At 36.0% G+C, this 51,058-nt stretch overlaps 3 protein-coding genes across 4 annotated transcripts; 1 reads left to right on the top strand and 2 right to left on the bottom strand.

The window, feature by feature from the left end:
* The first annotated feature begins 5,833 nt into the window (after window positions 1–5,833).
* LOC110880240 (aminopeptidase M1) lies at window positions 5,834–14,091 on the top strand. Its single transcript, XM_022128827.2, has 19 exons — window positions 5,834–6,222; window positions 6,353–6,498; window positions 6,609–6,711; window positions 6,847–7,036; window positions 7,125–7,218; window positions 8,048–8,201; window positions 8,320–8,424; window positions 8,516–8,632; window positions 9,371–9,484; window positions 9,586–9,768; window positions 9,832–10,150; window positions 10,230–10,351; window positions 10,434–10,531; window positions 11,084–11,261; window positions 11,349–11,463; window positions 12,371–12,438; window positions 12,534–12,611; window positions 12,808–12,885; window positions 13,692–14,091. The coding sequence occupies exons 1-19, from the start codon at window positions 5,995–5,997 to the stop codon at window positions 13,884–13,886; spliced, it is 2,685 nt and encodes an 894-aa protein (XP_021984519.1). The 5' UTR covers window positions 5,834–5,994; the 3' UTR covers window positions 13,887–14,091.
* A 2,414-nt stretch (window positions 14,092–16,505) lies between these two features.
* On the bottom strand, window positions 16,506–18,139 carry LOC110880239. Its single transcript, XM_022128826.2, has one exon. The coding sequence runs from the start codon at window positions 18,075–18,077 to the stop codon at window positions 16,560–16,562; it is 1,518 nt and encodes a 505-aa protein (XP_021984518.1). The 5' UTR covers window positions 18,078–18,139; the 3' UTR covers window positions 16,506–16,559.
* Window positions 18,140–35,443: 17,304 nt separating this feature from the next.
* LOC110880238 (protein phosphatase 2C 16) lies at window positions 35,444–40,049 on the bottom strand. 2 transcript variants are annotated; one of them, XM_022128825.2, is made up of 5 exons: window positions 39,823–40,049; window positions 38,420–39,314; window positions 37,253–37,570; window positions 37,051–37,156; window positions 35,444–35,950 (listed from the first exon to the last, which is right to left on the bottom strand). In XM_022128825.2, the coding sequence occupies exons 2-5, from the start codon at window positions 39,113–39,115 to the stop codon at window positions 35,616–35,618; spliced, it is 1,455 nt and encodes a 484-aa protein (XP_021984517.1). In that variant the 5' UTR covers window positions 39,116–39,314; window positions 39,823–40,049; the 3' UTR covers window positions 35,444–35,615. The 2 variants fall into 2 exon arrangements, with proteins under 2 accessions (XP_021984517.1, XP_021984516.1); XM_022128824.2 differs by having other exon boundaries at window positions 38,420–40,040.
* Window positions 40,050–51,058: the final 11,009 nt, after the last annotated feature.

Genomic DNA, 51,058 nt, shown 5'->3' with positions numbered 1-51,058 from the left:
CTAAACGTTCAAGAACGTAACCCAAATTCCGATCATTTTCACACACATATTGGTCACAATTTTACATACAAACTTACATGAAGACAACCATTTGTCTGTAACCTCATCCGTCACCTCATAAAGATTGTCCCAGGATTTTATCATCTTTTCACTAAACAAGCTACACAACCCCTTCATATTTAAGCAATGTTTATGTGTATATTCACTGCATGAACTTTTTAAGGCAATTAAAAGTTTTCAGTCAGCAAAAAAGAATCATTTTGGTCAATTCATAAATGGACAACATAATAAATATGTTGTGTTTTTTACTTCAATAACTGGCATTACTATATATGAGTTCAATAAGTAAATGTGTGTGAAAATGTTCGGATTCTGGGTTACGTTCGTGAACGTTTGGTGACCCGAAAGCATCTGGTGGTGGAACGAGTGATAAGGATGTGTGTGTCACACCCCAACCGATGGCGGAAACATCGGGATGAGACGAAAACTAGATTGCAAGAGACATCATAACACTATGTGACAATATAATTTAAATCCAATTTCATAAATGACTAAAATTTGAATACATTGTTTCAAATAAAGACAAATTGCAACAACATTGCTTATTATTGAAAGAGTATCTAAGTCCATCCTAACTTGATTTCTTCATCGTCTTGTCTAACAACCTGCAACATGTATTAAAATAGAGTTTCAATGCAAAAGCAAAGGCGAGTATACAAGTTTGATTACATAGCATAATAGAATAAAAACTCATATCCAACATGTTACATAATGAATAAATTTACTAGCAATGCAATTTTTGGCGTACAATATGATCAAACCTAAGAATACAACGCATAACAAGCCTAATCCCAAAAGTTTAGCGTGATGGTAAAGTTTAACTTAACAATACCCACAAGAACAACGGGCGGGGCGTCAATCCTATAGCGCTATAATTGTTAAGGTGGGCTAGCAAAGTTAATGAGCATATAACGTTCCAAATCGTTCATAGAGCATACAAGCATAGCAAATATTCACAATAGTTCCATGTCACGTTCACAGATAGAGTATGTTTTGTTTAAGCATAAAAGTTGTTTTGAATAGGTATACATGTTGCATCCCAAAGTATAAAGGGGAAAAAGGGATCGAGTATACTCACAGTGGTTGCGTATGAGAATTTCTTGAATAAGCGCACGAGTAAAGATTAGATAAACCAAGGGTCGAACGTAAGCGATTACCCTATATATATAACGAACTCATTTAAAATTTGTAGGTTTAATATAACCCTAATATTTATTGTTTATAATTTAATAAATTGGTATATTATATTTTATCTCATATAGGCTATTATGGTTATAAAAGAAATAAGATTGATAACTTATTTATGTTATTAATTTAGAGGTTTATTATGAAATAAAATATGAATATGAATAAGAGATTATTTTGTTGAGGTTATAATGAAGTATAAAGGTTTTATAAAAGAAGAAAAGAACGAACTTAAAACATGAAGTAGCGAAATATGGTAAATTAGTAAAGGAATTAAATTTAACTAATATAGAATCTCTAAGAACTATCAACCTTGATCAATCGGTAATCTCTACTACTCTAGGTGAGTTTAACAATATTTCTTGATGGTATTTAATCGATTCCAAAGTGGTTATATAATTTTTAAAATATAAGGCATTAAATATATAATCTATAGTTTATTCAGAAATGATTATATACTTTTAAAACATAAAACTTTAAATATATGTAACCTATAGTTTATTCCCTGTATTTATTTTAAGAGAATTGTAAAAATATAACGGACAAGGCAACAACATGTATATGAAACTGGTTTAGAGCAACTTTGTACATACCACATTAATATTCCTGAATACATCTTTGACCTTATCTTTATTTGTTTTTTTTTTTAATTTTTAAAAGAACACATGACATTTATACATCTCCTTCTTTATTACAAAAGCATAATACGTATGGATTGTTATGTTATGTATAATCAGAATTAAACACATATCAACGAGAAGCAAGAGAAAAGGAGGAAGGTATACCGAAACGGAAATGGCGTGAATCCTGACGTAAGCTCCGACGTTGATACGAGTTCTCCGGCGACTTGCGGTCTCCAACAAGGGTATCTCCGGTCGTCTTCTCGGTCTCCGGCGATGCCTCCGACCTTTCCGGCGAGCGTGTGGGTGATACGAAAAGAACGGTGAGTGTTGTTTGTGTCAAAAGAGAATGAGGTGAGGTGTTAGGATATCGAAACGTGATGCGAGTGTGAGGGTGTCGAGATGTGGGGGAGGGAAGGTGATGGTGGTGTAACTTGGTCGCGACAACCGGTCGTCTTCTCCGATTCTCCGGCGAAACTCCGGTGTATTGTGATATCAACAGAGGATGTGATTCGTTTGTATGATGCTAAAATGAGTCTAGGTTCAAGATTTAAAAACAATGGAAGACCATAGACAAAAGGATAGTCTTCGTTGTGACTGGCTGTTTTGAGCGGCGAAAGGAAACGAAAAGGGCAGGTTACATAAATGTAGGAGATGAAACGCCAATTGATTTTGACAATCTTTGTATATCATAAAAAACAAATAAGAGAATCATTAATATTTTTTTTTTAGATTACTAGAAATCAGTAACTTGATTATCGACATTAATGATATCCCAATTTAGATTGTATAGGAGCAATACATATCCCTTTTTTTTTTTTTTCATAACATAATATAGTTTAAATAATATCTACATACACGTATGTATTATATGAGATGAACATATATAATTTAAATGGATTTTTTTTTAAAGAAGGATAAAATAACTCTTAGTGTTTAGTGACCAAAATAGAGCTACAAGTGTAATGATATTAGGCTAGGTGACTAACGTAGTTCATATATTTTGGATGTTACAATGATTTTTTTTTATAATCACGGATACTAAGAAATTTGAATTTTCATTTATTACGCTTCGGGTTCAGTTTACAAAACGGGTCGGATTCCGGAAATCCATTTTGACGGATGTTACAGTGTGTAGTGGTCGGAATATGCTTCTCCGGTGGTCGGAATATCGTTGGAGTGATCGGAGCATCGCCGGAGAAGACACTTTAATAAAACAGGGTGTAAACGTGTCAGCGTAGGTAAATCACAGGGGGTAAAGTTGAAGTTACTATATAAATATGGGTAAGATTACGAAAATGCCCTTTTGGTAAGGTTACATTTTTACCCTTCAGGGGGAGACGTTGATGCAATCAGAAAACGTCGGGGGGTAAGACAACATTTTTTTTTGAAATAGGGGGTAAGGGTGTTAGCCGCCCCTAACCACATGGGGTAAAATTGTAGTTTACTTTATTATTTATTTAATTAATATATATGTTTTCAATGGATGACACGTGTCACACGTTTAATATAAGATAAGTAGGAAAGAAATGCGGGATAGTAAAAAAGTATATGTTTTCAATGGATGACACGTGTCACACATTTATTTCTTTTATACTATGGTATGTGATGTTTGTACTTTTTGCATTATTACTTTATTTGGCTTTGATTAGTTGCACTTTGGGCTTTCATGTTTGTTTAATTGGTTTGTTTGTGTGGGCTTAATGGCCCGGCCTCCACATGTTGTTGATACACGCTTAACTTTCCAGCTTATTCATATTTGGTTATATAATTTCTGCATCTATCCCTCTCTGATCTCTCTTTCTTTCTCCATAAAATGTACACCTCTCTAAACAGACTACTCTATCTTTAAGTTGCACGGTGGATTGTTGTGGTCTGTTATCGATCGTGTTGTTTAACACTGACGTGGTCTACCGCCGCTTATCTTCTTTACGACCATGTTAAGGTGATTCTTATCTCCTTTTTGTTTGTTCGATTGTTAGCTTCGTGTTTTTGGGGTTTCTTTAGCGTACACCTTTTTCCGATTATTATTTTGAGATTTACGTGTGATAGCCTTTTCGACTTTTTTGACATGAACCTTGGTCCCCCTAGTTATCATGGACCTCAATTTCATTTACCTATTAATTTCAAGTGGTTTGAAATGGAACAATAGAAGAGGATTCATCAAATATAATACATACATAGAACAATATATTTTTAGGCATGTTTCTAGCTTTAAAATTACTTGAAAGTTGAAATAAGTTGTGTAGTTCTACTGAGACGAATGATCATATTAATCTTCAGTAAAATCATAAAAAGTGTATTTTCTTCTTTTATGTGGAATCCGAAAGCATACGTTAGAGACCAAAAGTGAGGCAGGCAACCCAAGCTATAGTCATGCGTCTTGCCATATGCTGACACTTTCGTGTTTCACTTCAGGTATGTGGAAAACATATCATTTTCCCTTTAAATTGTAGGGGTGTTCATCGAATCGAATAACAAATTTTCAAATTACTCGAATCGAATTATTCGAATTTTTTTACATGAATTCGTATACGATTCGATTCGATTAGTATTTGAAACTCGAATTTGAATAGATTCGATTTAATTCAAATTCACCTTAAACAATAAATTATTTTACTTTCATTTTTTAAAACTACTACAAATAGTTATATTCAGCATAAAGTATAATGATCTGTAAAATTAATTAACTATCAATATGTCAAAACACTAAAATTTAGAAGATATATTGGTTACTGGTAGCGATTTAAGTTAGATAAATTTTTAGAAATAAGTAGTACGAGCTATTTGTCAGAAGTTTTGGTAATGGTATGAATAATAAACTATCACTTATGGATGTAGTTTATACTTTGGCCAAGTTTAGATGTTATATGTGTGTGTATATATATGTTTTTGTGTTTATATACATATATTAAAAAATATATATAAATTGAATTCGAATTTCATATCGAATCGAATTGAAAATCATAAATTCGTATCCGATTCTAATTCGATTACTGGACTCGAATACGAATCAACTCGAATTTGAATCAAGTCGAATTTCGAATTTTTCGAATCCGAATAAAATTCTGAACACCCCTATTAAATTCATTCAAAGCCCAAAATGTTTGGTATATTATTTTCCCGTTAAATTAATTCAAAGCCTAAAATGTTTGGTGAAATAACATTCAAACTCACCAAAACAAAACTCTTCATACAATATGTGACTCAACCCAATCCAAAACAAACAAAAATTTTATAACGTATTGACAAACATATAAACACAAAAAAACCCCGATATTTTTTCATGGTGCCCACAAATATTTAGCCGCCCCTCAACTTCTTCTTATTGTTTTTTACCGTTTTCGTAGTATAAAACTAAATGTTTAGCCGCCCCTCAACTTCTTCTTATTGTTTTTTACCGTTTTCGTAGTATAAAACTAAATGTTTAGCCGCCCCTCAACTTCTTCTTATTGTTTTTTACCGTTTTTGTAGTATAAAACTAAAAATCCTGATCTAAAAAAATTAAAGAGTAAACTGCCATTTTGGTCCCTGTGGTTTGGTCACTTTTGCCACTTTAGTCCAAAACTCAAACATTTTGCATCTAGGTCCCTGTGGTTTCAGTTTTATTGCCATTTTGGTCCAAAAATGAAAACATGTCATATTTGTCTTATAAAATCCTGCAATTTTGTAATTTTTCTTAGGGGCAAATCAGGTCATATCTGTCTTATAAAATATGGTATTTATTTATAAAAAAGAAATGATCATTTTGCACCTGCGGAAAATGACAAAGTAGCAGGATTTTATAAGACAAATATGACCTGATTTATTTTTGGACCAAAATGGCAATAAAACTGAAACCACAGGGACCCAAATGCAAAAAGTTTAAGTTTTGGACTAAAGTGGTAAAAGTGACCAAACCACAGGGACCAAAATGGCAGTTTACTCAAAATTAAATTGGGATGCCAGAGTTTGAAACCTTACAGATGCTGTGAAGCTGGTGGATGCAACGGTCAACGTCTGTCGTATAATTCCACACATCAGTCAAACACGGCACCATGAGCCCATCATTGACTCTTACCCGCCTTATAATATCAATCATCATCTTTTGATCTTCACTACTCCACTGAGCAACTCAACTAATCACACCATGAACCAAAACGAACAGAAGCTAGAACACTTCAAAGGCCAACACAGGCTTCCAAAATTCGCAATCCCACATCGTTACGACCTTACTCTCAAACCCAACCTCCAAGTTTGCACCTTTTCAGGCTCTGTAATTGTTAACTTATCCATCTTGGAATCCACCCGCTTCCTCCTTTTGAATTCAATTGATCTCGTCATCCATGAATCTTCTTTCACAGACTCAAATAACCATGTCAGTTAGTTAGTTAGTTATGTTTTGGGTGTTTATGTATTTTCTAGTTTGGGATGCTCACCAGGTGTTTGTGAAAATGCTTATGTATTTTCTAGTTTGGGATGCTCACCAGGTGTTTGTGAAAATGCAGAGAGTGGTTCCTAGTGAAGTGGTGGTGGACAAGGATGTGGAGATGCTTGTGTTGGTTTTTAACGAGCCTTTAAGTGTAGGAGATGGTGTGTTGGAGATTAATTTTAGTGGAGTTCTTAACGAACATATGAAGGGTTTCTATAAAGGGTATTTAATTTATTCAATTATTATAGGTTCTTTATACTTAGAGCTCGGTCAGTCAGTTGATCGTTGACTTTTTATATCGACGATAGTGATTATTCGATCGTTTATGGCAGGACTTATGTTGATGGAGGAGTGAGGAAAAACATGGCAACGACTACTTTTGAACCGTCTGATGCGCGGCGGTGCTTTCCGTGCTGGGATGAACCTGCACTTAAGGTATGTAACATTAATGAGAAAATAACAATAATAACTTTACAAAAGAGTCAAAGAATCTTTATTAAATTTAGTTTCTTTTTTTGTCCCATAAATGTTTGTGCTATGATGCTATTCCGATACTCAAAATTCGTGCAGGCTACCTTCAAGATTACAGTTGGCGATGTACCATTAGAGCTGACAGCGATATCAAACATGCCTGTCTCTGAAGAAACAATCACTGGAGATTTTAAGACTGTGTGCTTTGAAGAATCACCAATCATGTCAACGTATTTGGTGGCTGTTGTGGTTGGTTTGTTTGATTACATTGAAGAAACATCACCCGGCGGTAATGCCAATTTGTGCGAGATTTAATACATGTTCAGTACATCCAGCTTCTGTTTATTCGCTTGCTTCACTTTTGTTTTTGTTTGCAGGAATTAGGGTTCGTTCATACTGTCCGGTTGGTAAGAGTGAGAATGGAAAGTTAGCGTTAAGTATTGCAGTCAAGTCGCTTGAACTTTATACAAAGTAAGTAACATCACACACATATATATATATATCCTCATCCTATATATGGGGAAGGTTGAGTTAGCTAATACATATGAATGTAGGAAACATTAAATTTAAAAAACATGAACCTTAAATCCCAAAATTTAGTGATTTAGAGTGGTTGATGCGGGCCCAAGTGTGGAGGAGCGGGCTATTTTGTAATTGGAGGCCCAAGATCGTGTAACAAAAAGGGCTTCACTAAAATGGCTCTAACTTGGGCTACGGGGGTCCGTTTTGGGCGTGCGACCAGGCGAAACGAACGTGAGAACGAGCTCCATCTTGCTGCAAATGCCTACGGCGGTTTGGGTCGTCGTCCGGGCCAAAAAACGCTTATTTCCATGAGTTATTTTATGTTTTGTGTTTTTTAGTGGGTTTTTTGGACTTTTATTTTGTTCTAGTTTTTGGCCCAAGTGTGTTTTAGGCCCATTTTCGAATTTCAGTCTCTATTTATATGTTGCTAAAGCTAATGAAAAGATCAGACTTGAATTTTGAGACAATCAATTTTTCACTTCAAATTCCGTGCCTTTTGGGTGGAATCTTGGGGGTTGGGGAAGAACACACGGGTATTCTTTGAATCAACGTGTTTGATCTTCGTTTCCGTATCACGCGCTACATCAGTGGTTCTTTTTGTTCTCGCAATAATTAGTGTTTTGTAATGATCCTCATCTATATATATAAACCATATGTAACATTGCATGTGAGTTTTTTATTTTATCGAATTGGAATTCTTTTTACTACTTATGTTGTAATTAGATTTAGACCTTTTTTTCATCATTGAGAAATATTCAAACTTATGGATATTTTACAGGTATTTCTCCATGCCTTACACGCTTCCCAAGCTAGATATGGTCGGTGTTCCTGATTTTCCTGCTGGGGCCATGGAAAATTATGGGTTGATCGTGTTTCGTGAAACCGAATTGCTCCATGATGATTTGCACTCAGCAGCAGCTAACACACAAAGAGTAGGAAAATATATATAATGCGTGTATAGTACTCGTTTTCTAAGGAAAAGCATTGGTTCCATAAGCGTTGACTCAAGAATGCATCTAATAATTATCTATGTTATTCTTTTCATTTCAGCTTTTGATTGTTGTAACACATGAAGTCGGACACCAATGGTTTGGTAACTTAGTAACAATGGAGTGGTGGACTCATCTATGGCTCAATGAGGGTTTTGCAACATGGGTATGGTCTTTCCGTTACACCCGTTATACTTTTTCTCTTTAAAATCGTATCGGAAAATCATCATCTTATATTATGATACATGATAATCTAGGTAAGCTATTTCGCAACAGATACCTTATTTCCCGAATGGAGAATTTGGACACAGTTTCTTGAAGAGACTGCTGAGGGTCTCCAATTAGATGCACTGGAACAGTCCCACCCAGTTGAGGTGAATTCATTATCATCATCATTGTCTTCCGTATTAGTTTTTTGTATTTTATGTAGATACATTTATTTATAATACCTTAAAACAAAAGGTCGGTGGTAAAAGCCACCAACCCATTTCTACCCCCAAAAATTGATAAAATGTCAAAAGTAACTCCTAAACTTTGTAAATGTTACTTTGACCCCCTCAAGTTTCTAAAGTTTCTAGTTTTCCCTAAAACTAATTTCTTACGTTTTTTATTTTATGTACGTGTCGGTATAAATTCGAGACCGTATACGCTTTAACGTATTTTTTGTTTGGAAACGAGTCGGGTCAGTTATATAATGTTTAATTTTTATGTACATTTTGAGCTGGACTACGTTTTGACATAAATTTAGTTTGGAAACAAAAGCGGTCACGTTTTCATTTGACGGTATAAATTTGAGTTACTATACGTTTCGACGTAAATTTAGTTTGGAAACGAGTCGGGTCCGCATACGACACCAACACACGTGTTTAGTTTATGTACGCTTTGAGTTGGTCTACGTTTTGACGTAAATTTTGGTTGGAAACAAGTCGGGTCAAATATAACACATTTTCATTCACCTGTATAAATTCGGATCACCCTACATTCAACGTAAATTTAGTTCGGAAACGAGTCGGGTTGATTGTAATCTATAATTTATCACGTCGCTTATGGCGTCGCTGCAATGCATGGCGGGTCAAAAAACTAGTGTTCTACAAAAAACATGTATTTTACAGGTGGAGGTACACAATGCTAGCTCGGTGATTGAAGTGTTTGACGCCATAAGCTATCAGAAAGGATCCTCTCTTATTCGTATGCTAAAGGAGTATCTCGGTGATGACGTTTTCCAGGTTATTAAAACTATCAGTTTCCTAAAATACCCTTTTTTTAATAGAGGTGCTGCGGTATCCTTTATATGTTTCTGATCCAGCTACTTGTTTGCTGACCTTAGAAATCAATGAGTTCTTACATGAAGAAATATGCATACAAAAATGCGAAAACAGAGGATTTGTGGAGCGTTCTTTCTGAAGAATCCGGTGTTGAAGTGAACAAACTTATGGACATATGGACAAAGCAAACCGGGCATCCAGTTATATCCGTTAAACTGGAAGATTGTACTTTGCAATTTGAGCAGGTTAACCTATTAAAAATATTAATTTTCTTATGATTACATGTAACATTGTTTTGCACTTTGCAGACTCGGTTTATGTCATTAGGACTGCAAGGTGAAGGTCAATGGATTATCCCGATAACGTTATCAGTGGGCTCCTACGATAACTGCAAAAAATTTCTTCTAGAAACAAAAGTCGGAAAACTGGATATATCAGACCTTTACCATTCTTATTTCTCAAGTTCACAGCCACAAGACAAGAAGATACAAGAAATTGCTGAAAAACCATGGGTCAAAGTCAACGTTGGGCACACAGGCTTTTATCGGGTGAAGTATGACGGTGTACTCACAGCTAGATTGATGAAAGCCATACAAGACAAATGCTTGTCACCAGACGATAAATTTGGTATGCCTCTGTTCAAACTTCAAACTACCTTTATGATCTTTATTTACAATGATTGCTGAAAAAAATATATTGTTTACAGGCATATTGGACGATGCTTATGCTCTTTGTGAGGCTGGTGAAGGGTCAATATTATCTCTTCTTTCCTTAATGGATCTGTACAGAGACGATCTTGATTACGTCGTGTTATCAAGACTTATCAATGTATTAATCTTGTGATTTTTGCTAACTTTGCTAGTGATGAATACGTGGCTCTGACCTTTTTATTTCACTGCTGATGTGGCAGGCTTGTTATAATACCGCAAAGATATTAAAAGATGCTATTTATGATCCATGGAATCATCTCAACCAATTCTTTATCGATCTCATCATATCATCTGCAGAGTACGCTTGCTTGCTACATTCTCCACATACACACATAGATGAAATTATTTTCGACGTAGATGCATTATAGCAGTTTGTATAATCACTTGATTTTAATAGGAAAAATTACAAGTTTTGTCCTTTGTCTTAATACCATTTATCAGGCGGTGTCCTTTTTAACGGATTTTGACAAGTTTTGCCCTTTACAAGGAATTTTGTTGCACGTTTTGTCCTTTAGGCTTAACTCAGTTAGATTTTCTTGTTAAATCCTGTCACCCAAGGGTATTTTAGTCTTTTTACCCATTTATTTAATATTATTTAAAAGAATAAAACAAAATATTTTATGGTTGACTCTTGAAATAAATGGGTAAAAAGACTAAAATACCCTTGGGTGACAAGATTTAACAAGAAAATCTAACTGGGTTAAGCCTAAAGGACAAAACGTGCAACAAAATTCCTTGTAAAGGGCAAAACTTGTCAAAGTTCGTTAAAAAGGACACCGCCTGATAAGTGGTATTAAGATAAAGGACAAAACTTGTAATTTTTCCATTTTAATATTCAAACAACTTCCAGAAAATTAGGCATGGAACCTGTACCTGGAGAAAGCCACTTAAATACTTTGCTGAGGGAAGAAGTTTTTAAGGCGTTGGCTACTTTTGGCCACAAAGAAACTCATGAAGAATTAAAGAACCGATTTCAGATTTATATAAATGATAAGTTTACATCCATCCTTCCAGTTGATATCAGAAAGGTACACATTAATTAATAACCAATTTTCATTATTCAAGTACTAACTTAAACTGTTAAACACCCTCTAAGAACTTTTTATTTCCTTCAGGCTGCTTACATTTCGATAATGAGAACTTCAAGTGCCATTGACAGAAGCGGGTTTGATTCCCTACTAAAGCTATATAGAGAAGCCGATGCAGTTCAAGAGAAAGCAAGAACTCTGAGTAAGCATTTATTAGAGGTGGGAAGAAAGGCAGGCGGGGTTGGTAACGTGTCATAACGGGTCATTTTTTGTACCCGTTGAAACGGGTTGGGCAAACTTTTTGTCCAACCCTTCTTTTTACATAATAAGTGTTACATATGATTTGGGTGACTTCGACCTAGGGGTGCGAATGAGCCAAGCCGAGCCTAAGCTCGACTAATTTACAAGAGCTCAAGCTCGGCTCGGTTTCCGCTTTGTTTTTAAAGCTCGAATTCGGCTCGTTTATTATCTTTAGTTAACATACTAACTAAAATTATATAAATAATATACTCGTTTTGACTCGCAAGCTCGGGCTCGTTTACTAAACAAGCTTATGTTTAGGTTCGGGCTCGGCTCGTAAACAAGTTTAAATAAGCTCGGCTCGTTTACTAGACAACTTTTAATAAGGGGTAAGTGTTATTAAATAAATATTAATAATTAGTAAAAACTAATATTACACTATAGGCTTGATAAGGTTTGATGAGCCTGACGAGCTTCACATGCCAGGCTCGAGCTGAGGCTGGATAGATAAACGAGCTTTTATTTTAGGCTCAATCTCAGCTCGGGCTCAAAAAGGCTGGGCTCGTTTTGAGCTTTTTCTCGTGCCCATCTCGAGCGTTCGCGAGCCGCTCGACTCGTTTGCACCCCTGCTTCGACCTGTTTGAACCGTTTGACTTTTTTCTTTTAAGCTATATATCTTATTGTAACTGTTTGACTTCTTAGAGATATGTCACAACCTGAATCAACCTAATCGTTGGTAAATGGATTGAAATTGTCACCTCTAGCTGCTAGAATTTATTGTTCAGATAAAATATTTTGAATTTGATTTGTTTTTGGTTTTCTTCATACTCGATTTTTTCTGCTGATCTGGAGGATTTGACCTACTACAGGTTATATAGCATCTTCTCCGGACCCAGAATTAGTCAAAGAGGCGTTAGACCTCATGTTAACTGATGAGGTATTTCTATTAGTTACCTATTTAAAGTTTTAAACATCATATGCTTATGTCAGCAAAAAAATGTTCCTAACTCTGTTTAATATCTGTCCTCACAGATTCGAGAACAAGACACGGTATATGTAACTGCACGGATAAGCTTGGAAGGCCGTGAAACAGCGTGGATTTGGCTGAAGGTGAGGGTAAAACCGTAAAATCATACACAAATTAAAAATTGTTTCTGATACATGTGTTCTGTCACTAGCACTACCTTAATGGCTATCAATTTAGAGGATGGTGTATAAATGATTGTAGTTTGTTTTCCTCTCGTTTAGTTTTTAATTTTATGCTAAATAATATATTTTTTTTTTCTGGTTTGTGTTCTCTTTTCAGGAGAACTGGGATGTGATCGTAAAGCGGTGGGGTCAAGGGATGGTGTTCCATCGTTTCATTAGAGATATAGTGACACCGGTTAGTAGTCTCGATTTTTGTAAACTGAAATAGCAGAAGTTGCAATTTTGACACATTTATATAAGGTTAGGGCCATTCTGGTAATTTTTAATCTAAAACTAGTAAAATGTAGGGGTGCAAACGAGCTGAGCCGAACCCAAGCTCAGCTCGATTTGAGCTTTGTTTCTCAAGCTCAAGCTCGAGCTTGGCTTGTAAGTAGTTTTCAAGCTCGAGCTCAGCTCGGGCTCGGTTTGTTTATTATTTGTTAGTTAATTTATACGAATTATAATTATTATTTTATATATAATTTAGTTATTTTTTCATAATTTTTCAAATAGTAATTATTATTTAAATATATATTTACTATATTAATTAAAAATTATATAAACAGTCGGCTCGACAGGCTTGTTTAGGCTCGTGAGCCAGCTCAAGCTCGATAAGCTAAGCTTGGGCTCAGGCTCGTTTACCAAACGAGCTTGTTTTTAGGCTCTGGTTCAGGCTCAAGCTCGTTTACGATCGGCTCGTTTAGCGCTTATTTTCGAGCCGGCTCATTTGCAACCCTAGTAAAATGGGTTAAAGTCTACCAAAATATAAATTTAATGCATACAAGCTCCCAAATTGCTATATGAGAGATTTTGATTGTTATTATAAAGATGTTTTTGTAATCACATTTAATGCATCAATTAATCATTATTTTATTAGAAAAGACGAATAAAAGAATGTTGTTGTCGGGCCAACCCGACCCTACTTGTTTTGACCCGTTAGTCGACCTATACACGGCTACATGAAATATGCATCTGATGAAATTATTCGAAACACATTTTCAGTTTAGCAGCCATGAGATGGCAGAAGAGGTGGAAGAGTTTTTTAGCAACCGAGTGACTCCTTCGTTTGTCAGGATCTTGAAACAAAGCATAGAAAAAATCCGAATCAAAGCCAGATGGATTGAAAAAATTAGGCAAGAGGAATCCCTTATACCGAAGTTGACCAGAGGATTGACCAGAACTCCAGTGGAAACATAAGAACAAGACCCAAACCGTTGGATCCTTATCATGCTTGTTCTGTATAAAACACACTCCTATACATGTGTGTGTATGATGTATGTATATTTTGTATCCATAACGCTTTTTGAGTCCCCTGTTAACAATAACATGACTTAGAAGCTCTATATAGATGTATGTAACATATTACTTAAAGGTTAAATGCTAGTCGCTAGACATGCATGCATATACTCGTTTTATTTTTGTAAAATATCATAATATTTAAGGGAAATTGGCCTGTAATAATCCCACCTAGACCTTATTGGCCATTAATAATCCCACCTCAGAATATTCCCCCCACCAGTCCCACCTTTCACCTATTTTTTCTACCATGGTCCCCCGTAAAAAAACTTAACGGAGTTAAGCTTTTTTCTAAATTACAAACAGATTTTTTAGGGCTTTTGATTAGAACGACGATACGAGTCCATTGATGTAAAACTTGCCTCGAAACTGTGCTCCAAATGATGAAAACGGCACTTCAATTCGGGTGTTTAAATTTCTAATTAACCAAAATCAAGTCACTTGGAGCACCATTTCGAAGTAAGTTTTACATCAATGGACTCGTAAACAAAAGCCCTAAAAAATCTGTTTGTAATTTGGAAAAAAACTTAAGTTTTTTTAACGGGGGACCATTGTAGGAAAAATAGGTGAAATGTGGGACTGGTGGGGGAAATATTATGAGGTAGGATTATTAATGGCCAATAACGTCTAGATAGGATTATTACATGCCAATCCCTCAATATTTAATAATAATTCCGGAAAAGATGGATTGTTTGCTGGGGAAAAGATCAAATAGGAAGTTAATTTTCGCTAGGAAGGATAGGAAGCCATAGGATTATGACATGTGGCAAATTTTAAAATAAAGAGAAAGGGTATTTTAGTCAATCCAACTCCTTCTTCTTCCTTTTTCAAAACCCAGTAAATTCAAAAACCCACCATTTTCAAAACCCACCATCTTCAACTATTTCTTCACTTTCTATCTCAATAATCACTACATTATAGTGCGATTTTCATCACCAATCAATGATTCAGAACCCGATCAACGTGTTCTTTAGCTTTTTTTGAAGAAAACCCAGTTTAATTTCATAAAAAAATCTCGTTTTTTCCGGTGATTTTGGAGATAATCACTCGATTCGTTCGATTCGAGCGTTGATAAGTGTTTCTATCATTCAAAATTTGTCAATTGATGAAGAAATCGGCTTCGATCCATGTAAGAAATTCTTTAATTTCATTTTCATGATCTGGGTTTTTGATTTAGTCATTGCGTTTTACAATCTTTGCAGGGGTCCGGGGGCGGCAGCCCCCGGTAGCGGGGTCCCAGGGGCGGCAGCCCCTGGCGGGGTCCAAGGGGCAGAGCCCCTGGCTTCAGACAGTTCACAATGACACATTTTTTAGGTGTTTTCAGTCCATTGCGTTTTAGAATGAGTCATTTTTAAGTGTTTTCTGGCCATTGCGTTTTACATATAAGACATTTCTTTGTGTTTTTGGTGCATTGCGTTTTAGGTAAAACACATTTTTATGTGTTTTCTGGCCATTGCGTTTTACAAATAAGACATTTCTGTGTGTTTTCTGGCCATTGCGTTTTACATATAAGACATTTCTTTGTGTTTTTGGTGCATTGCGTTTTAGGTAGAACACATTTTTATGTGTTTTCTGGCCATTGCGTTTTACAAATAAGACATTTCTGTGTGTTTTCTGGCCATTGCGTTTTACAAATAAGTCATTTCTTTGTGTTTTTGGTGCATTGCGTTTTAGGTAGAACACATTTTTATGTGTTTTCTGGCCATTGCGTTTTACAAATAAGACATTTCTGTGTGTTTTCTGGCCATTGCGTTTTACAAATAAGTCATTTCTTTGTGTTTTTGGTGCATTGCGTTTTAGGTAGAACACATTTTTATGTGTTTTCTGGCCATTGCGTTTTACAAATAAGACATTTCTGTGTGTTTTCTGGCCATTGCGTTTTACAAATAAGTCATTTCTTTGTGTTTTTGGTGCATTGCGTTTTAGAAAAATGTCATTTTTTAGGTTTTTTTTTTCATTGCGTTTTACGTAACTGGTGGTTTTTCTATTGCGTTTTACGCAACTGGGTTTTAATTTTTTTTTTTAAAATATAGCAATAGTATACTCGTTTTAAAGAAAAAAAAACGCTCGTTTTTTTGGTGCAATTTTTATAAAAAAATAATGTCGTATGAAAGAGTTATTAACGTTTAAAAAATGGGGGGGAATTGGAGGAGAGAGAAACTATTGGCTTGGATTGACTAGAATGCCCTTGAACAAACTCACGCGCCTCTTTTATTATTTTCAATTTCCCTGATTTAATCTTAGCCCTTGATTAACTTAATGAATGGTCAAGATCACTTCCTATCCTTCCTAGCCAAATAAACTTCCTATTGTATCTCCACCCTTGTTTGCTGATGGAGTCAACAAAACAAATATATAATAATTTTAGTTATCCTTTCATTCTCACAAAATAGTCAAAACCTCACATGCTTTGTGCTTTGTAGGTTTATAACGCGTATTGTCATCTCACATACCCACGTTAACACAATAATTTTTTTATAGAAAAATATAATAAATAAAAGTAAAATGCACCATTGCGTATATGACCAAATCAAATAATATAAAAAATCAATTCAATAAAAACAACACGGCCCATTAATTATTACTTGGGCCTGATCCTGAGCCTGGCCCAAGCTTAGACATTCTCTCAAGCTTTAACCCGGCCCTAAAGCTTGCAATGAAGCTATCAGCTTTTGTATCCACATCCGGGCTCGGACAAAAAACCGCCATCTCCGTCAGCGTCGCCACCGTATCCCCGTCAGACAACGGAGACCGGGCTTCATCCCCATCAGGAGACACACTTCTATCACTAAGCATACCTTGCAACCTAACAAAGTCACCTTCCACCGCAAACTTCCAATCCGGCATCTTAAACGGCGGCAACGGCGGCGGCGGCGGAATATTCTTCATCGGAGACTCTCCACCACTTGAACTGTCATCAACACCATTAAAGTTAAAACCTGTCGTCATTGTTCTAGGCTTGTCTGTTACAAACGGAGCCACTCGTGTTATTGTAGCTCGTGGCGGTTGCGGTGGCGGTGGCGGTGGCGGAGGTGGTGGTAGTGTGACTGATATAAACTTTTTAACCGGTAACGGTTGAGAATGGTGTAACAGAGTTTTTAAATTGTCAACACTTCGGTCTCTTTGCCGCTTTTTCTTCTTTTTATGATAAAAAGATGAAAAAAATTCTTTTGATACATTGTCGTCAACTTCTTTGTTACGTTCGGTCAACGGTGAAACCGGTTGGACCAATGTCGGATCCGGGTACGGATCTATAACCGCTGATAATATTCTTTTCGGTTCGGAGCTTCTAGCTCGTCTTTTCTCCGACGAAACTGTTTCCGGTGATAACATTTTACCTCTTTCTCCGTCGTCTGTTGAAAACTTTCGATGCACTTTCTTCGTCTTCAGTTTCACCGGCGTTTGTGACGGCGGTTGTGGTGGTGGAAAGTACAATTCTTCTTCTCCCGGAGTATGTAAATTGTTTTCTCGCCGGTTGCGTTGCCGGAATGAGTTCCGGTTAGAGTCCAAAACATTGTAATAATTAAAATGTGTGTCATCGGAAAACCGCCATGGATCGCCGGCGCCACGGTGGTTCCACGGCGGAGAGAGTTCCCGGAGATCAGGGTAGGAGATGCTAGTTCTTTGCCTCCTTAACCCGATTGAAGAACTTGTATCTTGTTGTTGAAAATCATACATGATCGGAGGTCCGGCTGGTACCTCTGTGTCAATCCGATCATACCCGCAATTGGGTTTTTCATTTTCATCATCGTTATTAATGGTTCTACTAAGAAACCCGAACAGCAAAGCGATTAATACCACGATTAAGTTGATGGAATCCCAGCTTCTTTTGACAAAATTTGGTCTAAAAAAGTTGGATGATAAATGAATAGATGGGATGATGAAAACCAATGAAAGGAGTGCGAATAAGAGTAAGAAGATGATCAAAACAAAGGAGTTGAAGAAGAGGCGTTGAAGGCGGCCGAGGTTGTTGTTGTTGGTTTGCATCCAAAATGGTGATGTTGGTGTTTGCTGCTCCTCGGCTGCATCTTCTTCTTCCATGAATTCCGGTGTGGAGAGAGAAATGGAGCTTTCGGGTTTTACTTTAAGCATTTGAGTTGGTAGGGAAGGAGGAGGAGGAAGAGTATATGTAATGCTAATATGTGGTATTATGGTTTTTGGTTGCATAGCATTCATGTTGTACAACAAAAATATAACCAAGCATGATTGCAAACATGACCCCCTTTAATGAATTTTAGAGTAAAGTAAACAATGGGCCACGTCGTTTTTAGACTAAAATTTTGGATTTAGTTTCTAGCTTTTTAACAGCACACGAATGATCTCATAATTTATTTAGTATCTAATAATTTGAACCTGCTGAAATCATTAGATTTGTTACCTGAGGAATAAATGCGTTACAAAATGCAAATCACAAGAACTGTTTGTGTATTTTTGAAAATCTAGGAACAAGTCCAAAATTTTGGTTAATCACATGGACGATCCGTGTACTTTATTCTAAATTTTAGTTACCCTAGTTAGACCATGCGTAGTGGGGCGTTTTTTTTAAAAAAAATTGCCCAATCACGCCCAATAACGCCCTTCACCGCCCCCCTTGGGCGTGATTGAGCGTTATCTTGCAAAAAAAAAATACTCTTTGGCGTGGTTTGAAAAACGCCGAATGGGGAAAAGGTTGGCCAATCACATTAGAGATTCCATTTGCTTGGCCAATAAGGTTTTTAGGTGTTTTTTTTTATTTTATTTTACTACAAAACATATTACCCAATAATGCCCCATCCCCACTACACTCATTTTAGAAAACGCCCAATAATGCCCCATTGCTGACTGGGCTGCCACATGGCGCAAAACGCCCAAGGATGAATAACGCCCAAAGACCTCACAAGGAGATCGCGAGAGGCAAACACACTTCATGGTTGATAAGTCGATAGCCACGTTCATTAAAAATAGTTAGGAAAAAGATAAAAAAGTGATCTATGGTTGATATGTTCGTCGAGTCATACATAGATCATCTAAGACTTCAAGGTGCACTATCAACAATCGGAAAGTAGTATCTAACAAAAGAACTATATTGTCAATGTCACGTATCTACCATGCATCGATCATCCAGTCGTTGTATATTATAAAAGAAAAGGATTAAAATTTTATAAGATTGAGAAACAAAAATATGTAAAAGAGTTAGAATAAGTTTCATAAAACTAAAATTCAAGTAAGAAGTTATGATAGGAGTTATGAAAAGAAAAACAAATGTTATTACACAGAGGCCTATATGGCTATATGACATCATTAATTAGAGGCATTGGTCATCGTTGTTGTCACACAACAATAAAAATAGAGACATGAAAGACAATATTTTCAAACTTGAGGAACAATCTGTATAATTAAATACTATTATAAATTATTATCAACATAAATAATTAAAGGGCGGTTTACGACAATTAAGATTTGTACATAAAATAAGGCCACAACATCGCATGTCTTTTAAGGAATGACAGCTTCATTTGCTCCACACGTCTTTATGCATAGAACACAACCTGCATTTTATGTTTCCACAATTAAATTAACTAAACATTTTGCAATAATTTGTTTGACATAATTTCTCAATGATAAACTGATTTTTGGTGATATTTATCTTAATTCTTCATCCAAGAGTTATAATTTTATTTTAGTATTGCAATTTTTCTAGAATATTTAAAGTATGAGCTAATTATAAAGTTTTAAAAAGTTAAAAAAAGAATTTGTCACGGTAAACTCAAAGTAACTCATTTATCATGTCAATGGATATAAATGAGTCAACTCGCTTGAACTTAACTCCTTTAAATTAAAAAGACAAAGGAAAAACGACTTTAAGCTCGACTCATTTTAATTAACTGGAATTTATAAAATTGATATTGTCTTATCTCAACATGTTTAATTTAGTAATTTTTAAAATAATTAACTGTAATATTTTCAGAGATAGAGGGAGAAACGAATGAGACCGAGTGGTGTTTTAGTCTTTTCACAAAAAAACTTAACGGTGAGTTGAATGATGTTGGTAGAGGTGGGTCCAACTGAAACAAAAATAAAACCACTAATACTGTTTTAGTAATTTTTAAAATAATTAACTGTAATATTTATTTTTAGCAAATTAAAAAAAGTAATTAACTCTTTTAACAAAGTTCTTCATGTAACACGTGATAAGTATGATCGGACTCGGGTGTTCAAAGTCCAACCCTCACCACCAACCAACTATAGTGTGTCACCTCATCCCAACCCATGTGAACCCAAACGGACCCATACAACTTGCGGCACTACAAAATCAACACCCAGTTTGTCCTTCCTTTCCTCTCATCCACCGCTGGTTCACGAACCCAAATATGATCTCATCTAGCTAAATGAAGGCAATTGTGGCGGTGTTCCTGCCCAACCCCTTCAACCCGTGTATGCTTCGTCCGAAGGATAACCTAGAATTGTGTGGTCGGAAAGGCCTCCAACTTTGGCTAGTAATATGAAAAAAAAGTTCTACAAAATTTTGTAATTTTCATTAGTAGATTCTTATAAATTATCAATTGACTTATGATATAATGCAATTATTTTTTAGTCCACATGTCTCAACAAAATCGGTTTTCAACCCCACTAACGAAGACTCATGTCATATGTAGAGTAAAGTTCAATGCTTAAAAGGGTAACTAATATATCCAAAAAGTTGTAATTTATAACAAAAAGTTGTTTTGCATATAATTCTATGTATACCAGTTAATTTCGATTTCCAAAATATACAAACGCAAGTTTGTAGATGTCGGCGGGAATAGGAAAATCAAATGGTTGGTCAGGGGTGGCGGCCAGCTTTATCTTTTTTTTTTTTTTTCACACAATAGGTATTTATAAGTCCCGTTAAATTACGATTTTATCTACTATTTAAAATTACGATATTACCCCAGTTCGAAATTAAATTTAATGGCAGGGAATAATATCACCCTGCCATCGGTTGAAATGGTCGGCCGCCTCTCCCTCATTGGACCAACAAGTTTATTATTTTATACACACTTTAAAATTACGTTTTAGCCCTGCAATAGTGTTTCTCTCCCGTTGGTTCAAATGGGCGGCGAGCAATACCTATTGGAACACCCAGTTTATTATTTTATATCCACTTTAAAATTACGTTTTTGCCCCCAGTTAAAAAATACGGTTTTATCTCAACTTCAAAATACATTTACCCTTTTGCCCCGAGCTAAAAAATACGATTTCGCCCTCGGTAAAAAAATTACGCTTTTACACTCAGCCAAAATTACATTTTCGTCCCAGTTCAAAATAAAATTTTGTTTTTCCCCGGCTTAAAATTACGAATTTACACCAATTTATTATTTTATACCTACTTTAACATTACGGTTTTGCCCACATTTTAAAATTACGTATTTGCCTCCAGTTCAAAATAAATTTATGCTTTTGCCCCCAGCTAAAATTTACAAATTTCCTCTCGGTTAAAAATTACAATATCACCCTCAATTCAAATTTACGTTTTTTCCCCAGTGCAAAATAAAATTATGGTTTTGCCCTAGCTAAAAATTAGGATTTTACCCTCGGGAAAAAATTGATTTTTCCGCCAAGTAAATTTAAAAATATGACTTTGCCCCCAGCTAAAAATCGTGTCAAAGAACTGCCTAACACTTTTTTTACTTTTTACTTCTAGCAAAACTATAGTATTGTATTGTATTTTAATTGGCTGAGAATAATTCGAACATCGTCCCGCAATGCGGGCGAGACATCACCTAGTTTATAACAAAAGGTTGTAAATCAATATATCCAAAACTAAAAGTAAGATAAGTTGTAAATCAATATAACTAGGGACTTTTTGTTTGAGTTTCTTTTCCAAACATGAAAACACTAAAAATAAAGGATATCGGCCTTTTGGTATGTAAACGAACCGAACGTTCAACGACCAGTTCATGAATCGTTCGGCTGCAAGTTCGTTTATGTTCGTTCGTTTAATAAACGGAAGAACATGAACAAGAAATTTCGTTCGATTAGTTAAATAAACGAACATGAACAGAGGTCTCGTTCGTTCGATTGTGTTCGTGAACGTCCGATAAGGTGTTCGTGAACATGTTCATGAACATTCGTTGATTTGCGTTCGTTTATGTTTGTATGTTTGTGTTTAATTGAAGATATTTGTACTTTTTTAATTTTTCTTTGTGCTTTTTATATTATTAAACTTTTATTTATTTTATTACCCTAACAATTAAACTAGGAACCCCACTTTCACCTTGTTTATGCATATTTTCTCTTTCATTTCTCATTATTTACATCGGCGAATACGATCGACCTCCATCCCACGATAAGGGATTCAAGTTCGAGTGCTACTCTCCGTGCCATCTATCTTTATCCTCTTGTCGCGTTCGTCAAATTTATTTGTGTTTGTTTGTGTTCGTGAACCGTTCGCGAACACGCTCATTTCCTTAATGAACGAACACGAACATAAAATCTCGTTCGGTAAGTGTTCATGAACCGTTCGTGAACACATTTATTTTCTTAACGAACGAACACGAACAAGGCCTTATTCGTGTTCGTTCGGTTCGTTTACAGCCCTAGGTACTCTTAAGTCTTTCTTAACTATAACCAAGTAATGTGTAGTATTGTCTCTTCTTTGCTACACTCATAAATAATCCAAGTTTTCTTTCGGGCAAATCATCAAACACTGACGTGGAAGATAAAAGAAAGAGAGTTTGGAAATTCGAAACGTCATTAGGAATTTTAACATTCAAATTTTGAAAAATTAAAGCGATACATTCATATAGGTTTATCACGTTAAAAACAATCATATATGGCATGTAACAGAAAGAACCTTATAAAGTTAACCAACGTTATCCCAAGTCACCTCCGAACTGGTTCTCTCTCCCTTTCAAAGGCGTATTAACTATGATCACTTGGTGTATTCTCAATTTTCAATCATTAAAAGACCATGTATAATACGATTGTAGTGTTTGATAGTATACTGATAATGGAGCATGATCACTTTGTGGAATCCTACCTTATCGGTTAAATCGTTAAAAAACATATATATGATTGTATCGTCCCATTAACCGTCCATCATCTAGTTGTGTTAAACAAAGTTATGTTTATGCAGCTTTCTAGTACGGTCTAGTCAATCAAGTTACATATTGTGATATCAAACCCGGACTCATTTGTGATCATTCATTTGAATTTCTAAACATTCTTTTCTGTTTTTGTAATCCATTTCTTGTTGTCAAAATAGGACATGTTATATGAAAATGGAGGATCTATTATCTTTGGTTTTCTCATTTTTCTTTAAAAAATGATCTTAGATGTTGTGTTCTTCCCTTATTTGAGTTTCAATTTATTGTTACATGGTGGTTTTATGCAATTATTTGTTATAAAGCTAGCTTAGATATTCGTCTGTGTTAAAAGTATCCTATTATCCTAATTCATGTTATCGTAACATGTTATGCATATTATATTGGGCTTGTCTTATATTATTGTTCATGATGGGTTATTGTTCCAGTTGGGCCAGCTGGGCTATTATTCTTGATGGGCTTAAAGTTGTTATATTGTCTGTTATCGTAACAGACTCTTGTTATGGGCTGAAGGTTCATTTGTGATACTCTTGAAACATAAGGGGTTGAAGTGTAACATGGTCAGGATCCGGATATAAAAGAGAAGAGAGATAGCTCAGTTCAGTTGTGATATTTTCTAGGGTTTTCATCTTGTTCTCTGGTTCGGTCATGCTCTTGATGATCTGGGTTCATCATCTGGTGTTGAAGATTGTCTTCTAGTGTTGATCATCTTGTGTTGATCATCATTTTGGTTTAGATCTCAGTGTTGAGCAGTGGCGGATCTTGATGTAAAACTCAGCATGGGCCGATGTTTTTGGAGATAAAATCAGCATGGGCCGAACCAATACACATTTAAAAAAATTCTCGAAAACCTGAAATTTAACACTACTGGGCGAAAAAACCGCACGGGCCGAGGCCCGGTCGGGCCTCCTCTAAGCTCCTCCCCTGGTGTTGAGATAGTTGTATAAGTGATTGTGTTAATCTCTTTGTTTGTATCCTTTCTTTTTTCTGTTTTTGTATTGTTCTGGTTATGTTCAACAGATTTCTTCAATCTGTTGAACTTGTATAGTGTATTGATTAAAGATCTCATACTTTTGAGATCTAGGGTTTGGTTGGGATATTTTTCTGGGTTGGATAATCAATAAAGTTTTGTCACTATTTTGTCACTATTTCTGGTGTTGTTCATATATTTCTGTTGGTTTAGTGTTAGATCTGTACTTGTTTACATGGTATCAGAGCTTCAAGGCTCTTTTACCCAGATCTAAGTCTTCCGCTGTGTTCTTGATTTTGTGTCTTTTGTTATGATATTGTTCTTTGTTTTGTAGATCTGAGTTCATTGTTTGATCTTGGGAGTATAACAGTGTAGATCTAGCACTGTTCTTGGACTTGAGTGAAGGCTGTGTTAGTCCTTGAACCCCTAGAAGGGTACAGGGCAAACTAACCAGTGTTGTCTTCTTGTTATTGGTGTTGACTTGTAACCCTAGAAGGTTACAGTCTTCATCTTGTGTGAAGATATTGCACCCACTGTGAGATCTTTCCTTCATTTCTGTAGTTAGTTTTTTGTTGTTCATTGGTTGATTAGTTGAAGTCGGGGTAGTGAGGACCGGCACCATTGTTGTTTGTTTCTTGGTCTTGATTGTTCTTGTTTGTTTGTCTGTTGTGTTTCTTTTTTTCTTAGGGTCTTGGCTCCTGTATTAAGACTTGTTCAGGCACTATAAGTGATGAACCTGAAATCTGGACACTGATACAGCTTCGCCATAGTGTGTGTGTTCTTTATCTGCTTGTAGAGTATTATTTGTCTGTTATCTTGTTTTTGTTTGCTTGATCTTGTGTGTTATTATCATGGGTGATGCTGACCCAAATGCTAGTACATCTCAGACCTTGATTAGCAAGTTAGATATTGGGGATCCATTATATCTCCATCCTAGTGATTCCAGTGCCTTGACTATTGTTAGTGTTAAACTAAAAGGCACTGAAAACTATTCTGTGTGGTCTACATCTATGAAGTTAGCTTTAGAGGCTAAAAATAAGTTTGGGTTTGTTAATGGGAAGTGTGAAAGATCCACAGAGGATCTTGTGCTTGCTAGTCAGTGGGATAGGTGTAATTCTGTGGTATTAACTTGGTTATTAAACTCTGTGTCTGAGGAACTTTTTTTGGGTCAAGTATTTTCTAGTCTAGCCTCAGAGGTTTGGGAGGATTTAAAAGAAACTTATGACAAAATAGATGGGTCTGTGGTTTATGATTTGTTCAAAAAGATTAATTGCATATCACAAAATGGATCTTCTGTAGCAGACTATTATAATAGATTAACAACAATGTGGAAACAGTTTGATGCTATGCTTCAACTGCCCACATGTTCTTGTAAGGCAGCAAAAGATTACAATGATTTTTCTATGTTAATCAAAGTAATGCAGTTTTTAATGGGGTTAGATGATGTTTATCAACCTGTTAGAACAAATCTGTTAACCAGAGAAGTCTTTCCATCTGTCAAAGTTGCTTATTCTGTTGTGTCTAGGGAAGAATCACATAGACTAACTAGTAGTGGGTCAAAAGGTCAAAATGTGTCTTTTGTGTCTAAGCCTAATCAGTCATTTGATTCTAAAAAGAAAACAACTAATCAAAGAGGACCTAATCCAAACTTAAAATGTACACATTGTGGCATGATTGGTCATACTGTTGATAGGTGTTTTGAGTTAATAGGTTATCCACCAGGTTTTAAAAGAAAATCTAATAATACATCTGGTAAAACAAATAAGTCAAATGCTGCTGTTGGTCCTTCTACTAGTGTGTCTACTTCTGGTTTCCCTTTTACATCTGAGCAGATAGCAAAGTTGTTGAGTCTTGTTGGTGAAAAGTCTGGTGTGGAATCAACCAATATAGGAGGTGAGTCTTGTGTTGTTAATAACTGTGTTAGTTATTCCAGTTCCTTATTTTATGGAGGTGTGTTTAGTTGGATTGTTGACTCTGGGGCAAGTCAACATATGATAAACAGTGATAAAGATATGTTTAATGCAGTTGATGTTTCTGAGTTTGACATTAAAGTAGGTCATCCAAATGGAACTAATGTTAAAGTTGTTAAAATTGGAAATGTCAAGTTAACAAATGATGTTGTTTTAAAAGATGTCTTTTATGTCCCAGAGTATCATGTGAATTTGTTATCTGTTCATAAACTTGCAAAAGATAATGATATAAAAGTTGTGTTTAATGAGAATAGCTGTGTGTTACAGGATTCCAAATCAAAGAGAGTCCTGGTGACTGGTAGTCAGGACAATGGTCTTTACTTTGTTGGTAAAAATGGTAATTGTATGAATGTTTGCTTTAATAGTTATGTTAGGGCAAATTTGTGGCATAGTAGGTTAGGCCACCCTTCTGATCAAGTCCTAGCTGTGTTAAGAGATCAGTTTGATGTTAACAGTATTGAACATGGTCCTTGTGAGGTGTGTCACAGGGCTAAGCAGGTCAGAGTTCCTTTCCCACTTAGTGAACACAAAACCAAGTCTGTAGGAGAGTTAATTCATCTAGATGTTTGGGGACCCTATAAAATAACTAGTTATGAGGGTTTTAAATATTTTTTAACAATTGTTGATGACTTTTCCAGGACAGTTTGGTGTTACATGTTGGTTAATAAGACTGAAGTTTTTGAAAACCTGTGTAGTTTCTATGAGTTGATGCTAACTCAGTTTGAAACAAAGGTGAAAATTATAAGAAGTGATAATGGAACAGAGTTTGTAAATAATCAAATGAATACATTTTGTAAAACAAAAGGTATATTGCATCAAACTTCTTGCTCTTATACACCACAACAGAATGGTGTGGTTGAAAGAAAGCATAGGCATCTTCTTAACACAGCTAGAGCTCTGTTGTTTCAGAGTAATTTGCCTCTTAAGTATTGGTCTGAATGTGTTTTAACTGCTGTGTACTTGATTAACAGGTTACCAACTTCTGTGTTAAATGGTAGGAGTCCATATGAAGTAGTTTATGGTTTTAAACCCTCACTTGTTCATCTAAGGAACTTTGGGTGTTTATGTTTTAGTACAATCTTAAATGAGTCTGATAAACTTGCTTATCATGCTGATAAGTATGTTTTAGTTGGGTATTCCAATGTTAAAAAGGGATACAAATTACTGTGTTTGGATAATAAAAGGGTGTTTTATTCAAGAGATGTGAAGTTTTATGAAACTGTATACCCTTTTAAATCTGTTTTGAATAAAAATCAAAGTTCTAATAATGATTTAAATCAGATAATTTTTTTTGATAATACTGAAATAATAACTCCTGAAGTTCCTGTAGTTCCCGATGATGAAGAGGGTATGACTGGTGTCCAAGGTCACTGCAGTGATGATCAGCCACCAGTGTTACCCTCTACATCTGCCACTGTTCCTGATGTTGATAGTGATCAGCATGATGAACAGTTAGGTAGTAGTTTACAAGGTAACACTGATGGGGCAGGTAACATTGTAGGATCTCATGATGAGACCAACCCATCTGAGGGACAAGTTATTAGGAAATCTTCTAGGAAAGTTGTTTTTCCTCAAAGGTTTGATGAATTTGTTGTAGAAGGAAAAGTTAAATATGGTGTGGAAAAGGTGGTTAATTATGCTAGTTTGTCTGTTGACAGTTTGTGTTTTGTGTCTTCTTTAAATAAATCAGTTGAACCTAATTCATATAGTGAGGCCATTAAGGACCCTAGGTGGATAGAAGCTATGAATCAAGAAATGGAAGCACTTAATAGAAATAATACATGGGTCGTAGTTGATTTACCTAAGGGTAGGAAACCCATTGGCTGTAAATGGGTCTATAAAATAAAATATAAGGCCAATGGGGAGATTGAAAGATATAAGGCTAGGTTGGTTGCAAAGGGGTTCAATCAAAAAGAGGGTATTGACTTTGGAGAAACATTTTCTCCAGTTGTAAAAATGGTGACTGTTAGAATTATATTAAAATTGGCTGTAAATAATGGATGGCCGTTGTATCAACTTGATATAAATAATGCTTTTTTGTATGGTTCTTTATCTGAAGATGTATATATGACATTACCTTTAGGGTACTTTAATGAAGATAAAAATAAGGTGTGCAAGCTTGTTAAGTCTCTTTATGGACTTAAACAAGCTCCTAGAAAATGGAATGAGAAACTGTGTTCTGTTTTGATTGATATGGGTTTTTCCCAAAGTTTGTGTGATCATTCTTTGTTCATTTTGAGCAAAGGTGATATTCTTGTTATTCTTTTAGTCTATGTTGATGATATAGTAGTAACTGGAAACAGTTCTACTGAAGTTTCTAGAGTTAAAAGGTGTTTGAGTGAGAGTTTTTTAATAAAAGACTTGGGTGTGCTTAAGTATTTTCTTGGCATTGAAGTCTTATATTCAGGAGAATCTGTATGTTTATCCCAAAGAAAATACTGTCTTGAGCTTTTAAATGAATTTGGATATCTTGGTAGTAAACCTGTTGGGACACCTATTGAGTTGTCTCATGTTATTACTAACAAAATTGAAAAGGACACAAGTTATTTAGAAAATGTTACTGGATTTCAAAAGTTAATAGGTAAGTTGATTTACTTGTCTTTAACACGTCCTGATATAAGTTATGCAGTGCAGTTCTTGAGTCAATACATGCACAAGCCATGTCAGTCACATTTAGACATTGCATTAAGACTATTAAGGTACTTAAAGCAATGTCCAGGTGAAGGGGTATGGTCCCAAAACGACCATTACCCGCATCAAACAAACCCCTACCAGTAAGCAGACCGCACCCATGCGGTCACATACTTCGAACCCATTCGGTCCGAAGATGAATAGCTTGACCTAAGTACAAAAGAAGATGAACATATCGATGCGGCTGGCACCGCATCATATGACCATTTTCGTCACGACAAGGGAAGCGAGCAAATAGTCTCCACATACGATGATGCGGCCAACACCGCATCTCGCGTATTTCTTGATCACAAGTAGGAGACGCGGTAACTTCAGGCGTTACCGCATGCAGCGATGCGGCTCGCACCGCACCCTGCATATCCAACAAGTGGACTGACACGCCATGCAAGTGGCTGACACCACGAGGCAAGTGGCGCCGGCGACAGTCCCCTGTCAGAGCTATTAAAGCAATGGGCTGACGTGGCGTAACCCCCACGGCCGGCGAGACTGACACACCTGCAACGGTGCAGCTCGTCGTCAGCCCATCCATCAATCTCCTCCTTCACTCCTCGGCTATAAATACCGACCCCAAACCAGGTTTGAGGTATCTCTTCACAACTCTCTCACTACTACTATCTTACTTTGCTTCCCAAGCAAACTACTGATTCTCACGCCGGAGAGTGGTAACAAGGAGCACCCCCCACCCCATCCTCCTTGTTACGAGTCACGGCTTGTTCCCTTGTGCAGGAGATCATCCACCGGTGACCCAGTCAGCGATCTCCGAGAGGAAGGGATTAACCCTTCTTGACGAGACCAGTGTGTTAACCCTGCCCGGTTAACCATTGTTTCATCACCAGGAAAAGGTGTTTTGTTCAGGAAAACAGGTGATCTTAATATTTCAGGTTTTGTTGATTCAGATTGGGCTAAGTGTTTGTCAACCAGGAAATCAGTTACTGGTTATGGCATATTTCTTGGAAATACCCTTGTGTCTTGGAAAAGCAAGAAACAAGGGTTTGTTTCAAGGTCTACTGCTGAAGCAGAGTACAGGGCAATGTGTTCTGCTACTTGTGAAGTGATGTGGATTAAAAATATGTTGTCTGAGTTAGGAATAAATTGTGCATTACCTGTTTCACTGTTTTGTGATAGCAAATCTGCTATCTCAATTTCACAAAATCCTGTGTTTCATGAAAGAACAAAACATTTTGAATTGGACTTGCATTTTTTGAGAGAAAAAATTGCAAGTGGCATTGTTGACCCACAAAAAATTGCATCTGAGAATCAGATTGCAGACATTTTTACTAAGGGGTTAAGTATTGCTCAACATGAGTCTTTGTGTGAAAGATTAGGTATGTATAACATGTTTAGAGCATGAATTATGGGGGGGGGGTGTTAAAAGTATCCTATTATCCTAATTCATGTTATCGTAACATGTTATGCATATTATATTGGGCTTGTCTTATATTATTGTTCATGATGGGTTATTGTTCCAGTTGGGCCAGCTGGGCTATTATTCTTGATGGGCTTAAAGTTGTTATATTGTCTGTTATCGTAACAGACTCTTGTTATGGGCTGAAGGTTCATTTGTGATACTCTTGAAACATAAGGGGTTGAAGTGTAACATGGTCAGGATCCGGATATAAAAGAGAAGAGAGAGAGAGCTCAGTTCAGTTGTGATATTTTCTAGGGTTTTCATCTTGTTCTCTGGTTCGCTCATGCTCTTGATGATCTGGGTTCATCATCTGGTGTTGAAGATTGTCTTCTAGTGTTGATCATCTTGTGTTGATCATCATTTTGGTTTAGATCTCAGTGTTGAGATAGTTGTATAAGAGATTGTGTTAATCTCTTTGTTTGTATCCTTTCTTTTTTCTGTTTTTGTATTGTTCTGGTTATGTTCAACAGATTTCTTCAATCTGTTGAACTTGTATAGTGTATTGATTAAAGATCTCATACTTTTGAGATCTAGGGTTTGGTTGGGATATTTTTCTGGGTTGGATAATCAATAAAGTTTTGTCACTATTTTGTCACTATTTCTGGTGTTGTTCATATATTTCTGTTGGTTTAGTGTTAGATCTGTACTTGTTTACAGTCTGTTACACGAGTTAATTAATATTAACGTCTATTACACGAGTTAAATAATATTATCGATATAAGTTATACAATTATGTTAAGAAAGCCTTGGAGATGCTTTGAATTGATGTGCACCATAAAGTGAGCCTTGGTTAGAATACACACCAAAACAACTATCCAACTCTCTAGACTTTCTAGCAATCCTTTTCTAATGACTGATATTCCTACTACGTGATTAAAGGTACAATTCGGGTTCTCGTGCCTTCTTCAATAATATACATTGTTCAGTTTTTTTTTTTTTTTTTTTTTTTTTTTTTTTTTTTTTTTTTTACTCAGGGAGACTGGGAGAGACAGATTCTCTTTCAAGACCCGGAATATGTTTTAAGGTCCCGTAGGTCCCGTGCTGAACCGATATTTAAATTTGTTACAAATACCTTTTTTATCGAAAGAGTACAAATAACAAATACTGAAGTCAATAAAATATGTACCGGTATTCAGGAAAAAATCTCCCAACTTTCATTCATGCTCTGACTCTGAAGACGTTAATCTTGAATTCAGGATAACTATTAAACTGGTTATAGATAATTCTTGGTGAATTATATATTGAGTCTTTTATATTTTAATTATGGATAATTGTTAGTTTAAAGTAGATAGGTTTATCTAGTTGGTTGTTTATTAATTAAATAGAGTTTAAGTTTAATTGTGATCAGAATGAGTTTAGTATAAATAGATGGTTAGGTCTATTGTAATTTGGTGTGCTTTAATTTATTAATAAAAAGAGTCGAACAAGTTAGTTCAAATCGTATTTTTGTGTTCGATCAAGGGTTTAATTATTAATTAAATAGAGTATGAGTTTTAATTAGAATTAGAATGGGTTTAGTATAAATAGATGGTTAGGTTTATTGTAACTTGATATGCTTTAGCTTAATAATAAAATGAGTTGAACGTGTTAGTTCAAATCGTATTTTTTGTGTTTAATCAAGGGTCTGATTCAAATAAAAGTTACCATGAGTCTTTTATAACATATCGAGGAATCTTAGACTATAGTATTTCTATGGATTATATGATTTTCTTGCGCGGTAGCTTGATTGGGATTTTGAGAATTATTTTTTTCAGTTTAATCACAGTTATTGCCACTAATCTTGCTGTATGTATTTGTTTTTTCTCTCTATATTCTGGAATTATTGATCATGTATTCTTCTTTGTAGTTATGAAGAAGAAATGGAGAGTGGTACGTCCTTTTATAATCTCTATATTCTTTTATCAATTTAAGAATCCTGGATGTGTGTTTGTGTGTAATATTAATTATTTTGGTTTCTCAGTGGATGTTAATGACAATGATGTATTATATTGAACAATAGATTATAACATTCTGCTTTATATATTTGATTAATTCAAGTGTTGACTATAAACTTTGTAAAACAAAAGGTTTCATAAACATTGTACCTTTTTCTCTCTCCTTTTGTGTATACATTGCCATTGCCAATTTGCAATTACCATTTATATACTATTTATATACTATTAATTTGAAACATTTGTTTGCATGTTTAGTTGCAAGTTGTGTTTAAATGTTTGAACATTAATCAAATATTGGTTGTAAGTTGTGCATAAGTGGTTGTACCTTAATAATGTATGCATGTTTAATTGTAAGTTGTGCTTAAATGTTTGTACCTTAATCAAAATATTGGTTGTAAGTTGTGTTTAAGTGGTTGTACCTTAATCAAATAATGGTTTCATTACCTTACCAAATTCAATATTTTTTTATGCATGTACGGTTGTAAATTGTGCTTAAATGGTTGTACCCTAATCAAATAACGGTTTCATTATCTTACCATATTCAATCAGTTTGATCCATTCAAAGTTGTGTTGTTTTATTTGTAAATTATTATTATTTATAATAATCTAATAAATTTAGTCAAAATCTTGTATAAATATACTCCGTAATTTGCAACATATTGATGCAATGGTTGTTGTAATGTTTGCATTATAGCTTGTATAGTGGTAATGATATATATTATATATAGATTACGATGAACATGTCAAACGGGAAAAAATAGACACCGGCTCATCGTAACGCGCAAGTCCTAGATCAACTTAGTTATTTTATTCTATGTTTTACGTTTCGGTTTAATTTCTTCGCATTAACACCGCAACTTCAGTATCGGTGGTCAGTGGCAGTAATGTGGCATTGGTGCTCGCCCCCGCCGCAACGCGGGGTTGCTTAATACTAGTTACATTTAAAAACTAAACCCCACCTTAGTTAAATGTCTTAGGGTGAAGGGAGTGGTTAAACATGTGAAAGTGGCAAACTTCAAAATGGACCAATCAAAGTGTGCCATGTCAGCAAGTGTGAAGAGTTTAAACTTTGGTGAAAAGTATTGGCAGTGGTTTAGACACTTGAAAGTGGCAAACTTTTTTTATTCTTTTTTTCCTACCCTCCACAAATACCCATCACTTTCTTCAATTATCATCAGCATCATCACTTTTCATCTTTGTCGATCGGTGATGGTTAGTCGATTTCACAACTTTGTCGCGCGGGAAAACGGGACGGCGCCGGTGTTGCCCCTCGGCAAACCGGTTTGCCGATCACTTCACCGCACCACTCCCTTCACCCTTAATATCATATTTAACATGGATCTTTTCATTTAAAAAACAAGGAAGTGTAGTTATGAGATTATGACGATGAACAACCCGTCCAACGGACGGGTATTAAACTAGTTTACTTTATTTACGAAACATTTTACCCTCTTCAGATCCTATCTTAATTTTGCTATTATTGGGATTTATTGAGCAGGATAATGTTGACGAATTCATTTAAGAAACGTATTAACAAAAAATTAGAAGGATATAATAATGAAGAAATGGGCAACGGCTTACGGCTTCCACAAAGTCAGTTTTTCTCGACAAGCCATAAAGTTGGATACTTGTCTCTATCAAACACACGTTTTAATGAAACTCCCATATAACTTGCTTTTGTACCAAGCAAACAAAATGGTTTTAAAAAGTCTGTCTAGCGGTAAGAACTAAGAAGTGACTAGATTAAGATGCACAACTTGACCAAAACCTAATACTTTTATTTATAGACGACAAATGCTTATATACCTTTGTTTTCTTGAATTCGCGGACTATATCCTATACTAGTTTCAGGGCGTCAACAAATTGTAACGTAATATAAAGAGCTATTTACGAAAATAGCCATTGACTCACACCAATTACGAAAATAGCCACTTTAAGCGTCTATGGAGCAGGGCATCACGAATTCAAATGCGCGAGATGCCTCTTTCAAGACCCCTCATGCGTCTTTAAATATGGAAGTGACACGTGTCTCAATGATTAAGTAGACTTCTCCAATGGCTCAGCAGACTCTTCCAATGCCTCATGCAGACTCCTCCAAGGCCTCAGCAGACTCATCCAATGCCTCAACAAACTCTTCCAATACTTTAAAATATTTAAAAAAATACTAATTTTTTTTAAATTAAAAAAAATACTTTTTTAAATTTATATACGTAAAGATATCTTGGCTATTTTTAAGAAAATACATAGAAAAAATTAAAAAAATACTTTAATAAATATTTAAATTAATTTTTTAAATTATTTTTTTTAAATTAATAAAATATTTTAAATTTATATACGTAAAGATATCTTTAAAATACTTAAAAAATACTATACATATATAAAATTAAAATACTTTACGTATATAAATTTAAAAAATATTTTTTTAAATTAAAAAAATATTTAAAGTATTTTTTAAAATATTTTAAAGTATTTTCTTAAAATATTTGGAAGAGTCTGCATGAGCCATTGGAAGAGTCTGCTGAGGCATTGGATGAATCTGCTGAGACATTGGAGGAGTCTACCTAATCATTGAGACACGTGTCACTTCCATATTTAAAGACGCATGAGGGGTCTTGAAAGAGGCATCCCGCACATTTGAATTCGTGATGCCCTGCTCAACCGACTCATGAAGTGGCCATTTTGATAAGTTAAACTTATTTTTTGCTATTTTCGTAAATTTCTCTGATGTAAATTTGGTCCTAGGCTTGTCGATAGACGAGATTTAGGCCCTAAACAATTCTTATATTTGAACAAGAGGATTGGTGGTGATCGGAGGTCATGACACATGATTCTTATTTCTTTGGTTGAATTCTTTCACAAATTGAAAAAAATTAAATTTGAGTTCCTTCCCAGACATGAATTTATAATGCCTAAAACACAATGGTCGGTGCTAAAGCCACCATCCACCGACCCATTCTACCCCAAAGTTTGATAAAATGTTAAACGTAACCCTCTAACTTTATAAATGTCACGTTGACAAATTTTTAAAGTTTCACGTTTACTCTAAAACCAATTTTTAAACATTTTTATTTTATATATGTGTCGGTATAAATTCAAGTCCGTCTACGCTCTAACGTAATATTTGTTCGAAAACGAGTGAGGTTAATATATAAAGTTTGATTTTTATGTACGTTTTGAGTTGGACTACATTTTGACTTTTTTTTTTGGAAACAAACCGGGTCAAATATAGTACGTTTTCATTCCACGTTATAAATTTGAGTTTCTATACAGTTTGACGTTAATTTAGTTCCGAAACAAATCGGGTCAAGTGCAGTCTATACTTTACCACTCCGCATACAACGCCAACACACGTGCTTATTTTACGTACGTTTTGAGTCGGCCTACGTTTCGACATAGGTTTTTGTTTGGAAAAGGATAGTATATATCAATGAGATAGTAAGCAGTCTCTACAAACTATATTATAACAGTATCCTCATTACACACATTCAAAGCCCATATGAAAAATGAATGGACTAACAATGAGAAAGAAACCAAATGATTCATTTGTGTTCTATAAAAAAAAACTATTATCATCATAAAACAACCAACAAAATCAAGATTTTGTTTTAAACCTTCTTTGAGCTTTAAGATCCACCACCATCACTGATATATTGTCATTGCTTCCTTTTTGTAAAGCCAACATGGAAAGGTAATCGGCTGCTGCTTGCGCTGCAGGATCAACCCCGTTAAGCTCTCGTTCGACTACATTACCGCCATTTTTCTTATGCCAGATTAGGATTCTTTTTCTTGCGACCTCACACGCTTCTTCGTTTGACATTACGTCCCATAACCCATCACTTGCTAATATCAGGCACTCGTCTTCTCGGGCTCGGGCTGTGAATGTAACTTCTGGTTCAGGTATTATCGATGGCTTTAAATACCTATCACCTGAAAAACACATCAAACGAGAAGGAAAAACAAACGGGTTATAATATGCCCAGCCCTGAAACCTAAAACTAAAACGAAAAAATCTTTATATCCAACTATGCCTTAAAAAGAACATAAATGCGAGGTGCCGAGGTTGAATAACACCGATCCGATCCGGTACAACCCATACAACTTTACCCATTTTGCCACACATACATATATACATATATATATAGAGGCCGGTTAACGTACAAGACACGTACACGAGCATCTCAACCGCACATCTGACCTAATCTAGGCCTTCAATTGAACGCGGTGGCTATGTTGTCAAAGACGCAAGGCGCAAGCGAGGTGCATCGGCCTCGCCCGGAGCCTAGGCGCAAGGCGCAAAAAAGCGTGGCCTTTTTTAAGAAAAGCGCACTTAGAGAAATAAAATATAAAAAATATGTTATGCTTTGAAAATAAATAAGATTCCACATATAAAATTAAAAAAGCTATTATATATGCCATTTAAATGAGTTTCTGAGCTGGAATTTGGTTGAACTCATGCGGGCACGCACGAATGCAGCTTCGAAAACCCGGGCCCGCGTGAGGCAGTTTTTGCACGCACTCGGTTTCATTTTTTCTTTTTTTCCCACACTCGGTTTCATTTTTTCCTTTTTTCCAGTTTTCCTGTTTATCCACTGCGCCTCAGCACTGTTTTTGCGCCTAGGCGCGCGCCTTTTTGCGCCTCAGCACCGTTTTTTTCAAAAAAACCCAAACCCATTTTTTGCGCCTAGGCTACCACCAGGCGCTACATGTGCGCCTCGCTGCGCCTAGGCCCGCGCTTTTTGCGCTTTTGACAACATAGCGCGGTGGCACAATAGTAATTAACTTAGCATAATTACGCACGTTATAATACATAACGACGCACGTCATTTGCATAATTACGCATGGGTTGGGTTAAACCCTAATTACGCACGTTATTTGCATAATTACATATGGGGTTGGTTAACCCTAATTATGCACGTTATTTGCACAATTACGCACGTTATATTGTTGGTCGCATACCGTCGCACGTTAAGAGCCTTTTGTATTTAAACCTTTCACTATATATAATTATATATATATATAGGACTCACCAATAGATCTTGACATCGCAAGTACACCAAAAACACGGTGTCCTTGCCACTGTATAACCTTGCCCCCTGCTGCCTCAATTCTCGCATATTCATCTTCTCTGTTTGGCTATATAATTAGGCATTCAAGCAACAAGTAAGATCATTTGAAAAGAAAAAAAACACCGTTAACATTCAACAACAGGAGAAAAAAAGATATGTTTACTTTATGATCATTTGATAAAGGTATGGCTTCTTTGCCGCGATAAAGTACAGCCCGAGAATCGCCACAATTTGCAACTACAATATGTGATGAACAGATTAACGCCACCACAGCCGTGGACCCTACGGTTTCGGGAGCCACTGGTTCAGTCGTTGCGGTCCCGCTGACCCCATCATCTACCTTCTTAAAGCAATTAGTGAAGGTTTTTTCCCAGCAGATTTGTACACTGTCGTTGATCGTTCCTTTCGCCAATTCTTGTTTCATGATTTTTAGTTCCTCTTGTAAAGCGACATGAACACGATCTCGACAATAATTGGCGACCTAAATCAAGAAACAACTATAACTCAGTTTTGACGAATCACCAAACACAATACACAATGGTGGCAATTTCAACCCGTTTTACGATTGGTTGAATCGGAGTATCAGATTATGTTTTATCTCTACGGGTCAAAACAATAAAACTGGATTAAAAAGAAGAAAGGTCACATGGGTCAATGTCAAAGTCAAACATTGGTTATTGAGACTCAAATAATGAAATTTAGGGAAGCACGCAAAGAATCGTTAAGACAAATTTAACGACTATTATAAATGAAAAATCACCTAATCTGTCACTAACTTTTCGGAGGAGTCGGGATGTTCGTTACAAACGAAAAATCACCTATCACGACTACATGAATAATAATCACAAGATCATCAATTAATTCGTGAGATAGTCGATTGCTGCAACTCAAAAATAATAAACTTTTTTAACGGCTATTATCAGTGGCGAAGCTTGAAAATTTCCAACGGGGGGTCGGAAGTCACCGAACCTAAAAATTCTATATAAGTAACTTTTTTATAAAACCGGGGGGTCGGAAGTCACCGAACCTAAAAATTCTATATAAGTAACTTTTTTTATAAAACCGGGGGGTCGAAAACGTATATACCTAAAAAATTCTACACGAAATATACATACATAACACTACTGAGCGAAAAGTTCGGGGGGTCAGGCGCCCCTCCCGGCCCCTTAAAAGCTACGCCCTTGACGAAAACTACATACTCTTCACTATTGAGCGAAAAGTTCGAGGGGTTGGCCGCCCCCTCCCGCCCCCACTATCCTTCGCCCATGGCTATTATATACCTAATTGTTTAAATGTTATTATTTTTATCTTAGAAGGTTTCAAGAAATACCTGAGATCCACCATGTCCGTCGTAAACACCAAAAAAATGAGCAGTTAAATCACTGAGATTTGGATTCGCTGCATGATCGACAACAAGCATCTTAATCGGAATTTTCATAAACTGAGGAACCGCTATTACAGCATCTTCCATTTCTGGCCTTTTACCACAAACCGAATTAGATCCCCAAAGTGGTAAATACTCCAACTCAAAAACACTTTTTACAACTTTACTATGTTGCTTATCAGCAATCGCCATTACCGACGCTTTTAAAGTATGCTCATTTGTCGTAGCTTCCAAACTAATAACTTTTGCAACTATTTGACCGTTATCTATGCCCTCAATAGCCATTACAGACGCCTTTAAACTACCCGAATTTGCATTCATGGCTAACAATTCACTGTTGATTTCCGCCATTACAGACGCCTTTAAACCACCCGAATTTGCATTCATGGCTAACAACTCACTGTTGATTTCAATCGGCACGTCCTCAACAGACATAGTTTCATCCGCATCGCTTTCTTGAATCATAATCTCGTCACCGACAATTCCCTTACCGGTCATCCCCTTGCTATTTCCATGAAGAACAGTTGTTTCGGAAAACAGATTCATTTGAGTGAAATCCACATGACTTTGTAGAGCAGCGTTTTCGGAGATCGGATTCGTTAAACTAAACGTAACTGAAACCGTAGGTCGCATCTCTTCCATCTAACAACTTTTTCTTTCAAATCACAAATATCTCCAATCACATCAACATAAGTACATAACCCCCAAACCTCTACATGAACCCCTTAATCTTGATCACTAATCATAGCATCACAAACCATCAACTCATCAAGAACCGAAGAACCGAAGAACAACAACACCTATAGGCTGAAACCCTTTGTGTAATTGAGACCAAGGTTGACTATTTCACAAAACAATAACAAGATTTGGTCAACAGATCCGAGGTGACAACCGACAACTACCGGATCTCATGATCCATTCATATGAATATCAAGAAAACAACAAATTGGGCCTCTTTAGAATCTACTAAACAATACAAGATTCTTCAAAAACCAACAAAAACAAAAACCCAAAACCTATCTTTCAATAAACATCAAGAACAGTAAAATAAAACAAGACCCACAACAAATTACAAATTAAAACCCTAAAAAGGTGAAGACTTTTTCAAATTTTCCACAAAAAGAAATCTGGGTTCCATGGATCTGAGGCAACCCAACCCTTCTCAGCCAATCAAGATAATTTGGGTTTTCTTCTCATCACTCCATATAATAATATGGATATATATATATATAAGAGTCTAGGGCTGGTTCAAGACCAATAAAAATATAAACTTTTTGAGTCCTAATTTCTATTTTTTTTTTTTGTTTTAAACTGTAAATTTAGATCAAAACAAGCCCCTATCTGCTTACCGATTATAAAAAATGTTAAAAAAGATATCCTCAAGTTGTTCTTGAGCTTCCTTTTCAAGCCAGCAGATACACTGCTTCCGTTCAAGATTTTTTAGAGAGAGAAAATCAGAAAGTGTGTGTGTGTGTGTGAGAGAGAGGGAGAGAGGGAGAGAGGGGGAGGTTTCCTCGGGAATGCTTTTAATCCTTTAGTGACACGTATTGATGCATTTATCAACATAATTCAATGCATTTTCTTTTGTGTTGATAAAATATTGTTTTTGTTTTGGAGTTATTTGTTGAAAGGCCACCAAAGTTGTGAATTTGTTACATTTTCTCACCTGAAGTTCTCTGAAATTACATGTAATTGAATGGTGGTGGCATGGCCCCACTGAACCTCACCACAAATGTGTTACTATGATGAGGTGTCGCCTGTCGCCTGTCTTGTGGGACCCTCACTCTGGAAACCAAACCGGCCAACGAACCATAGATGTTTATGATATTAAGTCATGAAATAATTAATGACAAGCCTTGCTTCCTAGCGTTTCGTGGCGCGAGTTTGATATTTTTTACTTAGATTACGTGGTATGAGTTTAGTCATTCTTGGTTTAGTTTGTTGAAAAACATAAAAGCAAACATCAACATCGTACAAGCAATGATGTTATTTGCTCACAAGTGCGAAAAATTAAAAAAAAAAAAAGTATTTTGTGATGAAAGTTTATTGGAGAATGGTCATCATCAAACATTTATAACCTGCGTAGGATGCTAAGGTGTTTCTACATTACATCAGGGTTAAAAATAAATCTGGCCAAATGTAGTATCTACGGTATTGGGATAGAGGAGCAAGAGATTCAAGGTATGGCTGCCCTATTGGGTTGTAAACATGGTACGTTCCCCTTCAAACACCTCGGATTGACGGTAGGTGCCAACATGAACCTTGCTAAGAATTGGAAGCCGGTTGTTGAAATTTTTAAGAATCGGCTTTTATTATGGAAGGCCAAAACGTTATCATATGGTGGGAGAATTACCCTAATTAAATCGGTCTTGAATTCGCTACCCACATACTATTTTTCATTGTTTAAAGCCCCTAAAAAAGTTTTGGATATGTTGGATAAAATTAGGAGGGTTTTCTTTTGGGGTGGGTCGGAGGAAAAAGCTAAAATGAATTGGGTGGCGTGGGAAAAAACAATTGCTCCAGTCGATTATGGTGGGTTGGGTTTTGGCTCACTTAGGGATGCAAATATTTCTTTGCTCGCAAAGTGGTGGTGGAGATTTAAATCAGAAAGAAGGGCACTTTGGCGGGAAGTAATCTGGTCGATTCACCATAGTTCAAGGACGTGGAATGAGTTTCCAGTGAAAGCTACGATTGCAGGACCTTGGAAAAATATAACAAGCATTCGAATACCTCTTCTTTCAGCAGATATAGATATGAATCAGGCTGTTACTGCTGTGGTGGCAAATGGTAATAGTATTTCATTTTGGCTAGACAGTTGGGCAGGCTCTTTGCCATTATATGTACAGTTTCCAGATTTATTTAAGCTTGAAAGGGACAAGGAGTGCATGGTTTGCGACCGGATAAGTGTTGGAGATGGGGCTGCTATTGTTAATTGGGCCTGGACCAGACCTGTACTCGGCTTGGATGAATTAAATCAGGTCCAGCAGCTTATTGGCCTGATTGGCGGGCTGAATCTAACCTCCGGTTCAGATCGGTGGTGCTGGAATTATGACCCGAGTGGCAGCTTTAGTGTGGCAAGCATTAAAAGGATTTTGGGTTCTGCAAGTCGTATAAGGCCGGATAGAGCTTTTGAGTGGAATAGTTGGGTGCCCAAAAAAGTTGGAATAGTAGCTTGGAGGGCAGAAATGGAGCGGATGCCAACGAAACAAGCTCTTGCAATTCGGAATGTGCCGGTTAATGATACGATGTGCGTAATGTGCGGCGACTATGTAGAGACTAGTGACCATTTATTTGTATCATGCCAATTTGCACAAATAGTGTGGCTGAACATCGCGACGTGGTGCAAGCTCCCGCCAATAATTGCGTTCGGAATAAACGACCTACTGACGCTACACGGTATATGCTCGGGATCGAGGAAAAGAAAGAAAGCGCTACATGTTGTAGTACTGGTAACAATATGGTCCTTATGGAAAACAAGGAACGATGTCGTTTTTAGACAAACTCCCCCAAATGCTAGGAAGGTTTTGGATGAAATCAAATCACTGGCGTTCCTTTGGGTAAAGCATAGGTCAAAAGAGGCGGCATTAACATGGGAATATTGGAGTAGATTTACATTCGGTAGCTAGAGTCTAATTGTATCTGTTAATGTTTTGGTGATGATCTTGGTATGTACATTTGGTGGTAGCGTCTTACTACATTTGAATAAAATTTTTGTCGGCCGTTCAAAAAAAAAAAAGAAAAGTGTGAAAACCCAAAACTTTTATGTAGCATTTGAGTTGTGTTTCAACAACACATTTTATATATACATATATATAAGTAATGGGGAGAAGTGTCAGGCAGTTGTCTCTATTGGCCTAAATAAATTATGATTTAAGTCCAGCTTAGAATTACGATTTTGCCCCCTTCCCCCAGTTCAAAATTACAGTCTTGTAATCATTGTATATTTTGACAAATTACGATTTTAGCCCCAGTCAAAATTACAATTTTGTCCCCAGTTAAAAATTGCAATCTTGCCATCGTTATAGTTTTTCGACAAATTACAATTTTACCCCAGTCAAACTTACGATCCCCCCAGTTCAAAATTACAGTGTTGCCATCGTTTTCGTTTTTTTTTTCTTTGCAAACCTATGGTAGCGTTTTGTTTTAATTGATTGACTCGATGTAACATTTATTCGCTAGCGCTCGCTAATTGGTCATGACAAATTACAATTTTGCCCCAGCTTTAAAATTACAGTCTTCTCATTGTTTTAGTTTTTTTTTTTTCTAAAAAACTATGATAGTGCTTTGTTTTAATTGGGAGAGAAATATCTGGCCTCGCGCTCCGCAATACAGGCGGGGCATAAACAAGTTCTATACGATACCGATATAATTTTCCCTATATTTTACTTGAGACAATTTACTCATTTTAGAGGTTTCCGAAAGGCCAGGTAAGACAAACTCCATCGTGAAATCTGGTGGAGGCCCTTGGTCTGATATGGAAGAAAGAGAAACGTACGAGAAGGGCATTGAAGAGAGATACCCAAAAACCTTTATGCAAGGTCAGATTCGGGTAGAGTATGTGAGAAAGGAAAAGAGAGAAAATGTCATCCGTAAAGAGAGGAAGAGAGAAGTTGGCTACACAGGCAATGCCGACGTGTATGATCTTTTCCCTTTTTTTTTTCTTTACTGATAGCCTAAGCAGGTTAAATGTTGTGCTCACGTGATCAAATATCAATTCCTAATTATGTAATATTTCTAGTTATTCAAACTTAGTGGCACGATTTTATTTTCATTTAAGATTCGTTTTTAAGAAAAGTCACATTAGTGATGAGGTAAAGGCTTAGGGGTTGTGATGTGTTTGGTGCTGACTGCTGAGTGGTGGTTGTACTTGTGGGTTAGGCTACTGGAGGTGATTGTGGGGTAGAGAGATGAGGGAATGAAGTGGAGTGTTCAAAAGTTAAAATGTTGTATTGGGAATGAAAAGTACAAGTAGTTCTATCGTATGCCCATTTATTGTAAAATCATGCATTGAATACTAAACACTTTTTTCTACGGTAAGAAACAACGTGCTAATCACCGTGACACCGGACGCTATGGTCAAGGTCGACTATTCGACCGCCGCCAGCCCCTTGGCACTCCCAGATGCGTTGAAACCCGACCTCCACCTGCCCGAAGGCACGACAGTGGAATAATCGGTAAAACCTCGACTCTTATCAAAGACGAACCGGCGCTACCCGTATTCGCCCTTCACCTGGATGCCGCATAAAATAACGGGGAGAGTGAGAGTCGAACCTGGGTCACAAAGAAAACCAAGTCTTTCTCCAACCACTCCACCACGAACTCATCGGCACTAAACACCCTTTTAATCTGGCTTTCTACACTACACCACTGATATCATTTTAAAGCATTCTGGACTTTGAAAATACTGTGTTTTGTTTATTTGAGGGTGTTCTAGATGTAAATACTTCTTTTGCTATTGCAAATTTTAATTCATATATGATAAAAATCAAAGTCAATGAAGTGATTATTCATATTCATATTCATATTCATATTCATTCATATTCATATTCATATTCATATTAGAATAAAAATCAAATTCAATGAATAGTGATTATTATTAAATTAATATTAGAATTATTAGAATTATTTAAAATTAGAATTAAGAGATGAGCAAATGGTATCGGGTATAGGTACCGGTCTCAAATTTACCAAACCGGTGTATTTTCGGTACCGGTTCTGCACACAGGTATTCACCGGTTTTTACCCTCAAATACCGGTACCGTACCTGTACCGAACCGTACCATACTAGGTATTTTCGGTAGCGGTACCCACTTTTGAAGATTTCGGTAACGGTATTTTCAGTACCGGTTGGTACCGAGGTCATCAAATCCTGTAGCAACGCAGCAATGCAAGTAATTACACCGTTTAGATTACTTTTCATACACACAGTAAGTAAATTGTATTTCGTTTGAATGTGGTTTTATATACACAACAACTTATTTTGCTTTTATTTTTTGTTTTTTTCTGTAATGAATGAATTGTAGCATGTAAAATTAACTTGGATATTTAGAATAATGATGAGCAAATCGTATCAAATCCTGTAAACGAACCGGTATCGTATCGGTACCAAATTTACTATACCAAATCATTTTCGGTACCAATTTGGTACCCACCTTTTGGCGTTTTCAGAATCGTTACTTTAGGTTCGACACCGGTCTAGCACCATACCTGTATTTGTTGATTTTTACCTTCAAATACCATACGGTATTGTACCGAGCATTTTCGGTGCCGATACCTAATTTCGATGATTTTCCAGATCGGTACTTTCGCTGTCGTTACCGGTACCGGTACCGAGTTCATCCATATTTTAACGTGTTAGCACCGTAATACTGAACTGAAAACAACCGAATTTCTAACGTGTAGGACGTGTGGGTCCTATTATTATATATTAGGTTATTTAAAATCGTTTTTTATGACGGAGTGACTATCCTTACCACGTCATTTTATTTATGTTTTGATATTCGGTATCTGTTTGCGGTTGCTGACACGCCTTTTGTAGTCATTGGGTCCTGCCACAACGCGCGGACGGAAAATAACTAGTTTGAATAAAAAGGTACTTACTTGGTTTTTATTAATATGAATATATATTTACATATAATTCATAAGAGTAAATTACAAAAATCGTCCTTTATGTCTGTCACTTATTGTAAATTGTGTCCTTTATCTTCAACAATTACAGAAAACGTACTCGATTTTTGCAAACCCTTGCAAGTTATGTCCTTTAGCCCTAACTCAGTTAATTTTTTGTGGTTAAATCTGACCAAATGGACCCCACATGAGGGTATTTTGGTCATTTTACTCTCATGTGGGGTCCATTTGGTCAGATTTAACCAAAAAAATCCCCTCATGTGGAGTCCATTTGATCAGATTTAACCACAAAAATTAACTAAGTTAGGGCTAAAGGACATAACTTGCAAGGATTTGCAAACATCGAGTACGTTTTCTGTAATTATTAAAGACAAAGGACACAATTTGCAATAAGTGACATACATAAAGGACGATTTTTGTCTGCCCGAATAACATGCGACATTTGTTTCTATAGTTTTCGATCAATGTAAAACACGTGTCGATACATTTTTGGGCGTATCTCTTTTGGTAGTTATACCAAGTACATGTATCATACCTATAATTTAACAAACCGAGTCGATGCCGGCTGAAAGCCCGCTGCGAAGCGTGGAAATCCAAATAGTTTATATTTAAAATCGAAAAGGTTAAATAAAATATAGAGTAAACTACAATTTTACCCCTTGGGGTTTAAGTCAATTGGCACTCTGACCCCCTCCATGGAAATAATTGCAATTTTACCCCCCAACGTTGTTGTTATGTCGCAATATTACCCCCTGCCGTCAGTCAACGGATGTTTGACTGTTATAGGTAAGGGTATTTTGGTAATCTTATCCCATATTTATTATAGGTAAGGGTATTTTGGTAATCTTATCCCATATTTATTATTATTATTATTTGTAAAATCAAATTATCATCATCATCTTCAAATAACCTCACAGATCCATCATCATCATCTTCAAATAACCTCACAACATACACCAAAATTCAAGATCCATATTCCATATCTCCCTAAATAAACTCACAGATCCATATTCCATATTCAGTTTTCCCCAAAATTCAAGATCCATACACCAGAATTCAAGAACATCATCTTCATCTTACGATCGGTGGCAAAAAGTTCAAATTAGGGTTTCAGGGATCTTCACAGTCTTCGTCACAGAGATCTTCACACTCTCCGTCACGGAGCTAGCTCCGCCACGGGTAGTCCTGGCTTCGACGCAAGTTCCGGTTGCGGATCTGGTGGAAAGGTGAAGAAGAAAGGGAGATGGGGTTCGTTTTGGTCTCCTTCCGGATGGTTGTGGTGGTGGTTAATGTTGAGAGAGAGGGAGAAAGAGAGGCATGAGAGAAAGAATGGGGTTGTGAATCGGTGGGGTTGGTGGTGGTTGTGGTGGTGAATGGCGGTGGCAATGGTGGTGCCCGGTGGTGATTATTGTGGTGGATGAGAGAGAGACAGGAGAGAGATGGTTGTTTGAGTTCTTGATGAACCATTGTTCAGTTCTTGATGAACCATTGATAATGTCACACCCCGACCACGTAAAACAACAAAACGTGGCGGAAACGTCGGGGAGTGTTGTAACAGAATCATTGTTTCACAATCATGGATTAAATAATTTCGTTTTATTGCATTATTGAACACATTGTTTTATTACAAATCAAATAAATACAATTATTGTCTTTCAAGTTTTAAAGTCGCTAAAGCACGAGTCCATCCTATGTATAGCATGTATCAATAATCATCACATAGCAGCACCTGAAACAAGTGTAAAAATAGATACATCAGCATAAAAATGCTTGTGAGATACATAGGTTTTATTAATGCAGGATTCATGACTTGTAAGTTTAAAAAGAATGTTTAACAAAAAGTAGGCATGAACTTAAAAATGTTTTCTTTATAAATTATGCGAAAACTTATAAGAAATTTGATGATATAAAAGAATGATGCACAAATAAATAATTAAGTAAATGAGTTTGTATAACAATATTTTGATAAAAGATTTGTAGTATACATAAAAATATACTTTGGTTTTAAGAAAGTCGAATAAGTAATATATCAAAATATATTTCGGTTCCAAAATAGTTAAACAGATAGTATATTAAATATACTTTAGTCGTCAAAATAATAGATTTTCAGTAGTATATCAAAAGTATACTTTGGTTTTATAAATATCATATTAAACTATGCTTTGGTTTTGTAAATAACATATCAAACTATGTTTTTAGTAATTAACAAAATATATTTTGTTTTGTACAATATCACACATGAGAGCATATCAAACTATACTTTTGAGAGTATAACAAAATATACAATAAAAATGTGATTTTTGAATTCAACCAAACCTTAGTGCATCAAAATACACCTAGGAGACTATAGAAATACCACGAAGGCAATCCCTATTTGGATAAAATATCGGTTTCTGACATTCCATGACAACAGGAATGGGTGTGTCAAATCCTATAGCGCTATCTCATACTACCAATCGGTCTGGTGAACATAAAATAAGTACAATTCAACAATTAATTTTATAATATTTGAAAAATTAGTGTTTAAACCATAAATAATCATTCAGTTGTCAAAAGATAAGTACTAATATGTATAATCAATTATACTTTGAAATCATGAACATAACAATTAGGTACACATGCTTCACCCCAAAACATTGAAAACAGTAAAAGAGGGGACTATGTACTCACTCGAGGATGCTTAGAAGTCTTGAATAACAACCAAGCAAAGCTAGAGGGATCACGGAATCAAACGGCGCCTAATATAGGTAACTAAGTAAATAAACCGGACCTAAATTGGAAGATCGGATAGAATGAGGTTTCGTAAACTAAATGAGTATAGGGACTCGTGTAATATGGTTTAACAAAGCCTACATACTAAATCGAAACCTAACCTAAGTGCTTACGACCCATTATGACCCGTTTAGGTAGCTTATGCTACTTTAACGTGTCATTCGCGTAGAACGCATTCGGACTGCCTAACTAGTCCTATGACAAGTAACATATGCCTTAACATGTCTAATAATGTTGCCTAATCAGTTTAGATGTCAAAATTTATGTTACATATGCTTAAAATGAATTCATGCGTAAAAAGGGCATTTTGGTCATTTACCTAAGGCATATAAACTACCTATCATACAACTACTTAAACGAAGTGACCATAAGGTATAACCTCAGAAGGTTATTCCCTATACAACTATGGTCACAAAATATGTTTGGTCGAATCCTAATGATCGACCAAACGGGTCGGGTTCGAAAGTCTAAGCGGTTGTTTAGACTGCTTATCTTACGACCCTATATAAGCACTAATCTAAAAGTGACGAGCTAAACATGTTAAAACATGTTTAACGAAGTTTGAAAACAAGTTTGATATCAAGACAAAGGGTCTTGATACCCAAAAATAGTTTGGTTGCAAAATACGCAAGAATACGCATTTTGACCGAAACTATGACTCGTCACTACGTCTGAATAACGTGGTAATCAGTAGGTATAGTTACAAGAGACTATAACCATCGTGATTACGCTCACATTACGAAGTTCAAACGAACTTCGTGTTGACCATTGACTGGTCAAAGCAGAAAGTCAAACACTGTTTGACTTTCGTGCTTAAAACGCATAAAAGAACGAAAGAATGCTTACAAAGGGTCCAAGCTAGGAAGTTTGATCCAAGTTTGCTCAGGTATGAAGTGTTTAAACCTCAACTTAGAGCAAAATGAATCAAGGTGTGAGGAAAATGGAATGAGAGCTTGGGTATATACAGATTTCGGAGAACCGTTAGGATCGTTTCTCGCATTTCGTGCTTTGATCTTGGCCCTCCATTTGGGCACATGGTTTTCAAAACAATAAGAATACTTAAAACCATCAAATTCCAGCCCACAGAATGCAAAACCTTGGGTTAAAACCATTAAAACCTAAAAAATGGACCAAGTTCAATGTATCTGCCAGAAATTTCAAAAATGGTCCCTGCACTTGTAAAACTTGATTTTTGGCACTTTTAAGCCCCGTTAACCCCATTTCAAGGCTCTAAAATGAAGTTAAAGTACAGGGAACTTGAAATGTGCTCAAAAATATCTCGGATGTCGGTTCGTTTGGTCGTACGATTGCGTTGTTCGGTTAATTACGACGGAAATCGTAACGAACGCAAAAACGATCCAAATTGAATGGAATTTTATCATGCCAATCACTAAATAAAATATTTTATTGATTACATAAATTTTTGGATGTCCAGATATATTCAGAATGTAAGATATGCGCGAAAATGCAAACTTATGCACTTTTTGACGCTTTTTAGTCCTTATTGATCAATAAAATTTATTTTAGCATACCGTACCCCTCAAAGCCTATTTCTAAGCTATGTAGAGGATATTTAGGGTATGTTTAACTTATGATCAAGTTCCAAAATGTTCGTTACTATACAAATCGGTATAGTTTCGCAGTTTGACACAAATAGTCCCTGCGATCGAATAAACTTGATTTCAACACACCAAACCATCCAAAACTTATTTCTAAGTTATGTAAAGGTTATTTAAGGTATGTTAAGCCTATGTTACTGTTCCGGAGTGTTTGTTGCATTAAACTGGTTATATTTACGCATCAGTTTGCGTATAACCTTCAAGAAAGCGATTTAAAGCTCGAAATCGAACAAGAATTGATATGTGCAAACGATACACATATTTATACAAATCCCAAGTATGAAATACAATATTTCATTGGTTTGTTATTTGTATGATAATTGAAGTGACACAGGTGTCACAGATAAAATGAGGATAAGTGGAAGAAAAATATTCAACCCAAGTGAGAAAATTGAATAACAAACCATAAAGTTGAAATCTTTTTGCAATTTCCTCACATACCCAGAAACATTTTCTGGTTAAATTATCAGCATTGTAAAGATGAGGAAACATGGATGGCTACTTCCCTATCATCCTCTTCAGGTATGTGAAAAATTCATAATTTTTATGCTTATTGTTCTTTCATATTTCATGGTGTTTTAGATTATATATGCATTTGGATTGTATACATGTTTATAATCTGATCTTGATTGTAAAATTCAACAAACTTTATGTCTTTATGTCATTCTTATTGGGTCGTTTTGTTTTTGCGAATTTTGTGAATAATGTTATCAGATTGTATCTGCATTTGGATTGTACATATGGTGTGTTGGTGCTAATCCAGCAGATTCGGGTGTTTTCAAGTCGAAAAAGTACGTTAAGACCCGTAATAACAAAACAAGTGGTGGAATTAAAGAATCTAAACTTGGTGGTGTATCAACATCATCAATACAAGATGCGAATGTTGCAAGTGTTGGAGAGAAACATTCGATTAAGAATAGTAAGAATCAAGATTCAAGAACAGAAGATAATGTGTCTGAAACTGTCGAAAAAGTGTCGAAACGACCTTGCTTTTTGGCGTTGATTCCTTGTGCTTTGATGTGCCATTGCTCGAATTCAGTGGATGAATCTTCCGGGGGTAATATTGTAGAGTACAACAAACCATACGGGGTAATAAGAAAGGACAATTTAGTCATTTTACACCAGGGGGTAATATTACCGAGTAGAAAAAACCATAAGGGTAATATGAAAGGGCAACATAGTCATTTCACATTCCAGTTAACAGATCTGTTAACTTATTTGACGGCAGGGGGTAATTGTGCGACATAACAACAACGTTGGGGGGTAAAGTTGCAATTATTTCCATGGAGGGGGTCAGAGTGTCAATTGGCTTAAACCACAGGGGGGGTAAAATTGCAGTTTACTCTAAAATATATTTCATGACAACTTTATTTTTTTTGTTTTCTCCTTCAGCGAGTGAGTGCAGGGATATGACTGATATCGTAATGAACCGAACCGATAAAGACCGAATTTCCGGTGCAATTCGTGAAGGAATCCATTACTTATGTAAGAAATCTCATGTACCATTTAAAAAATAATATAGCAGTATGTCTGTAACGCCCTGTGTTTTGTACTTTCTATTTATAGC

Source organism: Helianthus annuus, chromosome 9 (assembly GCF_002127325.2).
Source record: "Helianthus annuus cultivar XRQ/B chromosome 9, HanXRQr2.0-SUNRISE, whole genome shotgun sequence".
NCBI classification, from domain to species: Eukaryota; Viridiplantae; Streptophyta; class Magnoliopsida; order Asterales; family Asteraceae; genus Helianthus; species Helianthus annuus.
The sequence above is the reverse complement of the archived record's forward strand: the minus strand, read 5'-3'. Positions and strand labels throughout refer to the sequence as shown.

What these genes read in the sequence shown, in the direction of transcription:
- LOC110880238 (XM_022128825.2), bottom strand. Translation starts at nt 39,115, where the DNA reads ATGGAAGAGATGCGACCTACGGTTTCAGTTACGTTTAGTTTAACGAAT. An exon ending in ACGGACATGGTGGATCTCAG is followed by an intron (nt 37,571 to 38,419) that starts GTATTTCTTGAA and finishes TTCTTGATTTAG; the next exon opens with GTCGCCAATTATTGTCGAGA. An exon ending in CTTTATCAAATGATCATAAA is followed by an intron (nt 37,157 to 37,252) that starts GTAAACATATCT and finishes CTAATTATATAG; the next exon opens with CCAAACAGAGAAGATGAATA.
- LOC110880239 (XM_022128826.2), bottom strand. Translation starts at nt 18,077, where the DNA reads ATGCTTAAAGTAAAACCCGAAAGCTCCATTTCTCTCTCCACACCGGAA.
- LOC110880240 (XM_022128827.2), top strand. Translation starts at nt 5,995, where the DNA reads ATGAACCAAAACGAACAGAAGCTAGAACACTTCAAAGGCCAACACAGG. An exon ending in CAGCAGCTAACACACAAAGA is followed by an intron (nt 8,202 to 8,319) that starts GTAGGAAAATAT and finishes TTTTCATTTCAG; the next exon opens with CTTTTGATTGTTGTAACACA. An exon ending in CAGCGTGGATTTGGCTGAAG is followed by an intron (nt 12,612 to 12,807) that starts GTGAGGGTAAAA and finishes TTCTCTTTTCAG; the next exon opens with GAGAACTGGGATGTGATCGT.